The sequence below is a fragment of the Triticum urartu genome, chromosome 5A (assembly GCF_056163025.1).
Source record: "Triticum urartu cultivar PI428250 chromosome 5A, HENAU_Tu73, whole genome shotgun sequence".
Classification (NCBI taxonomy): domain Eukaryota; kingdom Viridiplantae; phylum Streptophyta; class Magnoliopsida; order Poales; family Poaceae; genus Triticum; species Triticum urartu.
In genome coordinates this window covers 529,476,536-529,548,624 of record NC_141877.1, presented here as the reverse complement: position 1 = coordinate 529,548,624, position 72,089 = coordinate 529,476,536, and the positions used below count along the sequence as shown (strand labels likewise).

General features: G+C 44.4%; 3 protein-coding genes and 2 pseudogenes across 3 annotated transcripts; 1 reads left to right on the top strand and 4 right to left on the bottom strand.

Moving 5' to 3' along the window:
• Positions 1-1,257: 1,257 nt before the first annotated feature.
• On the bottom strand, positions 1,258-7,888 carry LOC147972516 (uncharacterized; annotated as a pseudogene).
• Positions 7,889-20,335: 12,447 nt separating this feature from the next.
• On the bottom strand, positions 20,336-22,449 carry LOC147972515 (malvidin galactosylase UGT88C3 pseudogene; annotated as a pseudogene).
• A 26,006-nt stretch (positions 22,450-48,455) lies between these two features.
• On the top strand, positions 48,456-55,474 carry LOC125528145 (protein CHROMATIN REMODELING 35). Its single transcript, XM_048692652.2, has 5 exons — positions 48,456-48,637; positions 50,605-51,179; positions 51,507-51,836; positions 52,078-52,245; positions 53,520-55,474. Exons 1-5 carry the CDS (start codon positions 48,595-48,597, stop codon positions 55,278-55,280), a joined length of 2,877 nt encoding a protein of 958 aa, XP_048548609.1. The 5' UTR covers positions 48,456-48,594; the 3' UTR covers positions 55,281-55,474.
• A 9,920-nt stretch (positions 55,475-65,394) lies between these two features.
• On the bottom strand, positions 65,395-66,237 carry LOC147972514 (uncharacterized). Its single transcript, XM_087524367.1, has one exon. The coding sequence runs from the start codon at positions 66,235-66,237 to the stop codon at positions 65,395-65,397; it is 843 nt and encodes a 280-aa protein (XP_087380493.1).
• A 2,855-nt stretch (positions 66,238-69,092) lies between these two features.
• On the bottom strand, positions 69,093-71,761 carry LOC147972513 (uncharacterized). Its single transcript, XM_087524366.1, has 5 exons — positions 71,641-71,761; positions 71,386-71,470; positions 69,949-71,343; positions 69,392-69,456; positions 69,093-69,340 (listed from the first exon to the last, which is right to left on the bottom strand). Exons 1-5 carry the CDS (start codon positions 71,759-71,761, stop codon positions 69,288-69,290), a joined length of 1,719 nt encoding a protein of 572 aa, XP_087380492.1. The 3' UTR covers positions 69,093-69,287.
• Positions 71,762-72,089: the final 328 nt, after the last annotated feature.

The following is a 72,089-nucleotide window of genomic DNA, read 5'->3' as shown; positions in this document are numbered from 1 at the left end:
ATATCAGAAATGAAAAAAAATCCCTAATATTCATACTAGTGGCGCACCACACTAAGACACTAATGGCGCACTGTTATAATCACACTAATGGCGCATCACCCAACAGTGCGTCATTAGTATGCCAAAGCACATGGTTAAATATGGCCCCCTGGGAGGCATACTAATGGCGCATGGTGTTCTATACTAATGGCGCACTGCTCGGTGCGCCATTAGTATACCAGATACTAATGGCGCACCGGTGGTGCGCCATTAGTAAGAAATACTAGTGGCGTGATACTAATGGCGCACCAGCAGTGCGCCATTAGTGGGCAAAACTGGTGCGCCATTACTAGCCCTTTTCCTAGTAGTGCAACCAAGTGGGAGATACGCGGACCATCATATGTGGCATCCGTTTCATCATCGTCCTCGGTTTCGGTATTTGATGGGGTGCTAAAACGCTTTGGAGAAACCTTTAATCGGTCACTCTCCATATGTTTAAGTACCCCAACCGACAAATTAATTTCAGAATTATTCTTTCCAATAGAGACACCGACGTTCTTCAAGCTAGTAGAAATGCGAGTATCTGAAAAGGAAAGAAAGGATTTTACGAAAGATGTACCTGGTGAGTAGTCCAAATTCCTGGAGGCCTGATGACGCATTGCTTTCGACAGAGAATGCTCATCAATTGGAGAAGAACCATCAACGGAGACGGCGTGACGGCTACTACGTCAAAGGGGCGAAGCCAACCCTCCAGACAAGGTACCCTCCGGAGTCGTCGGTTGAGCTGTAGTTGTCTGTGAAATCAGCAGCGGCGTGGCAGCTCCCAAGATTGGTGAAGAGGGATGTGCCACCGGTTCCATCGGAACGGTCGCAACGGGTGCAGTAGCAGAAGTCGTGTGACATGCAGCTGGACCAAGAGGAACCACGGCGACCGGAGTGCAAACTGAAGAAGCCATCACAGAACCCGCAGTAGTATCTTGCACACGTCCCAGAGCAGCGGCAACAGGCAACACGTGCGCTGCATCCACACACACAGGAGGCTGCCCGCGCGGCGCCTGCTCGAGTGTTGGCAGCCCATGCACCGGAGGCAACGTGTTCGTACGCGGCTGCATGGGTGCACATGCAGCTGAGGACCGCACCTGAGCGGCTGGCTGCACATGCGGCAGTTCTACTTCAGCAGGCATAGCAGCCAACGCAGCCCTCGCTGGCTGCAAGGGCTCGGTGGCCGCCCCATCATGCATGTCCGTTGGTGTAACGTGCACATGCAACTGTGCAGCTTCATGGCCAGAAGGAGGCAACAGTAGCTTGAGTAGTCTGCATAGGGGTCCCAGACATAGAATGAGCCCCGAGCGCTGTCTTATGACCCTCAGTTTGCACGATTTTTGCTATCTTGCTCGCATCTTTATCTGGCATATCCGCATCTTGGTTAGCACCGTTATCATGCTCGTCATCATGGTTTTCCCAGATCCTAGGAATGAAGTCATCGTCAGGTACAAATTCCTCCTGCTCCAGTACATGCCGAAATGCATAGCCATTAAGCTTGACATAAACATCTGAACGGATTGAGGCTTCATCAGACCCATCATTTTTCATAAAAATATCCAAGGAGTGCACAGCCACCTGGATCCTCAGAATACCGTGTCGTCGCAAGCATACCAAGTCAACATCCTGGGTGGCACCAATAACTGATCCTACCGCCCACAGACCAAGGAAATGGCGGAGGGGTGGAGGAATGCCGGTGACATGTACCCAAACAGACTGCAAGGGATGGAGCGATGGGATCTCGTCAACTTTCCACTCAGAGAAAGCAATCTTTACGTCGTGGGATTTAACGTTGTACTCAAAAGCTGCCACACGCTGTAAAATGTTCACTGACGGGAAAGAAACCAAGAAAGCATTGGCTCCATGCGACACCGCTTCCCACTTCCACGAAGTCTATACCGAGGCTATTTTAGCGACCTCGGCCTCCACCACCGAAGCAGACAAAGTGCCGCCAGAAATTGTTACCAAAGCTATCGGCAGAATAGGTGGTGCAAGGTGCTCCTTGAAGAGCGAGTCCGGCAACTGTACAAACATTGCATACACTAAACCGCATCCACCGAGCATGGCGCTAGGCCTTGGTTGCTTGAGGACAGAACAACGGTGCAGAGGGTGTTTGCGATTGTTGCAAATGTGACAGTAATGAACCACTGTACAATCCTTGGAGAGATGCTCATCTGACCTACATTTGAAACACCAAAGACCTGTCTTTTTACCTTTATGCGGCTTCCCAATTATGGCAGCAGAGGTCACAATCGTTGCATTAACGTCTGCCTGTAGCTGAACCGAAGATGCTTCCATCACAGGTGTAGGCGGAAACGCCGGCGAAGGAAGTGCAGCCGGGGTGACGGCACCGCACTAGTAGAAAAAGGGTCAAACGTGAAGCACATTAGTGCCGGTTTGAATTAGAGCCGGCACTAATGTGTACATTAGTGCCGGTTCGTGGCGGCGATCAATAGTACCGGTTCGTGGCGAACCTTTAGTACCGGTTCATGCCACGAACCGGTACTAAAGAGGTTGTGTCAGCCTGCGGTCAGGCTATGGCCCCACCATCACCATTTAGTGCCGGTTCGTACCACGAACCGGTACTAATGAGGTTATGGCAAGCTGTTTTTAGTCCCACCTCGCCAAGAGAGAGGCAGTATGAGCGGTTTATAAGCCGTGAGTGCACAGACAATGACGAAGAGTTGCAATGCTCATCTACATGTTGATTAGCTTCAAGCCTTGCGGAATAGCATAGATTGCACTGAGCTATGTGCAGTGCAGTCTACACTATTCCGAAAGGCTTGAAGCAAATTAACCAGCATTGCACCTCTTTTTTATTTTTAATAACTTATTTAAACTCCGGACTTCTTTTGTGTTCAGTATGCAGCATTTAAAGCGACGTCATCAATTTCCAACATGTTCTGACATCATTTGTTGTTTTTCGGTCATTTACCTAATTGTTTAGAGAGCTAAATGACCGTGAAATTGAAAATCACTACAAAATGAATCCTGAAAATGTTGAAACTTGGCATGGTATCATCATATCACCCGCATAGCATGCGCGAAAAAGTAGAGAGGGTCACGGCAAAAACTGGACGCACTTCGTGTACAAACTGGACATACTCTTTCCGAGTATCAGGGTTTCGGACGAGAACTCATCTGTTACATGGCCACTTCAATGTTTTTTAAACTTATTTGAACTCCGGACTTCTTTTGTGTTTAGTATGCAACATTTAAAGCGACGTCATCAATTTCCAACATGTTCTGACATCATTTGTTGTTTTTCGGTCATTTACCTAATTGTTTAGAGAGCTAAATGACCGTGAAATTGAAAATCACTACAAAATGAATCCTGAAAATGTTGAAACTTGGCATGGTATCATCATATCACCCGCATAGCATGCGCGAAAGAGTAGAGAGGGTCACGGCAAAAACTGGACGCACTTCGTGTACAAACTGGACAAACTCTTTCCGAGTATCAGGGTTTCGGAGTACGGAGTGGGTACTAATGTGCATCCCAGCAATCAGGAAGAATCATACGGATCGTGTGTTTCTTTCTAGCTCTTGCGAGTCGTTGGATCAAGGGTGTGTTTCTTCCTAGCTCATGTGAGTCGTTGGATCGAAACTACCACAATCACTTTGTGAGCCAGACGACCCTATATATAGCCCACCTCTCGCCTTCCCTGCATAAGTCTTTCAGTTCATCGACTACATACATCTACCAGTTCATTGACTGCATACATCTACCAGTTCATCGACTGAATACAAATCATTCGGATTCCCCATCATACGTCCAACCGTGCATTTGATATGCATATATATGCATCACGAGCAACGGTTGGGCTGTATGATGGCAATACCGATTGGTTTGTTCTAGATCTGACATAAAAGGTTTGATACAACTTCTTTTTTGTGATATAAGAGCTATCGATCTCTCCTCCTACCTATTTTAGTTACACAACTACCTATTTGTGCCAAATTTTCACTTTGCTATTGCTCTTGCATCATAAGCATCCATGTTAACTGGACTTACAAGTAATGCAATTTAACCAAACTATCTTGTGATCCATGTTGATTAGTTTCAAGCCTTGCGGAATAGCATAGATTGCACTGAGCTATGTGCAGTGCAGTCTACACTATTCCGAAAGGCTTGAAGCAAATTAACCAGCATTGCACCTCTTTTTTATTTTTAATAACTTATTTAAACTCCGGACTTCTTTTGTGTTCAGTATGCAGCATTTAATGCGACGTCATCAATTTCCAACATGCTCTCACATCATTTGTTGTTTTTCGGTCATTTACCTAATTGTTCAGTATGCAGCATTCAATTTCCAGAAGAAAATAAATAATGCAGAAAAAAAACTATATAAAAAACTACTCAAAAATAAATAGAAGAAAATAAGTAATGCAGAAAAGAAAAAACTATATAAAAAATTTGTTGGCACGCTGCCCAGTGGGCCTGCCAGACCTAGGGTGTGCAAATGCAGGCCCAGACGGGCCAGCAAGCTCACAGTGCAGTGTGCCCTAATTAATTAGGCCGAGAAGCCTGCTATATAGAGGAGTTCGAAGAGGTAGCCGCGGCTGGATTTATAAACCAGTGCAGCTGCCCTGCGCCGGGCGAGGTGGGACTAAACTTTGGGGTGGCAGCGCAAGGCCTTTAGTACCGGTTGGTGGCTCCAACCGGTACTAAAGGCCTTCGTTTCCCGCCGCTTGGCCTGGCGAAAATAGGCCTTTAGTACCGGTTGGAGCCACGAACCGGTACTAAAGGCACATCCTATATATATAGCACTTACGAAAATTTCAGTTTCATCTCCCCACTTCGTCTCCAACCTCTGCCGCGCGCGCCGCTCGATCCCGTCGTCACCGCCCGTCGCCCGTACCGTCGTCCGTCGTCATCGTCGCTGTCCCCGCCGCCGCCCGTCGTCGTCGTCGTCTCGCGATACCGCCCCGACGCCGCCGTCCGTCGTCATCGCCGCGGCCGTACGTCTCTCTCTCGCTCCCGCACACACATACATACACACACATACACACACACACACCGGCGCCCCCGCTCGTACATACGGGGCGGCGGCGTACGGGGCCGCACACACACACACATATACCACACACACACGCATACACACACACATACACACATACGTACACACATATACGTATATATACACACACATGCATACACACACACACATACACACACACACACATTTTTTTACTTCTTTTCTGTTTTTTAGAAAAGTTAATTAGATGATCGAATGTTAGATTAATGTCGAATGTTAGATGAATTAGCTAGCTAGATAGAAAAATTGTCGAACTAAAGATTAGAACTAGTTGAATAATTAATATAACTAGTTTATTTTTAGTAAGAAAATTTAGGTATATGAGATTAGAACTAGTTGAATAATTAATATAACTAGTTTATTTTTAGTAAGAAAATTTAGGTATATGAGATTAGAACTAGTTGAATAATTAATATAACTAGTTTATTGTTAGTAAGAAAGGTATATGAGATTAGAACTAGTTGAATAATTATTATAACTAGTTTATTTTTAGTAAGAAAATTTAAGTATATGAGATTTGATGATCTAATTAAAATATTATTTGTTAATGAGTTTTTCTGTTTATTTAATTTTTATATATTTTGAGTTTATATAAATGTTAGATTAATGTCGAATGTTAGATGAATTAGATAGAAAAGTTAAATATATAGTAATGTCAATTGAATATATAGTTAGATATATTAATGTCAAATGTTAGATGAATATATATTTGGCTAGATATAGGTGTTTAATGTTTCACCTATATGAACATAGGAAATGTCATCTGACGACGAAAAAGATTTTATTATGTGCGAACACTATGAAGACCAGCGCGGCCTGTGCGACCAAAATTTCCTTGTTGATGGTAGGCGCTTCAGCATCAAGCTGGATGAGACATTCGAAGTTGATACAGTAAGTCACTTTGTCAATTATTATTTGAATGCAAAACTTATGCTTCATTTGCTTCAACTTATAATTTTAAATTTTCACTATTCTACAAGCGCATCCCCTGCCATGCAAGAATTTTTGTCTTGGATAAGATAGGTTTTAGTGCTATAGATGATATGGAGGTAAAGAGAGTTTACTTGAATACGGAGCATGGGTATACTTTCAACGTCAAATTATATAATGGAGACACATACACCCATTTTGAATGCAAAACTTGGCAAGCACTATGCAAGGCTTATGCATTTGAGCCTGATATGGTTATCACCTTTGATATTCGTCCGGAAGATGATATTGAAGGTAATATAGACATCTGGGTCGATGTGCAAACGCCTCCAGTTCTACCATTTGGTGAGTTTTTTTCAACCATGCATGCATATGTTTATGTCTTTCATACAGTTTATTCAAAAATAGTTGACAACTAATTTGTATTGTCAGCTTATTTCGGTTCAAGCAAACATGTCCGGCGCTTGGTAGACAGGACCTACTACTGCCCCGGGGCTCAACTAAACTGCGAGGAGATAAGTCATTATGTTTCATGGCTTGAGGATCTTAATACTGTCAAGACAAATTTTTTTACTAAACTTAGAAATGTTAGTACTCAAAATGTGCGACCAATGGTGATTGTATTGAACTACGGTCACATCTATAATCAAAAGATGGTAAGATTTTAAATATTTGTCCTTAATTAGTGCATCTTTTGCATACATTATTTTTGAAGCTAAACTTTCATTGCTTAGTATATTAATTACTATACGATGTTGTTCAAAAGGGACTTTCGATGACAGTTGTGTCTCAGTGGATCGAGACAAAAGGTCGCATGTCAATGGTTAGCTTACGACCAAGATTTCCTACATTGCACATGAGTGCATTCAGGATTTCTGAAAACGAAGAATGCTTAATAGTGAAAGATTGGAGCAAAATTGTTAACGATCGCAGAGAAGTACTAAGGGGCAGTAAGGAGAAGCGCAATCCAAGATTAGGAGACAGATTCATCTGCATGCTCCAGTATGATGAATCGGGAGAGCTATACATGTTCTATGCTATTCTACCTGAGAGGGAGCAGCAGGATCAGTAGCTACTAGTTCATGCTCTTAATTAGTACTTGTCTCATGTCCGTGTCCTGAACTTCGATGTTGGTGATGATTATGTTGAACTTGATGATATCTTTGCTTCTGTTACAAAGTGAATGTTTCTTCTTTAAGCTGGCCAGCGTTGATGATGATTAGATAGCTAGCGGTAATGACTGATGATTAAATAGTGGTAATTAGACGACTACGATGATTTTTAGCTAGCTAGAGTTTATTTATTTATTAATATGCGATGATGATGATGATGATGACGACTACAACTCATTATAACGTAAAACAATCCTAAATTAAATTGATAACATAAATTTAATTGAAAAATACAAAATAAAATAAAACCCACAACCATTTAGTACCGGTTGGTGTTACCAACCGGTACTAAAGGACTCCCGGCCCCTGGAGCTGGCTCGTGCCACGTGGTTCCCCTTTAGCACCGGTTCATGCTGAACCGGTACTAAAGGTGGGAGGCCTTTAGTGCCGGTTTCTGAACCGGCACTAAAGGGCCTTACGAACCGGTGCTATTGCCCGGTTCTGCACTAGTGCGGGTGGCAGCTGTACCACGATGTCCCCCTTTGCGCTTATTCTTAGGACGGCGAGCAGGAGGTGCTTCAGGTGCGGGCTGGTTGGTTGCACCGAATACGACAGGTGCCGGCGCCGGCACCTGCTGGACGGGATGAGCAGCGGTGGAGGACGAACCCGGCGCCCCGAAGCGAAGTGGCCCAGCAGCGACGCCAAAGCCGGCAGAGAAACCGGGCGTTGATCCGAAGGTCGAAGCCGCTTGTCCTGCCGGTGCGGCCCCCTTAGGCGGGATGCCATTACGGCCAGCCATCGGTGACGAGGGATTCCGGAGAAGAACTTGGGCGTATGATGGCGGCGGCTGTAGGTGAGTCGATGATCTGTGAAGGTCGATTGCAGTACTAGGGCACCTCGATGTTCTGTACTGGAACATGTCAGCCCTCCGCAGCGTTTGGCCCAGACGCGAGGCCCGATTGGCGATGCACACGCCGGGCCCACGAGCCTGCAAGTTGGAAGCCCGAGGAATCGAATTTTGAACAGCGTCGGGATCATCGCATGCCGAAGACGGCGCTGCCGTTTCATCTGGTTGACTCGGAACCGCCGCCGAAGACGGGCTCGCCGGGGAGGCCGGCATGAACGCCGCGAGCGCCACCGGCGGCGTGATCCTGGGTCGTGGAAGAGGCCCCTTCCACGGCCTGATGCAGACACCGCGCCGTGGCCGTGCAGGCGCCGCCGGCGGCCGCGACATGACCGGGGAGGCATCCGATCCAGCACGCTCCAACTCCCTGCACGAAAACAAAGTATCGTGAGTAGAATCAGTGCTCACCTTGCCGGCCGAGCTTGAGCTGCCTTGCTCCCACACTCTGGACGCCGGGGTAGGGTACCCGACATCATTCCAGAATTCCTGCAGGAGCTCCGCATCCGTCTTCTTCCTCCTAGGCCGCACCATTGTCCAGGAATCCCCGGAGACCTCACCACTTCCGCGATCTTCATCACCGGCGAGGACAAATGAAATGGATAAAAATCTTGCCTGATGTCGAAGAACAGGATCTGAACTAAGGTTCCTGTTGCTCTGCTACAACAACGCTAGCGCTTGCGTTATTCAGTATATCACTTCGATTTAGAGGTTTAACTTCTCGTTTTACTGCTACCTCTAATTTGTTTTCGTCATTCATTTGATTGCTAAAGTTTGAACTATGAACTTGTGTTATTATGTGTTTCTTTCTCTTTCAGTTGGCATTGCAATCTTTTGTTTTCTTCATTAATCTGCTTGTTTGCGCGTGCTTACCATCATGTGACTGGATTAGTTTTCTCGTTGTGCTCCAGAATAAAGTTATTTCCTAATTTTCTTGATATGATTCGTCTTCTTTACATGAGTATTTACACCTTTTTTTTCTCCCTGCTTTCCCAACTTGAATTAACGACAGTCCTGGCCATGGTCAAGGTCAAGTAGAGTAAATCATTTCGTGACAGATAATGTATTGTGTTGTACTTAGAGCTTTCACTTCCGGTTGTAGTGCTCCACATATAGATTAGTTTTCTTAGATCATTTGTGTGTTTCAAGCTTGAAAGGATTGTATGTATTTTTTAGATAAAAGGCCGAAGCCCGGCTTTATAGATAAAGCCACCAGGCAGAGTTTAGACAAACCAGACCACAGAAACGTAACTTAGAGTATCACCCAAACACGCACGGGCAGAAAGAAAGCGTACATGGTTCCCAGGCCAGTACACGGCACGCAGGCCGGAAGAACCAAAATACGCCAAACATAGGGCCATCAACACCTAGCTGTCGGCACAGGGGTTGAATAAGGAGGAAGCAGAAGTCCGGATCTTGGAGATCATCATGTCAAGTGTATCCCTATCCGCCTCCTTAATCAATAATATCCACTGCTGCAAGAACACGCAAGCAGGATTGTATGTATGTCCTCGTGTAATGAATGTGTGTTCTCCGCTGATAAATGTTGTCTCAAGGGAGGCAGCAGCATCTGTTGTCTCATCCTTTTCCTTTTCAGTTAAATTCAGTCTGGACTGTTTGTTGAAAAAATTTGTTGTATTGTTTGATCATTACTACCTATAGACACTGATTGATAATTAAACTTTGCAAGCAAAGATCCCCGTAATGAGAAAGGGCCAAATTTCTGGTGTTGTGTTGTCATGTCTGTGGGCATCTTCACGAAGAGGAACAAGCTACCACGGTACTGTCAAATATGACTAAAGTTTCCAGAAAGTGCAAACGTAGGCCGAGCTTCAGGGAGGCCTTTATTTCTTTTCAGTGAAAATATCATTTTCACACCTCAAAAAATTCTGATAAAAAAGTATACACATAAGCATATGCTTGTAGTATATACGTACAGAATTTCATGAACATGTATGTTCATATGTGATGTACACAAAAAAGATAAATACATAGAATAAAATGGGCTTTTTCTTTATTGTATTTGGGCCAGATATTTGTCTTTTTTGTCTACCCTGCAAATACTTAAGTGTATGTATTTCCAGAAAAATTGATAGTTTTTGTTCTAAATAATTTAGAAAATACTTTTCTAGAAAACGGGCTCCATGGGACCGTCCTCTGCAACGCCCCACTTAAAGTTCTTTTTTACTGTGGAGTTCAGCGTAGAGATTGCAGACATGAAGTTTATGCAATTTTACCAGCAGAAAAAAATGTATATCCAATTCAAATGTAATTTTTGTTTGCCTCTAGTGTGTTGGCGGCGATGGGCAAAGACGGCCGGCGAGGATCAGCTTTTGTTCGTCTGCAACTGCAATGACGGTGTATTTGAATGGTTCTCTTTCAGTCAAATAAAGTAAATCTTATCAAACAAATAAATTTTGCCTTGTGCACTCAAGAAGGGATTATTGCGTGTACCTGTAAGTACACCGTCATATTTAGTTCTTCTGATTACAGAAAGAAAATTAGGAGGATCATTATGAAAATATCTCTCATGACAACTGACATTTCAGCGCCATAATTTTTCATCAGACACTAGTACTCTATGGCCAACTACATCATTAAGTTAGGGGACATTTTGGATCCTGCCACTCATGTCAATTACATCACCCCATGAACGATGGCTGTTTGAAGTCCCCTCGGTAGTATGCCCGTCATGGATGATTTTTCTTAGATGGTTCGCTGTCGTAGGAGTTCAGTTCACCTTTGATGGCGAAGCTGAGATTCAAGTCTAGATTGTGCCTTCGGGTGGCTCATCTAAGTTCCCGTCACCTCCCAATCCCTAGCTAGACACACACTAGCTAGGTTACGATCCATTCAGATCCATGCAAAGCTAGTTTCCCTTTTCCGTTCGAGCATGTTGAGATCATGTTGCTGCTTTTATATAGATTTATATTATATGAGAGGACTAGGATGTGCCGTGGTGTGTGCGTGTGTCATTCCACACAACCAGGAACAAATCATGCAGCAGGTGTCGGTAAGAAAACCAGAGGTGGGGCTGGGCTACCTACTCTCCCTTCGGATGGCCTCAATCAACTCGCATGGCCATCCTAGCCATCCCATGGCTCACAACTACTCAATATCCAGACATTTATATGCACGGTCCTCCTGCACATTCGTACATGTGTGTTAATTTCCTGGTTAAAAAATGTACTGACATTAATTTGATTTTCGTGATCAACTTCTTCATTTCCTGACAAAATTAACGGCAGTCGTGGCCATGGTCGAGTAGTGTAAATCATTTCCTGACAGATGTATTGCGTTGTACTTAGAGCTTTCACTTCCAGTTGTGGTGCTCGATCCACATATAGATTTGTTTTCTTCGATCATTTGTGTGCTTCAAGCCCGAAAGGATCATATATTTGTCCATGTGCGATGCATGTGTGTTCTCTGTTAGAATAAATCCGAGGCGTGCCGTCGATCATCCGAAGACCAAGCAATCACACGAACACGATACCGAGATTTGTTAACGAGGTTCACCGATATAGCTACATTCCCGGAGCTTGACTACGAGCGCTCCTCCCCGTGACACCGTCACAATACTGCACCCTGGGCACCCGGGCGCCGGCACACGCCGCCGGCTCCCCCTTGCGCGCTTGTGCTATTATGTTGGCATAGATTACATCGTGTGTCTACCCCCGCTATATATGAGAGGACTAGAATAAAAGTGTCCTACTAGGACACGATTCCATACACTATCTAAACACAATACAACTATAAGTCCAACTGTAATATATCTTGTACACTATATTCGACACAACTCTAACAAACTCCACCTTGACGAATATACACCACCCTGGATTTGTCCATGCATCAAACTTCCATGTACATTGGACTTGAACTTATCCCATGAGTACCACTGCTACTCCAAAGACTTCATATGACTCCACCTGTAACTTGTAGTTCCTTCTTTTCTTGACCATAGTCAACACTCGGGCAAAGTTAAGTTCCTATTCCTCTAGTTTGCCCTCCCAACTTCCAGAGTATCAGTCCAACGCCATCACACACTGATCACTGACCTGCGTGAAAGTGAACAACTCACATATTGGGTGTCACAATAAGAGTTACCTGAACTCAACATCACCGCTCCTTTCTTGACCGACTGTCTAAAATTTGAAAGAATTTCACCATTGCTTGTAGTCATTCGGAGTCAAATTCCCAATTGTCTCATCACATGTATAACCACCAGAGCCCTGACCCGTCTCTATGCCCCGTGCATACCGCACGTCTCGCCGCTATTACCGCGTCAAGCCTCCGCTGTCCCGGTCGAGTCTCAAGGGTCGCGAACCCACACCACTCAACCCTCACTGCAGAGTACCACCGATCAACACCGACCGATGACGAGTTTCACGCTTCCATCAGACCACTGGGCTCCAGTCCGAACTGCATGTCACTCGCTTTTCCCGTTGCTGAATAGGCTTCGGTTCCCTGGATCCTTACATCGTAGCCCCTCAATCCAGCTCCACCTTCAACATGACTCCATGGTAGATGATCAGTCCACCCTCGCGCCCCGTTGACTTCAATCTCACATGCGTACGTCATATTGAATCAACCCCGCGCCATAGTCTTGTCGAAGCCACACAAGCACTCGGGCATGTGCCACGTGTTTCCACGTCCCAGAAGTCGGTCACCATCAGCATCATGCTCCTATGTCGCCGTTGCCGATCCCGCATCGTCTTTTGTACCAATCGACTTGCGTCGATCCATCACACTGACAAGTCTGACCCGGCCGCCCTTGTCCGGCTGCAACGACACGCTCCAGACTCCTCAAGCCTTTACCGTAACCAACGCCATCCATACACAGAAGTGTACCAGCAAAGAAAATCAAATCAAAATCCCTCACGGCCTTCCCGTATGAACACCACACGTATATAGCTACTGGACTTATCTCTTTTTCTTTCTTGATAGCATCCCGGTCTTGACTGGTCTTTGTGCCGATTTTTTTTCTCAAACAAATCCTTACGATGTCTATAACAACCCAAATACTAGCATGATGATTCCACGTGCCTGCCTCTTGGCTTCTACTCTAGGAAGCAGCAACGCACAATAGCACACGTCATGGACGGAGCTCCCACGCGAACATGTCGTCCCCGATGACCAAACTACCTGGGGACGCGGCTCCCGCTAGCCTTTGGGCCACGGCTGCAGCCCCGCCTAGGTCACGCGCCACCAGCCGGATTCTGCACGTTGGGTCGGTACCTTCGCTGCTCCTTGCTGCCGCAGACGCTCCACGCTATCCATCAATCGAGATCGATCCGATCTGTTTCCAAGCACAGGCTGATTCCGATTGCTTACCCGAACAGAACATCTCACCGCGCCATCAGTTTTTTCTGTTCGGTCACCGTCCGCGACCGAGTTCGACTGATTCCACGAATCCATCTGTTCCTTCCTCTAGATCAATGATCTGTGGCCTCCTCGAACCTTGCTTTGATACCACTTGTTAGAATAAATCTGAGGTGTACCGTCGATCATCTAAGGACCAAGCAATCACACGAGCACGACATCGAGATTTGTTAACGAGGTTCACCGATATAGCTACATCGCCGGGGCTTGACTATGGGTGCTCCTCCCCGTGACACCGTCACAATACCGCACCCCGGCCACCCGGGCGCCGGCACACGCCGCCGGCTCCCCTTGCGCGCCTGTGTTATTATGTTGGCATAGGTTACATCGTGTGTCTACCCCCGCTATATATGAGAGGCCTAGGATACAAGTGTCCTACTAGTAGTCCTGGCCATGGGCCGCCCGGCCCGAACAGCCCAGCCCGACCCGGCCCGACGCTGCTCCCGGGCCGGGCCTGGGCCTAGGTTTTGGAGCCCGAAGACTAGGTCAGGCCGGGCCTAGGCCCGCTGTTTATGCCATTTACTGAAGAGGCCGGCCCGAGGCCCGACGTGTTTTTTGCTGTGATGGGCCGGGCTCGGGCCTGAAAACTAGGCCCGACGGCCGGGCCGGGCCGGGCTCGGGCCTGAGTTTTCTACCTCGGGCTTGGTCAGGCCCGGCCCGGAGGATGGCCAGGTCTACCTACTAGGACACGATTCCATACCCTATTTAAACACAATACAACTACAAGTCCAACTGTAACCTATTTTGTACACTATATTCGACACAACTCCAACATTCTCCACTGATACATAGTGTCTTAAGGGAGGCAGTAGCATCAGGCTATTGTGCCATCCTTTCCGTTTTCAAGTTAAATTTAGTCAGCAGTGTTATCTACCTGGCATGCTTATCTAGTTACAGTTGCATTTCTACATAGTAGCAAAGAAATAGTTCGCTTGTAGATTTCTATCACCGCTGTAAGCTTTGTATGATCCTTTTACAAGGAGAAAGCAGCAACATACATGCCGGTTGATGTATCTTGGGTTGTAGCTTTAGCTCTTTCAATTTCTTGATCCACCCTTCTCCGGGGTGTCCCCCCGAGTATAGAGGATCTTGAGTGACTGCATATGCTCTAGTAGTAATATCAAAAACTTGCTTTTCATTATTGTCAAAATAAATCTTTTGCAATATTGTTCATGCACCACTGATTCAATAAGCATATTATAGCATGTGCTCTCATTCTAAATCCTTTTGCAAAAGCTTAACTCTACTGGAATTTTCATAAAGGATGTTTAATGTCCATATAAATTGTTGTTGTTTGGCTATTAAAGTGTGAAGTTCCTACATGGAAATATATTGGGGCTTGCCATAAAAAGTTCTTATCACATATAATTATAGCACATCGTATTACTCCCATCCAACTTTTGTACAACCATATTAATTCAGAGCTCAAACAAACATCTAAACTTGAAAGGCACCCAGTGCGCACGTTCTCAAGATCAATTGAGGATAGCCACCATAAATTTGGTTGTTCTTGAGATCTTCACTCCTTGTGGCCAGCTACAAAATGTCATCTCCATGGAACACTAGTCATGCGGAAGGTGAGTAGTGTTATCTTCCATAATGATCCTTTCTCATATTCTATACACTCTCCATATATAGTTTTTAAGGCCACACAATCTATTGAGGTCTCCAATTTGGAATTGGGTCATCCAATTTTGACCGGGTCAACAATTTCAAAAGGAGCTCTCTCATTCAAAAAAAATTAATACACTATGCTCCCTAATTTTGGAGCTCTCCCATTCGATTGAGGTATACAATTTGGGTCAATAATTTCACAAGGAGCTCTCTCACTTTTTAATACATTATGTTCCCTAATTTTGGAGCTCTCCCATTCGATTGAGCTATATAGTTTTAATGCCTTGATTTTGACTCGGCCTTTGTTGTGGCAATGAAATCTCTAACTTCATTAAGCTCCATAGTTTTAAAGCCCCCTCATTCAACTGAGATCTTCAATTTGGATTGGATACACGATTGATTGGGTCGTTGACGTAGGCTTCATGGTGGGATCTCTCGATGAATGGGTCTCTTGGTAAGTGTCTGGATGGGATTGGCCTTCGTTAACCAAAAGGAAGTGCCTCCTATGACACGTTTAGCACCAGCATAACACACGTGGCCAACAACATAGGTAACTTTCTCATGTATTTGTATCAACCAAAAGACGCCCGCCAATCACACGGTCAAAAAGCCCCACTCAAACTCCACAATAAAGAAGTAAAAATGATACACGCACACACAATTGGCTATGGATTGGTCATACCAAACACTCCCCCGCCAATCACTTTCTTGATTTTCACCATTGGAGCACTCTTCCCCTAACCTGCAACCATAAATTGACAGTTTGACACATCCATCTGTAACCATGATTTTGTAAAGTCTGTCCGTAGGTGTGGCATCTCTAATAAAAAGAACACACACTACATTGTTTCCCGCAAAACGCCAAATCAACTAGCACGTAAATTTTCATAACTTCAAAAAATTACCATGTAAAAATAAAACATGTACAACCCCAAGAACTTAAGCGGCCCAGCAAAGCGTGCACTGCCCTTCTAGTATAGGTTACATCCGACCCAAATTGATGCAAACTGACAACACACATATGCAACCTTAAAGTTTTGCTCCAAGTGCATCCCTCCTCTCCATGATCTCTGCATTTTGCCCTGCCCATGTGGCGCTCCGGCATGACATACACATCGCGCATCATGCTATTGGTCATCAGTTAAAGTGGACGACAGAAAACTATGGGCTTAGGAGCTGTCAGGAACAGATTTGTCAATCATAGATACCTTGATCTTGGCATTGGACAAAGGCTATAGTGGATTTGAAATTAGCTGAATGGGGGAAATAGAGAGAAGGAACAGGTGATGTGAGAACAAGGGTCATAAGACCAAGAGTAACAGGCAGAATCACATCGAACGTAGGAAAATGCTTTTAAACCGGAGAGTTAGGAAAATATTATTTAACCCGAGAGTTAAAAAGCAGTGAGGACCGAGTCATTGGTATTGCATATGTATCATGTTCCTCGATGTGGGCATGCCAATGGGCATCTTCACGAACAAGGTCAATGGCGAGGACCACTACAATGTTGTAATTTTTAGTTGTCTTCAGGTCATCCGCTAACTAGGCAAAGAAGGCCAGCATGGGCCAGCACTTTATCATGAAAATACAGGGTATACGCATCGAAGAGCTCTGAAAGGTACAATACTTTTCATTTAAGTTTTCTCGAAAAAGTAACTCAAGTTGCACTTTTCACTATACTTAAGTAGTACCTTAAATAAATTGATTTAGACATAAGAAAGTATTACACAACATAGAATTAGCAAACTCGTTACTTAAATGACACTCATTACAATTTTACATTTTCAATAATCATAGTAGTAGTAATGATAATATCCAATTTTGTAGTTTGGAGGCGGTGTGTAATGTGTACATTACTTTTACTGGTTTAATTTGTACCTTGGGTCACACTATAAATGCATATGCAGCTATTTAGAACAAGCACACATCAAGCATATGAGAAGTTACAGACGCAAGTTTTCATGAGCCATGATTGCTATGAGTTCATCTGTACCAGCTTGCAATTGCATTAGCTGAAATAGGGTAGAGGTGGATTCGCATGGATTACGGAGATGTATGTGCATGCCAAGGGATCAGCCTGGACAGATAGATACATGATGCAGATTTTGGATCATGGCCTACCAGATTGGTACCCAAATCCCTCCATGTCCCACTGCTACGTGGACCAGATTAACACAAAGCAGGTCACAGAACCTTTTTCCACTGCCCCACTATAAGTAGTGGCAGATCCAGGATTTTCAAACAGGGTGGTCCATCCTAAAAAAGTTTTGACAATAAATGTGACAAGGCAAGCATAGAGCTAATGAATCAATCATTACTAGTATGCAGCATTGTAAATGCAGTAAGTGACCATCCAAAAGTTAAATCAAGAAGTTGGGTTGGTACTTATTGTTTCCAATTAATCAAAGTGAACAATTTGATATCATACCAAATGAGTAAAAACACTAGTAAAATTGTCAACAAACCTAGCCTGCAGTAGTAATCTATGTCAATGTCACTATGACCAATAATCCAACAGGACTAGTGTTTGTTCAAGGCCAGGAATTTTGAAACCCTATCAACTTTACAGGTACTAAAAATTACTGGAACATTTGAACTATTAAACGTAGGTAGCACTTAGTACACAACAAACCCTAATGACAGTCCTGCCTAATGAGTAATGAATCAATTAAAAAATTGATGATGGGGAGTGGCTGCTGAGTGTTGAGGACGACGTATATCATGATAAATCGGGTTGGCTGAGTCGGTGTTGCACACTTGAGCCCTGAGCGGACTGAGCAATTGGGCACGCCGACGCACCCGCGCAGTGGTGATGCTGTTGGGCGAGTGTTTCCTGACCTCCTGGTCGCCTGGCGTCTCCTGCTAAAGTCATAGCCTCTGGCAATGGCAAGTCACTGGCGAGGCTGGTGGCTGGCAGCGAGTAGAGATCAAAGCACAACAGAGTAGAGGGGAATCAGGGTCTCAAGGCATTGGCTGACTGATAACCCACAAGTATAGGGGATCACAACAGTTTTCGATAAGTAAGAGTGTCGAACCCAATGAGGAGCTAAAGGTAAAACAAATATTCCCTCAAGTTCTATTGACCACCGATACAACTCTACGCACGCTTGACGTTCGCTTTGCCTAGAACAAGTATGAAACTAGAAGTACTTTGTAGGTGTTGTTGGATAGGTTTGCAAGATAATAAAGAGCAAGTAAATAAAAGGTAGGGGTTGTTTAGGTTAAAAAAACAATAAAGTAAATATAGCGAGTGTGGAAAAGTGGTGGTAGGAGTTGCGAAATTTCCCCTAAGCAATTGACTACTTTACTAGACCGATAGCAAGTATTATCTGGGAGAGGCCACTGCTAGCATGTCATCCCTGACTTGGAATTCTATGCACTTATGATTGGAACTATTAACAAGCATCCACAACTACTAACGTTCATTAAGGTAAAACCCAACCATAGCATTAAGATATATTGGTCCCTCTTCAATCCCGTATGCATCAATTTCTATGCTAGGTTGAAGCTTCTGTCACTCTTGCCCTCCAATACATAGTCCTATCAACATACAACTAACCCTAGGGTGTGATCCACGCGCGCAATCATATGATGGGCACCAAAGGACAGCAACATAACCACAAGCAAATTAAATCAATCATAGCAATTCATCAACCACCGATAGGACAACGAAAATCTACTCAGACATCATAGGATGGCAACACATCATTGGATAATAATATGAAGTATAAAGCACCATGTTCAAGTAGAGGGTACAACGGGTTGCGGGAGAGTGGACCGCTGTAGATAGAGGGGGGGAGGTGATGGAGATGTTGGTGAAGATGGCGGAGGTGTTGGTGTAGATCGCGGTGATGATGATGATGATGATGGCCACGGCAGCGTTCCGGCGCCACCGGAAGAGAAGGGGAGAGGGGGCCCCTTCTTCTTCTTCTTCCTTGACCTCCTCCCTAGATGGGGGAGGGTTTCCCCTCTGGTCCTTGGCCTCGATGGCTCCGAGATTGGATCTGTCTCTCTGTTTCTCTCTATTTCTGCGTTTTCAGATTCTACCCTTTCACCATTTCTTATATTACCGGAGATCCGTAACTCCGATTGGGCTGAAATTTTGACACGATCTCTATCCGGATATTAGCTTTCTTGCGGCGAAATAAGGGTATCAACCGCCTTACGGGGTGGCCACGAGGGTCAGGGGCGCGCCTGCCCCTGCCTCATGGGCCCCTTGAGCATCGTCTCGCGTGGATTTTTCTTCCCAAAAATCATATATATTCCAAAAAAAATCTCTGTCAGTTTTTATTCCGTTTGGACTCCGTTTGATATGGATATTCTGTGAAACAAAAAACATGCAACAAACAGGAACTGACACTGGGCACTGGATCAATATGTTAGTCCCAAGAATAGTATAAAAAGTTGCCAAAAGTATATGAAAGTTGTAGAATATTGGCATGAAACAATAAAAAATTATAGATACGATGGAGACGTATCACTGACTGGCTTGCATGCGGGTTGGGACAAAGTAGTATATACTTGTTGAGCTTTTTTTCTCCAGACCATCTTCTAATCTCTTATGGTATAGGATTTGGAGCAGACAGAGGTCTGTGGTATAGGATCGGGACCAAAGAAAACTTTGGTCGACTGGTTCAGCCCGACAGCGGCGCGTCGTTAAACTTCTTGGAGCCGAGGTCCCTCCTATCTACCCCCGACCCCTTTCTGGACAAAAGTCCAAAATCCGTTTTGGATTGGACGGCGGAGGCGCCTTGTGTGTCGTACCCTTCATGAAGGCGCCGTCTTGGGAGGCTTGGATGTTCGGTGGAGGGTTACTGTGGATGGTGGGCTCCCCGTGCCAAGGGCTAAACCGGCGGCGATGGTGTGGAGGTTGGCATTTGGAGCGGTGTCGCATTCACCGCGTCGACGACGATGGATCTTGGCGGCATGGTGCGGCTTAGTCTCGGCGACATATGCATCTGGATGGACGAGCGCAGAGCGGTGGTGTTGTTTGACGTCGTGGAGGTGTCAACAAATGGCCGGTCTAGCAGGGATGATGCGGATCTCCTTCCTGGAGATGGGTCAGCGGTTTGATGGTGGTGGTGGTTTCTAAAACGTGTGCATGCGGTGTACACTTTAGATTTGTTGCACCGGGCGTAGGATCCTGATACATCATGTGAGGTGACCCCGGTTCTAGACGGTGGGGAGTGAGGGCAGTTCATATTAAAAAGTTTGTAGGTGTGAATAGTGACTTCTAGTGACTTCATATATGTTCCTCTGAGACCATTGTTAAATAATTATTAAAGATCGATGCATGCATGGATTGATGCAGAGGCCGAGGGTCGACCTCCTTTTCGAAAGAAAAAAAAAAGACGCTGCTTATATTAACATAGGAACGAACTACCAAACCACAAAAATGGGTGAAAGCAAGATACACAACCACAAGCTAGCCAATACAAACTTATGAGCAAAAGCAGACAAAATAGCAAATGACCTTCTCCATCACTGGTTCTCGGCGCGCATAGACTGACTTTCCAAATCTTCACTCTATCTGGAGCAAATCAAAACGCCAGCCTTGAACTGCATCAAATATGTTCTGCTCTTGTGTTTCTACCACACACACTTAAATTTTATTTTATCATTTTCTGTATGGGAGAAATATATACTCCATTATAAGGGTACCGGCGCACGGCGTACACGATCGATTCATATGGTCGGCCGCACCGCGCCGTCGTGGAGCGCCTCCGAGAGCCTCTGCAGCGCAGCGTCGGAGGAGCCGCCCTTCTCCACGGCCTTGCGGCAGACGTCTCTCATCTCGGCGGCCTTCTCCCTGGCCTTCCGCCCCTCCTCGCCCATCAGGCACCTCACCGCCCGCTCCAGCTCCGCCGCCTCCACGAAGTTGTCCCGCTTCCGGTCCACCTTCAGCGGCACGGCGACGCCCATGTCGGCGACGAGCTCGAACGCGTTCAGGTGCTGCTCCGCGTACAGCGGCCACGGCGCCATGGGTATGCCGTGCCACAGGCTCTCCAGCACCGAGTTCCACCCGCCGTGCGTCACGAACCCCCCCACGGCCGGGTGCGCCAGGATCTCCTTCTGCGGCGCCCACTTCGGCCACACCAGGCCCTTGCCCTCCGTCCGCCGCAGGAACCCCTCCGGGAGCAGCTCCTCCAGGCTCGCGTCCGTCGGGTGCTCGGACCCGTCCGGCGCGCCGGCGCCGGACTTGGAGGAAGGGGGGCCACGCAGAACCCACAGGAAGCGGTGGCCGCACCGCTCCAGCGCGGCGGTGATCTCCACCACCTGCGCCGGCTCGAACCAGCCCATGCTCCCGAAGCAGAGGAACACCACCGACGCCGGCGGCTGCGCGTCCAGCCAGGCGACGCACTGGTGCGGTGGCTCCGAGGAGGAATCCTTCTTGCTGGCGCTGCTGCCGAGCGAGAGCACGGGGCCGACGGGGTACACCGGCGGCGCGGGGCGCCCTGGCACGGCGCGGCCGTCGGCGACGGCCGCGAGGGGCCCCGGCTCGAGCCCGTCCGCGGTGTTGGCGATGATCCCCGTGGCGTCCATGAAGCTGCCGCCGAGGCGCAGGAACCACGTGTAGTTGGGGCTCTTCTTGTCCACCACGGGGCACGGCAAGCACTCCGGCGGTACCGGCGGCAGCCCGGGCACGTGCAGCTCCCCGTCCAGCTCGTCGAACCCCACGGTGACCACGCGGTGGAGCACGGGCAGGTGGAGCATGAGCGCGAGCATGGCGCCGGTGGAGGACATGAAGACGTAGGAGGGCACGCCCAGCCCGCGGGCGACGTCGACCATGGGCGCGGCGAAGAGGTCGAGCACGAGCGCGGCGACAGGGCAGGGCATCCCGGCGACGGCGTCCCGGACGTGGGGCGCGTGGAGCTGGATGTAGCGCGCGATGAAGTCCTCGACCCCGGCGGCGTCGGCCGGGGGGTCGACGGCGGGGAGGCGGTGGAAGCGGATGTCGAGGCCGGAGGCGGCCTCGCGGCGGACGTGCTCCTCGACCTGGGAGGTGGCCTGCGCGGTGGGCGGGCGCATGACGAGCAGCGTGATGGAGAAGGCGCGGCCGCCGCGGAGGAGGAGGCGCTTGCAGGACTCGAGCATGGACATGAGGTGCCCGGCGCCCCACTCCGGCAGCAGCACCAGCGTGGGCGTCGGAGGAGCTGCCATTGTTGTTACTGGACAAGCAGAAAATTTGCGATCTCTCCCCTCCCTCTTGGTGTCACTGGGAAGGTGGTTCTCCCCACTTTCTCTCGAAAAAAAACGTGGGGAATGTGATGCTTGGTTATTATACTGGATAAGATTATTGTGAAGGTTGAAAAACTTTGGAAAAGTAGTCGCGCGTGCGCGCTGGCTTGTCCAATCGTGGAGACGCCGGGGTAGATGATGCGAGAACGACTGACAGAGCTGCTTGATTTTCATTTATAAACAGAATTTCACGCTATCAGAACTATGCCTTCTTGCAAGAAGAAAATATGAGAGCTTGTTTCTCGCTAGCAACTAGATTTACTATTGATTTTCAATCAAAAAAAAAAACTCATGGAGAACCGGTCAGGAACCAGGACTTGTCGTTGTCATGGTCGGGAGGTAGACATAGCATGTCACTCTCTCTTGTTATATGCCTGCCTGCTTTATTAATAAAGCAATTAATTTCCATCAAGGTGGTAGGTCGGCTGTCAGGGCACGTGGCATATGAATACATATGCTCCATGACAAAAAGTAATTTAAAGCATCTATATTTATTTTTTCTCCTCAATGCAAGCTATCACTAGTGGACCTTATTAAGAAATAGAAAATAAAGACTTTAGTACACATGCATCTCTACTTTTCATTTCAACTTTTTCAGCTTTTGTCATCGGACCATATTTTTTCTTTTCAAGCACCCGCCTCCTGAAGAGGATTCCGCTTCTCTATCCGAACCTACTTTACGTCATATCTGATCCTACATGGCATGCGAGGCATCACCTTGAGGCTATGCATTGTGCATGCCCTCAAGACCTGAGAGAGTTTCATTTTGTTATGGAACCTCTTCCGTCAAGCGGGCCGGCCGTTGTGTCGTTCGTTTCTCGCTTTTGTGTTGCTGTCGATGGCTATGTGTTTATTGGCAGGAAAAGTCGGGCGAAGCAACCTGTTGTTTCCCAGCATGTGTGGTGGAGAAAAAACAGTTCGCTTTTGGGAATTGGAAGATTCTATGTATGTGGTCACTCTAAGACATGGCCATACGCTGAGTTGGTCTCACTCCACCTGTCGGATGACAAGAGTCGTGAGGGATGTGGCTTCAGATATCCCACAAATAATGCAAGCTTTTGCTATGACGTGGCTTCATACCATATATCCACTAAATTCACCTCGTAAAAAAATATCCGCTAAATTCAAAAAATAGTAGTACTAGTAAAAAATTAAAAATCTGGATTTTTTTTTGGCATCAAACATGCTCCAGTACGATAGGAGCCTGCAACTTTTTGAATATGCCAATATGGCGGAGCCTAATCCACCATCAAATCCGGCTTGCGGATTAATGTGCCATTTCCTCACTTCTTGAATACAACACAAATACAAAAGGAACTATTTCCAAATGTGTGCTTCTCATCAGGGCAATGGGTGAATGGAACAGTTGAAATGTAGGTGCAAACAAACATCAATTGGAAGTTGCAGCATAGAACAACAAGATTCTAAGGGTCATCCAAGAAAAATAAGTACATAGTGTCATCGTTAGCGCTTAAGAAATGTTACATGGTCTGCTTACAGATATATCTGTAGTTTAACACCACTGGTTATTCACGAAACAGAGGGGTTCTAGTGCACACAAACATCAAGATGGCATGATGCCTTGCTGACCTCAGACCAACGACGGCTCAGCTCAAGGTGGGGTTTCGTCGTTCACTTGAAGATTTCAGAACAATGCAAAGAATACGTGAACTTCATGCAAAAATAAGTTTTTGCGAACTAAATATGCATTATTTTTCAAAGACCCCTTAAGAAGCCGTTCTCGTTGAGGAGGGAGGAGCTACGCCAAAATTATCTCACCAAACTACTGCTCGGCCATCCTACATAATTGTGACACAACACCAAATAGCTAGAAACACATCAAATACAAAAATATCAGCTCAAAGTTCAATAGAAATGCGCTATTTCTTCACAGGTGCAACACCCTTTGCCGAGAACAACTATTTCATTTATCGAATAATGAAAAGACAAACAGCAGTATGATAATAACAATAGCAAGATCATTAGGTAGAATTTTTACCATTTTCCTTTATAATGATCTTTGCATTAATTCAAAAACCCATTGTTTGCTTCGCCTCAAGACACTTGTAGATTTAGAAATCGCTATTTGAAGGGATTGTCAAATCAGCTATAACTTGTTCACGATGAGCATATTAAAGACAAGGACATAGTAGTGTAAAATATCTATTACATAAAGAGAGTTCAGTTTAAGCTGGTAACCACTACACCTCATGTCCTGATTGATAAACTATTTGGTGCTACTGAAAATTACCAAATACACATTAGGACTTCGTTAATAAACTATTTAATGCTACTGAAAAGAAAAGGGCACAAAAAAATACATATAGTTAAATCCCATGCCAAGTTTCGTATAGCTATATTCAAAGTTCGAACAAAAAATACATATATTATGCACATCCTGGAATTTAACTCAGGGCACCCACTATGAACTTGGTTTTGCTTGTGATCTTCACACTTGGTGGCCGACTGCAAATATCTTTATGAGGCACAATGGTCATATAGAAGGAGAGTGGTGTTATGTGCCACAACGATCATTTCTGGCATAGATTACATCCAACCCAAATTAACACAGAGCAACGGCTCGTACATGCATCCTTGAAGTTTTGCTCCAGGTGTTGCCTCCTCTCCTTATTCTAGGAATTTCTCCACGCACATGTGGTGCCTTGGCATGACACCCTGAACGTCAAGTGGACGACATAACACTATGGGGTAAGGAGGTGTCAGGAATACGAGTGCGTCAGTGATTGATCCACTAATCCTGGAGCCGGACATTGACTATTGTAGTTTTGAAGGTAGTTGCATGAGAGAGAATAGACAGAAGGAATGTGAGAGGGCAAGGCTTTGGTCCTAAGACCAATATTAAGGTCGTGTAATTGAGTCGAACCTAAGGTGGGAGCTCATGTATCACATTATGTTGCACCCCTAGCTAGAATTTGGGTAGGAACTAAAATGCAACACAACCGATGGCTGGCCTGAGATCTAAGAAGATTGGCCATTTTGTGGCAAGTGTTTTAGTTATTCAATGCAACATCCAGGCATGTTAATCTACTTATATACACGCAACACTAATTAACCCGGGAGTTAAAAAATCCTTCCACAATGATCAAGAGAATGTTAACCTTGCAACTAAAGCGCCCCATGACGGGCGAGGACCAATCATTGGTGTTGCATATGGATCATGTTCCTAGCCTAAAGCACACCTGTGGGTATCTTCGCGAAGCAGAACAATGGCAGGGACAATGCCATCAAACATGGCTACAGTTTGTTTTGCCATAGAGTTCACTCTAAAGAGTGAGCACTGAAGTATATCCAATTCAAATGCAATTTTGTGTTACCTTCATGTTCTTAGTGGACTGGGAAACGACGTGAGGTGTGGGTCAGCTCTTGTTCGTCAGAATGCTGGGGTATACAATTTTGAAAAGTACCAACACTTATTACTATATTTCACTTCTCTAAAAATATAAGCTGCACTTTTCACTTCTCAAGTAATACATGTCATAAATACTCAGACATAAGAAAATCTTATACAACTTAGTAAAACCGGTAATTTTAGCACCACCAACAATGATTTTGCACAATAATAATAGCAATAACAATAACAATAATAGTAATAGTAATATACAGTTTTGTAATTTTTGAGGTGGTGCACGATATTGTTCATTACTTTACTACTTCAGTTTGTACCTTGGGCTATTGAATATTGCACCAATTTAAGCAGGAAGAAATGACGTCCTTACTTTCTCTTTGTTCGAGGAGCGCACCTCTCTTTCTCAATGGGTTTGTACCTAGCTAGGAACTATCAACTGGTATTGTACAAATAGGATTGGGAGGTACCGGGAAGTTACACACGCGAGCTTCGGGAGCCATGATGTCTATGAATCCATGTGAACTAGATTGCAATTAAATTTGCTGAAACATGGCATCGATGGATTGGTGGGGATTTTGGAGATGCATGTGTGCTGCCAAGGAGCAGCCTCGATGGGAAGATACATGATACGGACTTTCGGATGATTCCTCGTGGCCTGCCATATTGGTACCCAAATCCTTCCATCTCCCGCTGTATGCGACGTCTCTTTTTTCTAAACAGATATGATAAAAGCTGGCTTTCATGTATTATTAGGCAGAAATATGTATAAAGGTGACCAGAAGGTCAAGATTTTAACCAAAGAATAAACTAGAGATTTGGAATGAGGGAAAAACTAAAAAGGAGCTTGAAGGAGATTAAGAAAAGCAACATTTTAAGAAAAAAAATCGTCACCGACGCCGGTCCATTTGCTAGTTGTCCTTGATCAACTCCGGCAGGCAACACATGCTGGTAACGAAAAACATGGCGGTAACACCCCTACCAAAATCAAACAACATATATACAAGAATGATTAATAAACACATTTCACTGCGGTGGTTGACGCCTAAGGAATTGTTGTTTGCGCTCCCACCTCTCAAACGCTCCCACATCGTCAATCGTTTGTGACTACTTCCATTTGATTTGAGCCAACACACCACAGTGCATCCATCACGTGATTTATGTCCAAAATTGCTTTGTGACTACACACAGTTCTAGAGTTGTTCAATTTTTTGAATTTCAAATGTATCAGCTCACTTATGCTTTGCACATGCTTCAAATGTATGTCGATTTGTAGTAGGTTTCTATGTCGGCATGTTTTCTATGTGTTACAAAACATATATGGCTTGGATGGGTCTGAGCTTCGATTGGGGTTGAATGGGGTGGGGATTACATATAGACATGTGAAATTTTTAACAATGGCATTTTACCAATAGCACCAATTTTGTAGGTTAACTAATGTGTATCTAGTTTTTTTCAAATTTCCTAGCCTTTAAATTTGTTAAAACATTTTTTTACAAGAACAATAAGATAAATTGACCATGGTCAAACTATTGACCTTAATTCAGAGTGGCACAACAACCTTATTTGATTGTAATGGTGCAAGAATAATTAAAAACAATAAAAGTGGGATGGCCCCTCCATTAACTTTGCGTTGCTAGGTAGGTGGGGAGATTAAAACCCAGTGGCTTAAGTGAAAACATGATGCACTTTCCATTGAGCTAGGGTGCAACAATAATTACCATGTGGGTATATTTACAACTTCACATTTTACCGTGTTAAATTGCAGTTGGTGCAGTTTTGCAACCAAGGTTGGTGTCAGCTATTACTGCTCTAGTTTAAAGATTGTACGAATGAACCACTGAAACAAACCATTGCAAAATAAGAGAGACACCAATTTAAATTGAGCAGGCATGTTGACACTTCCTGCCTACATTCCCTCGACCGCACACTCTCCTTTCTCGATGGCTTTGTATCTTCCAACTAGTTACATGCTACTCTTATTTCACATATGAGTACAAGTCAACCATTTCATGCTTAGGTTTGAGAGCACTAAGAAGTTGTACATGTTGGCGTCGCGATGCATCGACGATGTTACCATCTTTGGGCCTACCTTGCCATTGATTGTTCCTACTTGCTTGTGTAATTTTTCCAAATCATTAGCCCTCTCGCCTTGTGTGAACACTTTCTTTGATGATTTTACATTGAATATGTTCCAATTGAGACACTGGCGACCTCCATTATATAAGAATGAGGGCTCGATGAACTTGTATGCTAGTGTCACAAAAAATACCATGGCATGTGTTCATTCGACTTGATGTGTTTCACCCGGAGATTTCTTTATCCCAATGAAAATTCACTGTTTTTTCCTTTCGGGTGTTCAATGTATGTTGATTAATTAGGTGACTGCCTTGCACCCATGCCATGGTGGTTGGTGGAGTCATTAGGAAATCCTCCTATCATTTACCATGGTTTGGTTGGTTGAAGGCAGGTGGAGGGGATGTGTGTCCAAACCTCGCATTTATCGTGAAAGTTCATAAATTAGTAGATTACAAAAAGGTAATAAATGAGCATGATCCCTTAATATATAGTCTAGCATAAAAGTATCTCTAATTTTTGTTTAATCTCATGAAAAAGATAGAGAGTTTGATTAAGGTCCTGAGCATCATCCTCAGTTTTGATCCTTCAGATGCAAAACAAAAATATCCCCTTTTTGTTCCAAAGAGGGTTGGCAAGATTGCACAAAAAGAAATACTATAGCTTGGAATGGGCGTCTGAGAGGGTGGGCGAGAGAGAGTAGAAAACGTCATAGAATGAAATTACCTATAACTAAGGCATGTCGACATATTCCCATCCAATCGTGTACCTATATTAATTGAGAGCTCAAACAAACACCTTAGTTTGAAAGGCTTCCAGCGTGCACGTTTTGAAGATTAATTGAGAACCACCACCATAAATTTGGTTGTGCTTGAGTTCTTCACAGTTTATGACCGGCTGTAAAATGCCATCTCCATGAGGCATGCTAGTTATGTAGAAGGTGGGTAGTGTTATGTGCCACAATGATCTTTCCTCATGTAGGGTACATCCTACCCTACAGTGGGTCTAAAGGCTTGTACTGTTGTTAGTTGTGTTTTATAGCTTTAGAACCTATTATGAAATTATAATTTCAATTAATTATGTGGTTTCGAATGCAAGGAAGTTATAAAAACACATGCAACATATATAAGATAAAACAACATTGGTCAAAATTAGAAGATTGGTAATTTTAGCAATGAAAATTGAGAGGTTTGATTCAACCATGAAAGGTTAGAAATCATCCAAATTTAGAGGCACACTCTAATATTGCTTCCTGTAATATAAATGCATCAAGTTAGCCTTATTTTTCCATCTCATTAATCGGTGGAGTGTTTGCTTCAAGCATTGAGCATCAACTTCAATTCTTACTAGTTCCATGCCAACTTTGGTCCTTATATATTTGACAAAGCTTTGGTACCTATATTTAGAGCTTTTGTACTTGTATTATTTTTCTCCAACTTGCATCAATCATATTTTACAAGGTATGTTGTCTTCTGTTGAAAGGCAGACGATGGAGCTAAGTGTTGAAAGGCATACCTTCGATGAGTCTAGTATGGTGGTCATGGACAGTAAATGACGTTGAAATGATTTATGGCCATGCATGTGCCATTTGGTTACATGGCACTAGTATATTAAATGGTAGTGTATACATAACTTGAGCAACTGATACCAAGATGCTACACTAAGCTTTTCGCATGTCACCTTTTGAGTGATCTCTTTGTCTGATCGCATGTACTTGTAGGATGCAGTCATGCTAAAAGTTCGAGTACCTACCCAAATGCTATATCTTGAAGAGAAACATAAGCATTTATGTCTTACATCCATCATTCCAGGCACACTATGAATCTTTTATCTTTATAGATAATATGGGAGTCTGATATAATGATAGTGGATTTTCTGGAATGGGAGTGTGCCTTGACCTACATTTTAGATATTTCCAGTATACCAAAAGTTTCAAGAATGATTTTAGGCATTGTAGTACTAGAGTTAGATTGACCTATAAAGTTCACAGTGATTTGTCCATTTGGAGAGACGTAAAAGAGAAACTTCTATACTTTTTTTGTTCAGATATATTTGCCGCCACTTATTCTTTATATGTGTGTCACATACCATTGGGTTTTCTTGCCATTTTATGTGCCACATTGTATAGTGTTATAGTACAATCATTTTTTACATAATATTTGTTACAATTGTAATATTGCATTATTATTCTAAAAGTTAAGGGCATAACTAGATCCAAACCCAATCGCAACCCTCTGGGTGCCATTGAAGAGAGCACACACAAATTGATGGAGCCACAAAACTAAGTCGAGAAAAGGGAGCATTTTTTAGTGTGGTCCACGTGTCATCACTACATAAACACGAGAGGGGACTGACATGAAGGGAAAGTGTAGATTAACCACCAACCCCCTTAATACTTTTTACCAGTAATTGTTCACAACTTCCTTGTGAAGGAAATATGCCTAGAGGCAATAATAAAGTTGTTATTTTTATTTCCTTATATCATGATAAATGTTTATTATTCATGCTGGAATTGTATTAACTGGAAACTTAGTACATGTGTGAATACATAGACAAACAGAGTGTCACTAGTATGCCTCTACCTGACTAGCTCGTTGATCAAAGATGGTTAAGTTTCCTAGCCATGGACAAAGAGTTGTCATTTGATAAACGGGATCACATCATTAGAGAATGATGTGATTGACTTGACCCATCTGTTAGCTTAGCACTTTGATCGTTTAGTTTACTGCTATTGCTTTCTCCATAACTTATACATGTTCCTATGACTATGAGATTATGCAACTCCCGAATACCGGAGGAACACTTAGTGTGCTATCAAACGTCACAACGTAACTGGGTGACTATAAATAGCTTTGATCTCTCATGCTTCACTTAGATTATTTTGAGAGTCTTAAATAGCATGGTAATTTGCTTAAAATCCTAATATGCTTGGTATACAAGATTAATAATAAAACTTTCTTATGAGTGTATTGAATACTATGATAAGTTTGATACTTGATAATTGTTTTGAGATATGGAGATGGTGATATTAAAGTCATGCTAGTTGAGTAGTTGTGAATTTGAGAAATACTTGTGTTGAAGTTTGTGATTCCCGTAGCATGCACGTATGGTGAACCGTTGATGAGGACATGACTACCTTGGATACGACCAAAAATATTGCATACATGCATATTTGTCAGGTGATTTCTAATGCAAACTATTCAATAATCTATTTATGTTATCCAGAACAAAAATACTTCACACACTTTTGTGTTTTGTCTAATTGCAGGTGTATGGGACATTTGTATAATCCACATATGAAGATAAGGGAAAAGGAGAAGTTTATGTTGTGTTCAAAAAGTCCTCTCACGTCACTTTTGGGCCAAGAGAAGATAGAGTCCAAGTCTTTCACGTTCTGGATTCAGATTCGGACTGCACAGACATACCTGACTCAAAACGCCAACAACTTTTTCATACGGACTCCGAATTGGGTGATTCTTTTTTTGTTGGAAACTAGATTTCGTGCTCTTTCCAACCCAATTGGATTCACCTTCAAATTCGTCCGGAGCGTTGAGTTACGGACGAAACAATCTGACGTTACAGCAGAATCCGAGTCAAACTACAAGCCCAAAGGTGTTGCATCACCTCCATTTGGGCCCATGAGCCTTGTACGACCTAGGGTTAGTTTTAGGCTGCCTTGGGACGTCCTCCCACCTCCTTGGCCGCCACCCCTTGCTCCTATATAAGTAGATCCATCTAGTAGCTTTTTCCTTGGGATTTGTTTAGCTAAAAGTTAGCCATTGCAACTTCTTGTACTTCGTTTGTGTCCAACGACCAGACCAAGACCGCTTACGGATCCCCACCATTATCAATATCTCATATATATTTGCAATATTCAGATTGCTTTATCATATTCTTGCTCGTTCTTCGATTGCTTGCAGGAATAGACCTTCGTGGTCAGACTGACCGTGCTTCCGGCATCGTCAGTAACCTCAGGAGATTGGTTTAGCGATTGCTAAGGCGCAACGTCGTGCACATTTGTAGTCGGATCGTCAAAGCCGTCTCCACCAAATCGATAGTTATCATCTCATCGAAAGATCGGGACCCTCGCCTCGATCAACCGTTATGTGACAGGTTCCAGAGATAAAAGTTCTTGGACGACGGACACATCTTCACCATCACGAGAGTTGGGACAACACACACAAGCATATGGTCAGGTTATCTCTTTACCATCATTTGAGGGTAGATTTAATCCTGCTTTTTATCTAGCTTGGGAGCTTGAAGTAGAACAAGTTTTTAGTCACCATGATTTTTCTGAACTTGAGAGAGTACGAGCTACCATTAGAGCATTTACTGGTTTCGCTTCTGTTTGGTGGAGTGTACATTGTAAGAAAAACATTGATAACCAACCCACAACTTGGAAAGTTTTGAAAGCTGTAATGAGACAACAATTTTTCCCTCCTTATTATCGTCGTGAATTGCTTCGCAAATTTGAACAATTTAAACAAGGCAACAACACTGTTCATACTTACTACCAAGAGTTTAAATCTTATATGCATTATTGTGACATAGAAGAATCTGAGAATGATATAATGAATAGATTTTTTGGTGGTTTGAACCATAATATTCAGGCAAGATTTCAGTATATTCCTCGTTGCATTACTGGTATGTATGTCCATGCCTGTACCTTTGAGAGACAGATACAGGAGGATGCATTAGGTGACTACGACAACTACTATTCCAGTTCATGCTCACCACCGCCGGTGGGTCCCTCCATCATTGCACCTCGGATTATGAGCGCGGCATCATCTCAAGGGTATGGTACATTGTCAACGTCCATACCTACATCAGCTACATCTTTGCCACAAGGTAACAGTAAAGGTATTGATGATATAACTTCACATGAGAATGATGCATGCCTAGTTAACTTGAATGGGTCATGTATTGAGTTACCTGTTGATTTTAGCACACCACCTATTTTAGAGAATCTTGTTACTGTCATGAATGCGTCATGTGATCAAACAACTAAAATATCAATAATTTTGAGTGCACCCATTGAATTAACTGTTGATGCAAAAGAACTAATGTTTAATCATTTTGATATGGCCTCCAATCTTGGTGATGATTCTGTGTCCAATGACTTATTGCATGTTTGCTTATTTAAGCATGTTGTAGCATGTAAATTTGATGCAAGTAAGGTTTATTCACCAAAGTTGGGATGGTTTAATGATGAACATTGCGAATCTTTTGAAATGAATAAGAGCTTCACTTATATGTGCAAACCGAGTTCTAATATTTTCATGCCTTCTACTTCTTGTGATAATTTTTTGGCTTTAGTTTTTATGAACTATGAAAGTTACTCATGTATACATGTGTCATACGTGCAAAAATCAAAGGAAGTTAAACTGGATGACATATACATATACAACATGTACACCTTGTCTCTTTTGTTAGCCACATTTCAGATTAAGCAACGCCGAGGACGGCTTTGTTTTCAAAATGGGGAGGATGATGAGGACATGACTACCTTGGATACGACCAAAAATATTGCATACATGCATATTTGTCAGGTGATTTCTAATGCAAACTATTCAATAATCTATTTATGTTATCCAGAACAAAAATACTTCACACACTTTTGTGTTTTGTCTAATTGCAGGTGTATGGGACATTTGTATAATCCACATATGAAGATAAGGGAAAAGGAGAAGTTTATGTTGTGTTCAAAAAGTCTTCTCACGTCACTTTTGGGCCAAGAGAAGATAGAGTCCAAGTCTTTCACGTTCTGGATTCAGATTCGGACTGCACAGACATACCTGACTCAAAACGCCAACAACTTTTTCATACGGACTCCGAATTGGGTGATTCTTTTTTTGTTGGAAACTAGATTTCGTGCTCTTTCCAACCCAATTGGATTCACCTTCAAATTCGTCCGGAGCGTTGAGTTACGAACGAAACAATCTGACGTTACAGCAGAATCCGAGTCAAACTACAAGCCCAAAGGTGTTGCATTACCTCCACTTGGGCCCATGAGCCTTGTACGACCTAGGGTTAGTTTTAGGCTGCCTTGGGACGTCCTCCCACCTCCTTGGCCGCCACCCCTTGCTCCTATATAAGTAGATCCATCTAGTAGCTTTTTCCTTGGGATTTGTTTAGTTAAAAGTTAGCCATTGCAACTTCGTGTACTTCGTTTGTGTCCAACGACCAGACCAAGACCGCTTACGGATCCCCACCATTATCAATACCTCATATATATTTGCAATATTCAGATTGCTTTATCATATTCTTGCTCGTTCTTCGATTGCTTGCAGGAATAGACCTTCGTGGTCAGGCTGACCGTGCTTCCGGCATCGTCAGTAACCTCAGGAGATTGGTTTAGCGATTGCTAAGGCGCAACGTCGTGCACGTTTGTAGTCGGATCGTCAAAGCCGTCTCCACCAAATCGATAGTTATCATCTCATCGAAAGATCGGGACCCTCGCCTCCATCAACCGTTATGTGATGAAGTCGAAGCATGATTTATTTTTTGATTGTCTTCCTTATGAGTGGCGGTCGGGGACGAGCGATGGTCTTTTCCTACCAATCTATCCCCCTAGGAACATGCGCGTAATACTTTGCTTTGATAACTTGTAGATTTTTGCAATAAGTATATGAGTTCTTTATGAAGGAAATATGCCCTAGAGGCAATAATAAAGTTATTATTTATTTCCTTATAATCATGATAAATGTTTATTATTCATGCTAGAATTGTATTAACCGGAAACATAATACATGTGTGAATACATAGACAAACAAAGTGTCACTAGTATGCCTCTACTTGACTAGCTCGTTAATCAAAGATGGTTATGTTTCCTGACCATGAACAATGAGTTGTTATTTGATTAACGAGGTCACATCATTAGTTGAATGATCTAATTGACATGACCCATTCCATTGGCTTAGCACCTGATCGTTTAGTATGTTGCTATTGCTTTCTTCATGACTTATACATGTTCCTATGACTATGAGATTATGCAACTCCCGTTTGCCGGAGGAACACTTTGGATGCTACCAAACGTCACAACGTAACTGGGTGATTATAAAGGAGCATTACAGGTGTCTCCAAAGGTAGATGTTGGGTTGGCGTATTTCGAGATTAGGATTTGTCACTCCGATTGTCGGAAAGGTATCTCTGGGCCCTCTCGGTAATACACATCACATAAGCCTTGCAAGCATTACAACTAATATGTTAGCTGTGAGATGATGTATTACGGAACGAGTAAAGAGACTTGCCGGTGACGAGATTGAACTAGGTATGGGATACCGACGATCGAATCTCGGGCAAGTAACATACCGATGACAAAGGGAACAACGTATGTTGTTATGCGGTCTGACCGATAAAGATCTTCGTAGAATATGTAGGAGCCAATATGGGCATCCAGGTCCCTCTATTGGTTATTGACCAGAGACGTGTCTCGGTCATGTCTACATTGTTCTCGAACCCGTAGGGTCCGCACGCTTAAGGTTACGATGACAGTTATATTATGAGTTTATGCATTTTGATGTACCGAAGGTTGTTCGGAGTCCCGGATGTGATCACGGACATGACGAGGAGTCTCGAAATGGTCGAGACGTAAATATTGATATATTGGAAGCCTATATTTGGATATCGGAAGTGTTCCGGGTGAAATCGGGATTTTACCGAGTTACCGGGAGGTTACCGGAACCCCCCGGGAGCCATATGGGCCTTCATGGGCCTTAGTGGAAAGGAGAAAGGGGCAACCCAAGGTGGCTGCGCCACTTCCCCCTCCCCTAGTCCTATTAGGACTAGGAGAAGGTGGCCGGCCCCCCTCTCTCTCTCTTTCCCCCCTTGGGAATCCTAGTTGGAATAGGATTGGGGGGGGGGAGTCCTACTCCCGGAAGGAGTAGGACTCCTCCTGCGCCCTCCTCCCTGGCCGGCGCCCCCCTCCCCCTTGGCTCCTTTATATACTGAGGCAGAGGCACCCTAGAAAGACACAGGTTGATCCACGTGATCTATTCCTTAACCGTGTGCGGTGCCCCCTGCCACCATATACCTTGATAATACTGTAGCGGAGTTTAGGTGAAGCCCTGCTGCTGTAGTACATCAAGATCGTCACCACGCCGTCGTGCTGACTGAACTCTTCCCCGACACTTTGCTGGATCGGAGTCCGGGGATCGTCATCGAGCTGAACGTGTGCTCGAACTCGGAGGTGCCGTAGTTTCGGTGCTTGATCGTTTGGATCGTGAAGACGTACAACTACTTCCTCTACGTCGTGTCATCGCTTCCGCAGTCGGTCTGCGTTGGGTACGTAGACAACACTCTCCCCCTCGTTGCTATGCATCACATGATCTTGCGTGTGCGTAAGAATTTTTTTGAAATTACTACGAAACCCAACAGTGGCATCCGAGCCTAGGTTATTTATGTTGATGTTATATGCACGAGTAGAACACAAGTGAGTTGTGGACGATACAAGTCATACTGCCTACCAGCATGTCATACTTTGGTTCGGCGGTATTGTTGGACGAGACGACCCGGACCAACCTTACGCGTACGCTTACGCGAGACCGGTTCCCTCGACGTGCTTTGCACATAGATGGCTTGCGGGCGACTGTCTCTCCAACTTTAGTTGAACCGAGTGTGGCTACGCCCGGTCCTTGCGAAGGTTAAAACGGAGTCTATTTGACAAACTATCGTTGTGGTTTTGATGCGTAGGTGAGATTGGTTCTTACTTAAGCCCGTAGCAGCCACGTAAAACTTGCAACAACAAAGTAGAGGACGTCTAACTTGTTTTTGCAGGGCATGTTGTGATGTGATATGGTCAAGGCATGATGCTGAATTTTATTGTATGAGATGATCATGTTTTGTAACCGAGTTATCGGCAACTGGCAGGAGCCATATGGTTGTCGCTTTATTGTATGCAATGCAATCGCGATGTAATGCTTTACTTTATTACTAAACGGTAGTGATAGTCATGGAAGCATAAGATTGGCGAGACGACAACGATGCTACGATGGAGATCAAGGTGTCGCGCCGGTGACGATGGTGATCATGACGGTGCTTCGGAGATGGAGATCACAAGCACAAGATGATGATGGCCATATCATATCACTTATATTGATTGCATGTGATGTTTATCTTTTTATGCATCTTATCTTGCTTTGATTGACGGTAGCATTATAAGATGATCTCTCACTAAATTATCAAGAAGTGTTCTCCCTGAGTATGCGCCGTTGCCAAAGTTCGTCGTGCCCAGACACCACGTGATGATCGGGTGTGATAAGTTTTACGTCCATCTACAACGGGTGCAAGCCAGTTTTGCACACGCAGAATACTCAGGTTAAACTTGACGAGCCTAGCATATGCAGATATGGCCTCGGAACACGGAGACCGAAAGGTCGAGCGTGAATCATATAGTAGATATGATCAACATAAACGATGTTCACCATTGAAAACTACTCCATCTCACGTGATGATCGGTTATGGTTTAGTTGATTTGGATCACGTAATCACTTAGAAGATTAGAGGGATGTCTATCTAAGTGGGAGTTCTTAAGTAATATGATTAATTGAACTTAAATTTATCATGAACTTAGTACCTGATAGTATCTTGCTTGTTTATGTTGATTGTAGATAGATGGCTCGTGCTGTTGTTCCGTTGAATTTTAATGCGTTCCTTGAGAAAGCAAAGTTGAAAGATGATGGTAGCAATTACACGGACTGGGTCCGTAACTTGAGGATTATCCTCATTACTGCACAGAAGAATTACGTCCTGGAAGCACCGCTGGGTGCCAGGCCTGCTGCTGGAGCAACACCAGATGTTATGAACGTCTGGCAGAGCAAAGCTGATGACTACTTGATAGTTCAGTGTGCCATGCTTTACGGCTTAGAATCGGGACTTCAACGACGTTTTGAACGTCATGGAGCATATGAGATGTTCCAGGAGTTGAAGTTAATATTTCAAGCAAATGCCCGAATTGAGAGATATGAAGTCTCCAATAAGTTCTATAGCTGCAAGATGGAGGAGAACAGTTCTGTTAGTGAGCATATACTCAAAATGTCTGGGTATAATAATCACTTGATTCAATTGGGAGTTAATCTTCCGGATGATTGCGTCATTGACAGAATTCTCCAATCACTGCCACCAAGCTACAAAAGCTTCGTGATGAACTATAATATGCAAGGGATGAACAAGACTATTCCCGAGCTCTTCGCAATGCTGAAAGCTGCGGAGGTAGAAATCAAGAAGGAGCATCAAGTGTTGATGGTTAACAAGACCACTAGTTTCAAGAAAAAGGGCAAAGGGAAGAATAAGGGGAACTTCAAGAAGAACGGCAAGCAAGTTGCTGCTCAAGAGAAGAAACCCAAGTCTGGACCTAAGCCTGAAACTGAGTGCTTCTACTGCAAGCAGACTGGTCACTGGAAGCGGAACTGCCCCAAGTATTTGGCGGATAAGAAGGATGGCAAGGTGAACAAAGGTATATGTGATATACATGTTATTGATGTGTACCTTACTAGAGCTCACAGTAGCACCTGGGTATTTGATACTGGTTCTGTTGCTAATATTTGCAACTCGAAACAGGGACTACGGAATAAGCGGGCACTGGCAAAGGACGAGGTGACGATGCGCGTGGGAAACGGTTCCAAAGTCGATGTGATCACGGTCGGCACGCTACCTCTACATCTACCTTCGGGATTAATATTAGACCTAAATAATTGTTATTTGGTGCCAGCGTTGAGCATGAACATTATATCTGGATCTTGTTTAATGCAAGACGGTTATTCATTTAAATCAGAGAATAATGGTTGTTCTATTTATATGAGTAATATCTTTTATGGTCATGCACCCTTGAAGAGTGGTCTATTTTTATTGAATCTCGATAGTAGTAATACACATATTCATAATGTTGAAGCCAAAAGATGCAGAGTTGATAATGAAAGTGCAACTTATTTGTGGCACTGTCGTTTAGGTCATATCGGTGTAAAGCGCATGAAGAAACTCCATAGTGATGGACTTTTGGAACCACTTGATTATGAATCACTTGATACTTGCGAACCGTGCCTCATGGGCAAGATGACTAAAACACCGTTCTCCGGTACTATGGAGAGAGCAACAGATTTGTTGGAAATCATACATACCGATGTATGTGGTCCGATGAATATTGAGGCTCGTGGCGGATATCGTTATTTTCTCACCTTCACAGATGATTTAAGCAGATATGGATATATCTACTTAATGAAACATAAGTATGAAACATTTGAAAAGTTCAAAGAATTTCAGAGTGAAGTTGAAAATCATCGTAACAAGAAAATAAAGTTTCTACGATCTGATCGTGGAGGAGAATATTTGAGTTACGAGTTTGGTGTACATTTGAAAAACTGTGGAATAGTTTCGCAACTCACGCCACCCGGAACACCACAGCGTAATGGTGTGTCCGAACGTCGTAATCATACTTTACTAGATATGGTGCGATCTATGATGTCTCTTACTGATTTACCGCTATCATTTTGGGGTTATGCTTTAGAGACGGCCGCATTCATGTTAAATAGGGCACCATCAAAATCCGTTGAGACGACGCCTTATGAACTATGGTTTGGCAAGAAACCAAAGTTGTCGTTTCTTAAAGTTTGGGGCTGCGATGCTTATGTGAAAAAGCTTCAACCTGATAAGCTCGAACCCAAATCGGAGAAATGTGTCTTCATAGGATACCCAAAGAAGACTGTTGGGTACACCTTCTATCACAGATCCGAAGGCAAGACATTCGTTGCTAAGAATGGATCCTTTCTAGAGAAGGAGTTTCTCTCGAAAGAAGTGAGTGGGAGGAAAATAGAACTTGATGAGGTAACTGTACCTGCTCCCTTACTGGAAAGTAGTACATCACAGAAAACTGTTTCAGTGACACCTACACCAGTTAGTGAGGAAGCTAATGATAATGATCATGAAACTTCAGATCAAGATACTACTGAACCTCGTAGATCAACCAGAGTAAGATCCGCACCAGAGTGGTACGGTAATCCTGTTCTGCAAGTCATGCTACTAGATCATGATGAACCTACGAACTATGAAGAAGCGATGGTGAGCCCAGATTCTGCAAAGTGGCTTGAAGCCATGAAATCTGAGATGGGATCCATGTATGAGAACAAAGTATGGACTTTGGTTGACTTGCCCGATGATCGGCAAGCAATTGAAAATAAATGGATCTTTAAGAAGAAGACTGATGCTGATGGTAATGTTACTGTCTAAAAAGCTCGACTTGTCGCAAAAGGTTTTCGGCAAGTTCAAGGGATTGACTATGATGAGACCTTCTCACCCATAGCGATGCTTAAGTCCGTCCGAATCATGTTAGTGATTGCCGCATTTTATGATTATGAAATTTGGCAGATGGATGTCAAAACTGCATTCCTGAATGGATTTCTGGAAGAAGAGTTGTATATGATGCAACCGGAAGGTTTTGTCGATCCAAAGGGAGCTAACAAAGTGTGCAAGCTCCAGCGATCCATTTATGGACTGGTGCAAGCCTCTCGGAGTTGGAATAAACGTTTTGATAGTGTGATCAAAGCATTTGATTTTATACAGACTTTCGGAGAAGCCTGTATTTACAAGAAAGTGAGTGGGAGCTCTGTAGCATTTCTGATATTATATGTGGATGACATATTGCTGATTGGAAATGATATAGAATTTCTGGATAGCATAAAGGGATACTTGAATAAAAGTTTTTCAATGAAAGACCTCGGTGAAGTTGCTTACATATTAGGCATTAAGATCTATAGACATAGATCAAGACGCTTAATTGGACTTTCACAAAGCACATACCTTGACAAAATTTTGAAGAAGTTCAAAATGGATCAAGCAAAGAAAGGGTTCTTGCCTGTGTTACAAGGTGTGAAGTTGAGTAAGACTCAATGCCCGACCACTGCAGAAGATAGAGAGAATATGAAAGATGTTCCCTATGCATCAGCCATAGGATCTATCATGTATGCAATGCTGTGTACCAAACCTGATGTGTGCCTTGCTATAAGTTTAGCAGGGAGGTACCAAAGTAATCCAGGAGTGGATCACTGGACAGCGGTCAAGAACATCCTGAAATACCTGAAAAGGACTAAGGATATGTTTCTCGTATATGGAGGTGACAAAGAGCTCACCGTAAAAGGTTACGTTGATGCAAGCTTTGACACTGATCCGGACGATTCTAAATCGCAAACCGGATACGTGTTTACATTAAACGGTGGAGCTGTCAGTTGGTGCAGTTCTAAACAAAGCGTCGTAGCGGGATCTACATGTGAAGCGGAGTACATAGCTGCTTCGGAAGCAGAAAACGAAGGAGTCTGGATGAAGGAGTTCATATCCGATCTAGGTGTTATACCTAATGCATCGGGTCCAATGAAAATATTTTGTGACAATACTGGTGCAATTGCCTTGGCAAAGGAATCCAGATTTCACAAAAGGACCAAACACATCAAGAGACGCTTCAACTCCATCCGGGATCTAGTCCAGGTGGGAGACATAGAGATTTGCAAGATACATACGGATCTGAATATTACAGACCCGTTGACTAAGCCTCTTCCACGAGCAAAACATGATCAGCACCAAGGCTCCATGGATGTTAGATTCATTACAGTGTGATTTAGATTATTGACTCTAGTGCAAGTGGGAGACTGAAGGAAATATGCCCTAGAGGCAATAATAAAGTTATTATTTATTTCCTTATAATCATGATAAATGTTTATTATTCATGCTAGAATTGTATTAACCGGAAACATAATACATGTGTGAATACATAGACAAACAAAGTGTCACTAGTATGCCTCTACTTGACTAGCTCGTTAATCAAAGATGGTTATGTTTCCTGAACATGAACAATGAGTTGTTATTTGATTAACGAGGTCACATCATTAGTTGAATGATCTGATTGACATGACCCATTCCATTGGCTTAGCACCCGATCGTTTAGTATGTTGCTATTGCTTTCTTCATGACTTATACATGTTCCTATGACTATGAGATTATGCAACTCCCGTTTGCCGGAGGAACACTTTGGGTGCTACCAAACGTCACAACGTAACTGGGTGATTATAAAGGAGCATTACAGGTGTCTCCAAAGGTAGATGTTGGGTTGGCGTATTTCGAGATTAGGATTTGTCACTCCGATTGTCGGAGAGGTATCTCTGGGCCCTCTCGGTAATACACATCACATAAGCCTTGCAAGCATTACAACTAATATGTTAGTTGTGAGATGATGTATTACGGAACGAGTAAAGAGACTTGCCGGTAACGAGATTGAACTAGGTATTAGATACCGACGATCGTATCCCGGGCAAGTAACATACCGATGACAAAGGGAACAACGTATGTTGTTATGCGGTCTGACCGATAAAGATCTTCGTAGAATATGTAGGAGCCAATATGGGCATCCAGGTCCCGCTATTGGTTATTGACCGGAGACGTGTCTCGGTCATGTCTACATTGTTCTCGAACCCGTAGGGTCCGCACGCTTAAGGTTACGATGACAGTTATATTATGAGTTTATGCATTTTGATGTACCGAAGGTTGTTCGGAGTCCCGAATGTGATCACGGACATGACGAGGAGTCTCGAAATGGTCGAGACGTAAAGATTGATATATTGGAAGCCTATATTTGGATATCGGAAGTGTTCCGGGTGAAATCGGGATTTTACCGGGTTACCGGGAGGTTACCGGAACCCCCCGGGAGCCATATGGGCCTTCATGGGCCTTAGTGGAAAGGAGAAAGGGGCAGCCCAAGGTGGCTGCGCCACTTCCCCCTCCCCTAGTCCTATTAGGACTAGGAGAAGGTGGCCGGCCCCCCTCTCTCTCTTTCCCCCCTTGGGAATCCTAGTTGGAATAGGATTGGGGGGGGGGAGTCCTACTCCCGGAAGGAGTAGGACTCCTCCTGCACCCTCCTCCCTGGCCGGCGCCCCCCTCCCCCTGGCTCCTTTATATACTGAGGCAGAGGCACCCCAGAAAGACACAGGTTGATCCACGTGATCTATTCCTTAGCCGTGTGCGGTGCCCCCTGCCACCATATACCTCGATAATACTGTAGCGGAGTTTAGGTGAAGCCCTGCTGCTGTAGTACATCAAGATCGTCACCACGCCGTCGTGCTGACGGAACTCTTCCCCGACACTTTGCTGGATCGGAGTCCGGGGATCGTCATCGAGCTGAACGTGTGCTCGAACTCGGAGGTGCCGTAGTTTCAGTGCTTGATCGGTTGGATCGTGAAGACGTACGACTACTTCCTCTACGTCGTGTCATCGCTTCCGCAGTCGGTCTGCGTTGGGTACGTAGACAACACTCTCCCCCTCGTTGCTATGCATCACATGATCTTGCGTGTGCGTAAGAAATTTTTTGAAATTACTACGAAACCCAACACTTTATGACTAATGTTGAGTCCATGGATTATACGCACTCTCACCCTTCCACCTTTGCTAGCCTCTCTAATACCGTGCACCTTTCGCCGGTATCATACACCCACCATATACCTTTCTCAAAACAGCCACCATACCTACCTATTATGGCATTTCCATAGCCATTCTGAGATATATTGCCATGCAACTTTTCACCGTTCCGTTTATTATGACACACTCCATCATTGTCATATTGCTTAGCATGATCATGTAGTTGACATCGTATTTGTGGCAAAGCCACCATTCATAATTCTGTCATACATGTCACTCATGCATCATTGCATATCCCGGTACACCGCCGGAGGCATTCATATAGAGTCATATTTTGTTCTAAGCATCGAGTTGTAATTGTTGAGTTGTAAGAAAAATAAAAGTGTGATGATCATCATTATTAGAGCATTTGTCCCAGTGAGGAAAGGGTGATGGAGACTATGATTCCCCCACAAGTCGGGATGAGACTCTCGATGAAAAATAAATAAATAAAAGAGAGAAAAGAGGCCATAAAAAAGAGAAAATGCCCAAATAAAAAAAAGAAAAAGAAAAAAAAATGAGAGAAAAAGAGAGAAGGGACAATGCTACTATCCTTTTACCACACTTGTGCTTCAAAGTAGCACTATGATATTCATAGTAGAGAGTCTCTCATGTTATCACTTTCATATACTAATGGGGATTTTTCATTATAGAACTTGGCTTGTATATTCCAATGATGGGCTTCCTCAAAATTGCCCTAGGTCTTCATGAGCAAGCAAGTTGGATGCACACCCACTTAGTTTCTTTTTGAGCTTTCATATACTTATAGCTCTAGTGCATCCGTTGCATGGTAATCCCTACTCACTCACATCGATATCTATTGATGGGCATCTCCATAGCCCGTTGATACGCCTAGTTGATGTGAGACTACCTTCCCCTTTTTGTCTTCTCCACAACCACCACTCTATTCCACCTATAGTGCTATATCCATGGCTCACGCTCATGTATTGCATGAAGATTGAAAAAGTTTTGAGAATGTCAAAAGTATGAAACAATTGCTTGGCTTATCATCAGGGTTGTGCATGATTTAAATATTTTGTGTGGTGAAGATAGAACATAGCCAGACTATATGATTTTGTAGGGATAACTTTCTTTAGCCATGTTGTTTTGAGAAGACATAATTGCTTTGTTAGTATGCTTGAAGTATTATTATTTTTTATGTCAATATGAACTTTTGTCTTGAATCTTTCGAATTTGAATATTCATACCACAATTAAGAAGAATTACATTAAAATTATGCCAAGTAGCACTCCGCATCAAAATTTCTGTTTTTATCATTTACCTACTCGAGGACGAGCAGGAATTAAGCTTGGGGATGCTTGATACGTCTCCAACGTATCTATAATTTTTGATTGCTCCATGCTATATTATCTACTGTTTTGGACATTATTGGGCTTTATTATCCACTTTTATATTATTTTTGGGACTAACCTATTAACCGGAGGCCCAGCCCAGAATTGCTGTTTTTGCCTGTTTTAGGGTTTCGAAGAAAAGGAATATCAAACGGAGTCCAAACGGAACGAAACCTTCAGGAACGTGATTTTCAGGAAGATTATGATCCGGGAGACTTGACCCTATGTCAAGCCAGCTAACAGGAGCCCACGGGGTAGGGGGGCGCGCCTACACCCCACGCGCGCCCTCCACCCTCGTGGACCCCCTGTTGCTCCACCGACATACTCCTTCCTCCTATATATACCTACGTACCCCCAAACGATCAGATACGGAGCCAAAAACCTAATTCCACCGTCGCAAGTTTCTGTATCCACGAGATCCCATCTTGGGGCCTGTTCCGGAGCTTCGCCGGAGGGGGCATCGATCACGGAGGGCTTCTACATCAACACCATAGCCCCTCCGATGAAGTGTGAGTAGTTTACTTCAGACCTACGGGTCCATAGTTAGTAGCTTGATGGCTTCTTGTCTCTTTTTGGATCTCAATACAATGTTCTCCCCCTCTCTTGTGGAGAACCATTCGATGTAATCTTCTTTTTGCGGTGTGTTTGTTGAGACCGATGAATTGTGCGTTTATGATCAAGTCTATCTATGAGCAATATTTGAATCTTCTCTGAATTCTTTTATGTATGATTGGTTATCTTTGCAAGTCTCTTTGAATTATCAGTTTGGTTTGGCCTACTAGATTGATCTTTCTTGCAATGGGAGAAGTGCTTAGCTTTGGGTTCAATCTTGTGGTGTCCTTTCCCGGTGACAGTAAGGGCAGCAAGGCACGTATTGTATTGTTGCCATCGAGGATAACAAGATGGGGTTTTCTTCATATTGCATGAGTCTATCCCTCTACATCATGTCATCTTGCTTAAGGCGTTACTCTGTTTTTAACTTAATACTCTAGATGCATGCTGGATAGCGGTCGATGAGTGGAGTAATAGTAGTAGATGCAGGCAGGAGTCGGTCTACTTGTTTTCGGACGTGATGCCTATATACATGATCATACCTAGATATTCTCATAACTATGCTTAATTCTGTCAATTGCTCAACAGTAATTTGTTCACCCACCTTAAAATACTTATGCTCTTGAGAGAAGCCACTAGTGAAACCTATACCTCCCGGGTCTATCTTTATCATATTAACCACCTACTACTTAGTTATTTCCTTTGCTATTTACTTTGCCTTTATTTTACTTTGCGTCTTTATCATAAAAATACCAAAAATATTATCTTATCATATCTATCAGATCTCACTCTTGTAAGTGGCCTTATAGGGATTGACAACCCCTGTTTGCGTTGGTTGCGAGGATTTATTTGTTTTGTGCAGGTACGAGGGACTCGCGCGTAGCCTCCTACTGGATTGATACCTTGGTTCTCAAAAATTGAGGGAAATACTTACGCTATTTTGCTGCATCATCCCTTCCTCTTCAGGAAAAACCAACGCAGTGCTCAAGAGGTAGCAGGACTCCCCTTGGGCGCGCCATATATAGAGGGGCCGGCCCTCCCCTCCTCCACTCCTTTATATACGGGGGAGGGGGCACCCCATAGACACACAAGTTGATTGCTTAGCCGTGTGTGGTGCCCCCCTCCACAAATTTTCACCTCGGTCATATCATTGCAGTGCTTAGGCGAAGCCCTGCGCCGGTAGCTTCATCATCACCATCATCACGCCGTCATGCTGACGAAACTCTCCCTCGACACTCAGCTGGATCTAGAGTTCGCGGGACGTCACCGAGCTGAACATGTGCAGATCGCGGAGGTGTTGTACCTTTGGTGCTAGGATCGGTCGGATCATGAAGACATACGACTGCATCAACCGCGTTGTCATAATGCTTCCGCTTATGGTCTACAAGGGTACATGGACAATACTCTTCCCCTCTCGTTATTACGCATCACCTAGATGGATCTTGTGTGCGCGTATGATTTTTTTGAAATTACTGCATTTCCCAACACCTTGATCAATTAAACTATTTTTTAGTTGTGTTAATAAACATGCACATCACGTGCTGAAGGCCGACAACATATCCACGTACACCACCTATGCCAATCACCTGGGGATATGATTTAATTGATCTTTCTACTACCAAGTTGCACTAGGTTAGCCAGTTGAATTCACGACCGTTATCATTACATGTCATTTAATGAAGCTCATCTGTCATCGCTAGATTTATATATATATATATATATATATATATATATATAAGTAGTACGGGTCTAGGAGGTGATGTGTATCATGATATGAAATATTTGTTATTAGCTTGCACCGGGTCGGTCATTTGAGCACCCTTGCACAAGGTAAAAATCAAGAGCAATGGAAGGAAGTCATAGAGGCTATGTGTATAGGTGAGTACTAATATCAATCAAGAATAGGGTAACTGTTCTTTGTGATTCAAGCTCCCAAGTACCCTTTTCAGTTTTGTTTCTAAAGTTTCCTCGCAAAACAAATAGTGAGTGGTCAAGCTGCCATTGAACCAATTCATATTTTCTTTTACCGTTGATATACCTTCTTTTATGTTACAACCTCTCACATTGGCCACCACCATGTGCCCTGTTTCAATCATGCCTAGCGGATGACATCGTGAAGCAACAACCTTTACTACCTAGTTCATCGGCCCCATATGATTCTTTGAGTGCCTACTTTGCCCATCATACACGGCCACCACTATAATGTGTGCTAAACTGCTAGCCCTAAATCACCTTGATAAAAGTAAAAAAAAAACATATGCAACAAACCAAAGCTAAAAAAACTGCACATTATTTGAAATTGTTGCATTCATTCTTTACTTTAGTATATTGAGATGTGAAGACCAACACACGGTACCCAGTGTCCTAGTCAGAGCTTTGGTTCGTCCGTTCATCATCCATACCAAACCAAGTCCAAAGGTTGGCTGACCCATTCGAATGAGGAGTGCCCCATCACGAGTTGTACCCTATCACCAGGACATGTACACACACGCCAAAGAAAAGTGACTTTCAAAAGTGAGACACGCCACTGACTAGTGATAGGCCTAACTTGCAGATGTAAGGAGGCACTGGGACAACCGTATAAACACAAGTGTTGAGGACGCCATGTGGCTAGAGGCCTACAACCACAACCAAACTACCATCATTGGTATTTATAATGAAGCACTTACACGGAGTACTGATGGGTAGGGCCTCGCTGCTAAGTGTTACTGAATCTAGTGCACTGAACTCTTTATTATGAACCAAATTCTTTAGTATTGTGTAAACCCTAGCATATGAAAGAATGATTTTCATTCTTGTGGAATAAGAAACCCTCGTGCCTTAATGAAAGGAGTATTGTAATTGTTTTGTTATGTACTTCGACAACAGTTGTGAAACTTAGTATTGCTAGATTATTTCGACCGCGTTCTTTTTTGGTATTTATGCTCCTTACGAGATAACGAAAAGAAAACATGAGAAACGAGATCGCTTTATTAACTAGCCAATAATAGCAAACGGGGACATCATTAATATAAAAAAGGCGCGAAAAATCTCTCGTGGCTAACCTAACTAGTTCAGATGCTACTACGTTGCTCGTTCTCAACCCTTGAGACGTTGTAAATCTACGTTGTTATAGCCTCACTTTAGTTGCAACCCTAACCTTTTTTTTGCGTATCAATTGAGAGCTTTATTCAACGAAAGAGCTCCTAGCATCATCAGCCATAAGGCTAGTGAGTAGGAAAGAGGGACTAGATCCAATCCAACTTTCGGTGACCAACAATGTGCATGTATGTTTAGTTGCAACCCTAACCTTAATCACGAGATTTTGGCCTATGATTAGAAATTTCAGTTTTTTTCTGGAGACGGAGAGAGGGAGTGGGGACAGGGGCAAAGTAGTCATTGGACAAAACCCTAAATTAAAATAGAGCCTTTTATCGAATGGACAGAGTGAGTAAATGGCGGACATTTTATCGAATAACCCCATAAACAACGGCGCCGCTCACCGCGGCTCCAGCCCTCCCCCCTCGCCTCGTCGCCGCCGCCCCTCCCCCCTCGCCTCGTCGCCGTCAGCCCTCCCCCCTCGCCTCGTCGCCGCCAGCGGCCAGCCATGGACGTTGCCCCCGGCGAAGACCCTCCAGCAGACCCCTCCGGTGAGCGTCCTCCTCCTCCTCCTCTCCCTCGACTTGACGTGGTCCCGCCGTGGTGGCTCTCCCTGCCACCCCTGCGCGGGCGGCGGGCGTAATGGAAAGGCGGGGGCATGGGGTTTGGATTCATTCACGGATACTGCATTGCGTTTGCGTTGTGGCCTTGTGGGGAATAGGAGGGTGGGCTGTCTGGGATTTAGGGTTTTTGTCAGGGGCGAGAAGACCACATCCATTTTGGATCAGGGGGGAAGGCTCACCTTTGCTCCAAATTCGGACAGCAAAGGGAAATGGTCAGATTTTTTTTTCTTTTCTGAAGGGGATTGACTAGTTTGGACCAAACCCTGTAATGCTGATTGCTCAAGTTCAGAAATTGTGGGGGCAGACTACTTCCTTGACCCGTGGAGCCTGGAGATAGAAAAGAAAGGATTCAGGGGATTTTTCCCACGCCGAATGGCAACTATTTGCCCTAGCCTTCTGCTTGAATCAAGCTAGGTTACCAGCTGCTTTTGTTTTTCCTTTCTGGTTTCTTCGGAGGAAATACCGCTATAGTGTTTGCTAAAACACATTTCTAGGAAGTGCAAGGATGGAATCTTTTTTTGTATGTGAAATCGGTGAAGCAGAGATATCGCTGGTTGTGATTTAGGTACTCTGCTCAGTTGTTTATGTGACCTGTACGTGGCATGCACTCTAAATCGACGCTTTCTTATCGTGCCAAACCATAGGGAATGGTACTACTCCCTCCGTTCCAAAATAGATGACCCAACTTTGTACTAACTTTGTACTAAAGTTAGTATAAAGTCGAGTCATCTATTTTGGAACGGAGGGAGTAGATGCTTATAGTTTATATGGAATACTGAAATAATGTTAACATCCCAGTGTACCATTTGGAAGTCATTTTGACTCATATTACGAAAGCTGTTGCTTGAGCATGATGTAGGCTGACAATTAGCAATCTTTGCGCTCTTCTCTGCAAATAGCATTTGAAACAAGTTTTGTGGCCTGAACCTGCTGTTTTTGGACTTCTATTGTTTAGCCTGAGAGCTAGGGTGAGGGGAGAGGTTGATTGCCAGTTGCCACTAAAACCATCCGTCTGAGATTGAAATTTAGGGTATCTGGGGCCTCTACTGGCTTGTCGGCTACCGCCTTCATAATTACTTCCTCTCTATAGTGGATTGCTTGTTTTGTTTCTGCAGCTTTTCTCTTTCATTGTAACTTGTTGATATCAATCCCCTATTTGGTATGCCATGCCGAATTTCACTAGTTTAGAAAATAATTCTTCTACTTTATTATCTTGTCTACATGTTGTTCTTTGTTTTTTTCATGAGTATTGTTCTTTGGTATGCTGGATATGGACATATGGTCATGGGTGTTATTGTGGTGATCTATTTCATGCTGGTACATCGTTGTTTGCAAGCATGTGTGAATATAGTTTGCCCAGTTGAAGTATTTCCACTGCCCTTTACAATCACATCACCTTTGTGTTTTTCTTTTCTTTAGACAATCTTTTTCTCGGTATTCTGTGCATGATTAGAAGCAAAAACAGTATTTGAGTTTTGGACTGAATTTACCGTAGGTGATATTTCAAGTTTATCTCTACTAGCTACTAGCTACTAGCTTTATGCATACAGTTTCATTACTAGTTGAATTGGATTGTACCAAGCGAAATACAGAGCTTGATACCAAAAATAAGGATACCTAGTAAACCTATGAGAAAGAATTGATGAATAAAGTGCCTATTTGTTCATCAATTACTATGCTTATGTTAAATAATGGCCGCTGCATTTTATGATCATTATAGTTTTCCACATGATACTGTCTGTGCTTCTACTTACGATTGCCTTGTATGCATCCCACATTTTTCTTGTCCACCTTGCATGTGGCTTATCTGGAACATCAGAAGTGATACTTCCATTGCTGTGCAAATTCATTTCTTCTCTCTTATATGATAACTAATCAGTCATCTGTTATTGTAGGCATGTATTACCGCAGAAAAAGGAAGCGTTCCGACCCCATCAATAATCTTTCACTTACTGGAAATAGGGTTCACAGTTGGGGATGTGGCAGTGTTACTGAGGAGTGGGATCGCTTGTATGCTCAGAGGGTCCAATTATTGACTTTCCTTTCGACTCTGCCCGAACCTGCTCTGAGTTATGGGCCGAGTGCTGGAACTAATATGGCCAATTCTATCGAGCAAAGAGAAGAGAAAAAGAGTGTAATAGTTCTTGATTCAGATGATGAAGATGAAAGCACAGGAGCACACGAACAACTGACGCCTGAGAAAAACAAACAACTCACACCTGAGAAAAATAAACAGCTGATACCATCAGAACAGGCTGGTGCTCTCATGAGGGTGGTAACCGAGGGAATTGATGAAGTAATAAATGAGACAATGCCTGTTAGAGACCAAAACAGTCAAATTGTTCCATATAGTCCAAGTGCAACTTTAGTGAATCAGTATCCTGTTACCAGCTATCAACCATCAGCAGTTCTGTTTGAGAGAGTTATATTGCAGAAAAGACCTGAGGAGGAACGTATCCATGATCTGGCTGTATGTAATTTTCCCTTGCAATTTTCTACTGAATTTTTACTAAGAGTTATATTGTTGTTTTTGTTCTACATGCTTGTACTGACAAACTAGTAGTATCAACATTGCACTGCCTCATCAGTATCTCTGAAGGACACTGCGAAACTGTTGTCTTTGTTTTCAATTTTTTTTAATGTTCATCCATAATTATTTGTCGCATCTTAGTTCACAAGTACCCTTTGTCTTGCACTGAAAATAATGGAGTATAATTGTCTGATATTTGCTCAATCTATTCCATTTCAAAGCTGAAAGTTTTCATCTTCCAGCCGTAACTCTTGCTGCTCAATGTAGGTTGCTACCCATAAGGAGAAAATAGCAGAAACACAAGTTCTCCCTCCACTGCCTAAGGAGAGAAAAAAACGAAAAGTTGATCCAAGCTCCCAGGTAGATGGGGATGTTGAAATTGTGCCAAGAAAAAGAAAAACAAAAAATGAAGCAAATCCAGCAGTATTTGATTTGCCCTCAGAACCTTACAATCCTGTGGGGGAAGACGAGCCTGTGGAGGAAGATGAGCCTATGGGGGAAGATGAACCTATGGAGGAAGAGCATATACAAGAACAGGAAAGTGATGGTCTTGAAGAATTTTGGAATGAGTACTCGGTGGCACTTGAAAGCTCTAAGGTACAAATTATAATCAGACTTATGACTTTTGTTACTGCAGCATTTTGAAACATGCCATTTTGTAATTTAATAGTTGTGCTTATAATTGCATGCTCTGTCTGCAAATTGATTCAACTTGTAAAGTTTGAGGATAGATGAGAGCTTAGCTCAATAAGAGAAATCTGCGTACTTTATTTTCCCTAAATTGTTTATTTGGATTTATGTTGTTTGGCATAACGATTTAGTTACATTTATTGGCCAGCTCGACACACTTGAAGAGGCAGCCAATGAGAAAGAAGTGGATGAGAAAGAGGTGGACAACGCCTGCAATCATGATATACAGATTCATGAAGATCTGGGCCATGTATGCCGTGTCTGCGGTTTGATTGTGAAAAGGGCTGACACAATCATTGATTATCAGTGGAGAAAGGTATCTTATTTGTTTAAGATATGTGATGATGCTTCTGTAACTCTGAGGCCGTTTAGCAACATATGTATTTTTAATTTTTTGGAAGTTCTTACCAAGTATTTTTTTAGCAACAAGCAAAGTGGCCCACAGGAACGTGTGGGATCCATTTGGTGTGCTGAAACTGATTTCAAATACATTTTTTATTTTGCATTACACTATTATGTTGTTTGAACAAAATCTGTTTTTATAAGAGCCAAGTGCCTAAAGGGGCACAATATGCCAATCATACATGAGAATTAGTCCATGCCATCTTATCCGACAAAATTGACACATTTGCTCATGCCGCAGAGCCTGACGCTGGACGTCGTGGGTTGTTATTTTGGTTATTCCTGTATTTCCAGCATGAAGAAACTTTTCTAGTATAGCGCATGTAGTTGTTATTTTCTGATATTCTGTATCTACTGCTATGCATTATAATTTTTCAGAAATGTCATGATGGCATAATATAAACTTGAGAAAATTCCTTATTTGACACCATCTTAAAGTCTGCTTCCTTATTTGACACTGGAAAAGTTTTTCTTCTTTATTTGACACAAGTTCTAAATTTTATTCCCTATATGACATTTTCGTCCATTTTAAGCCTAAATGACACCTGAAAAGACTCTTTTGCCCCTCATGTGGTATGTGTGTGGGGGGCAATAGCGCACACACGCAGCATCAGTGCGAAAGCAGAAGCACACACGCATCAACACATACACATGCACCAACACACACGCACGCGCACACACACGCACGCGCGCGTGCACACACACACACGCACACACACACACGCAGCAACACACACGCACGCAGCACACACCCACATACACACACACGCAGCAGCACACACGCAGGCAACACATAGGCACGCAACAACACACACACACGCGCACGTACACACGCAGTAGCAAACACACACGCAGCAGCACACATGCACACACACATGCAGCAGCAGCACACATGTGCGCCTGCACCCACACACGCAACAGCACACGCACGTGCGCACACATACCACATGAGGGGCAAAATCGTCTTTTCAGGTGTCATTTAGACTCAAAATGAACGGAAGTGTCGTATAGGGAATAAAATTTAGGACTAGTGTCAAATAGGGAAGAAAAACTTTTCCAGTGTCAAATAAGGAACCAGATTTTAAGACAGTGTCAAATAAGGAATTTTCTCTATAAACTTTGGAATGACTTGAAAGTTTAAACGTATGATTGGACCGATCAATTGACATTATGTTCACCTCATGTCAGGCATCAAGGTCAAGATCATATTTCTCTGAAAAGCGTTCAAAGGATTCTGACGAGATTGTCACTGGTGATGTTAGAGTCGCTGAAGAACTCAATGCTTTAGACATTGCTATTCATCCAAGACATGAAAAGCAAATGAGACCACATCAGTTGGCAGGTTTCCACTTTCTGGTCAAGAATTTGGTCTCTGACAAACCAGGAGGTTGCATTCTAGCTCATGCGCCTGGTTCGGGGAAAACATTTATGCTAATCAGTTTTATTCAGAGCTTCTTGGCCAAATATCCCTCTGGAAGGCCTCTCGTTGTACTCCCTAAAGGTATATTAGGTACATGGAAAAGGGAATTTCAACAGTGGCAAGTGGAGGACATACCACTGTATGATTTGTATTCTGTCAAGACCAGAGCAGAGCAGTTGGAAATCCTTAAGTCTTGGGAAGCCAAAAGGAGTATCCTCTTGGTGGGCTACACTCAGTTCTCTTGGATCATTAGCAGTGACGAGGGTGGCGCCGTTGCAGCTGGATGCCAGGAGAGGTTGCTTAAGGTCCCGAACCTACTTATAATGGATGAGGGCCATTTACCTAGGACTGAGTCAACTAATGTGCTAGAATCACTGCAGAGAGTACAAACTCCACGTAAGGTGGTCCTATCTGGTACACTTTTCCAGAATCATGTCTCAGAAGTGTTCAACATTGTAAACCTTGTACGCCCAAAGTTTCTCAAGAAGGATTCATCTCGTCCTATCGTTGCTCGTATAATGAGTCAAGTGTCAATATCAGGTCGCAGGATTTCAAAAGAAGACACTGATAAATTCAATGAGTCGGTAGAAGAGACCCTGCTGCATGATGGTGACTTCACGAGAAAAGTAAATGTCATTAGAAGTCTCAGAGAACTAACAAAAGACGTGCTTCACTACTACAAGGGTGATATCTTGGATGACCTACCTGGCCTTGTAGACTTCAGTGTCTTCTTGAAACTCAGTCCTAAGCAGAAAGAAATCGTTCACAAGTTGGAAGCCTATGAGAAGTTCAAAAAAAATGCAGTAGGAACCGCCCTGTACATGCATCCATGTCTGTCTGAAATGTCAGAAGTTGCAGCGGCAGACAGGGCTTCCAACTTGACGGATGCAGCTGTTGATAGTCTGGTCCAGTCTATCAACGTGGCCGACGGTGTGAAGGCCAGATTTTTCACCAATATCCTGGCACTTGCGGAATCTGCAGGAGAGAAGGTCCTTGCTTTCAGTCAGTACCTACTTCCCATGAAATTTTTGGAAAGGCTACTGGTTAAGACAAGGGGCTGGCATGTAGGAAAGGAGATGTTTGTGATCCGTGGTGATAGTAAATGTACTATGGAAGAAAGAGAACTGACAGTGGCTCAGTTTAACAACTCTGCTGATGCAAAAGTCCTGTTTGGCTCTATCAAGGCATGTGGGGAGGGCATCTCCCTGGTGGGCGCATCGAGAGTGGTCATTCTAGATGTTCACTTGAACCCCTCCGTTACCCGTCAGGCAATCGGGCGGGCATTCAGGCCTGGACAGCAGAAGAAAGTGTTTGTCTACAGGCTCGTAGCAGCTGACTCTCCGGAGGAGAACACCCATAAAACTGCGGTCAAGAAGGAGGTGATACCGAAGCTGTGGTTTGAATGGAGTGAGCAGCGCTGCACGTCGGAGGGCTTCCAGCTGAACGAAATCGACATCGACGACTGCGGGGACGAGCTGCTGGACAACAGGGCAATGCGCCAGGACATCAAGGCCTTGTACGCAAGGTGAAGGCAGGCTGGCTGTTGTACATACACCGTGTACATATGGCTTGCCGATCGTTGGAGTTTTTCATTGCTGCTCTGGGAGGTGTCGCGGCATAACAGTGTTGATCCATCTATCTACTTGTTTTTGGCATAACAGTGTTCATCTATCTATGTGATTATGTGATTGATTTGTCGATCTTGAAAGAGGTGTCAGTGGGATGGCGCTTTGATGTGGCTGGTTGGCTCGGCTGTTGTGCCGCTGCTCCTGCATACTGTTTTCATCAGAATCAGAAGGATAAGTTCCCAGTCTGACATTCAAAACCACCGCCGCGCCGCCACCACCCACCAACACCGTATGCCGCGACACCTCCCAGAGCAGCAACGAGCACAACCATGACCGAAAAGCAAGACCACGACGCGCCCACCGCCCACATCTCTTTTGCCTCCGTTTCGAAAAAAAAACAAAAAACAAACAAACCAAGCACATCGCACCTCCGCCACAAGGGGAGGATGGTTACATCAAATTCCCAAGTGTGATACTATTAGACAATGTTTCTGAATTTCAATGGCACGCAAAATTCCGACCAACGGTCCGACCAAGTTGAAGATTTTGGTCATTTCTTGGTGGTTGCAAGGATTAGAAAAGACTTGTTATGCAAATTTTCTATAATTTTGCTTAGTGTACCGCCTCTCTGGATTTCTCCATAGAGATGACACATATGTGATGTAATCTGATGATGTTATTAGTACACACATATGTGAGTATTATTTTTTATCCCAACACGTTCAGAAAAATAAACTCGTTGGTTCAAATTATCCGCACACCCGAAAGCCGCCCAAACCTAAGAGCAGGGCGCTCGTCATCTGACCTCCCTCCGGACGAAGAATACAGACTCGCTCGATCTCTCTACCCAAGCCGTCAAGGTATACTCATCATCGTCATAGGCGTGTGCTTCTCCTCCGCCCGCCCTTTATGCCGGCGTGGTGTGCAGATCGATCTATCCCGACTTGGATCAACCTGCTGTTCTACTGGACGAAACCCTAACCGCTTGAATTGTTCGGAAGTGTTTGTCGTGGCCTTTTGTTGAGCTCCACTCCGTTCCTGTCACTTTACGGCATGCCGTTTCCTTTTTTTGGGTGCAAGTACGAGTAACAGTTTAATTTCCCCAAAAATGTTATGGATTAAGTCCATGCCTGTTAAGTCCGCCACAACTAATCCATTCCTGTCACTTTACGTGCGCTCTTTTTCGTGATTTAACTTGACCAACAGTTGTAGAAATATACATAACTGATTTTTTTTTTAATATGTGAAAGGTTGTTTGGCTACGGATATTGCTGATATAGTTTTTCTGACGCATAAGTCATAAGTCATAACCCATGTTTAGTTGGTCAAATCTGAATTTCAAAATGTGTGCGCACCACCAATGAAGTATACCCTCTAGTTTGGACTACATGAGTTAGGTCACACTAGCTATACTGTCCATTAGAGAACGGAGTGTGTAATGGGTTCGTGAACACAACAATATACCTACTCTGCTTACTTCTGATTAGTCACTACTCGGATTTGGATGACACACTGGGTTTCGTTCCGTCTATTCAAGGTTGGTTGGAAAGATGCCGAGAGACAAGCGCAGGCCGAGAGGCTTGGATCAAGTACAAAATGGAAATGACTCCAAGAGAGTGCTTAGGTCAAGTGAGTCACTGATTCCAAGGTTCTTCACCCTTTTACCTTCTTCCATGCATATGTTGAAAAAAACTCAGCATTCTGTTGTTGTATCATAATTTGTTTCCAGTTAACTAGCTAGGACCTTTCTGTTCAGGTAGCATCTCCAAGTCCAAAGTGGAGTCTGCCAATTCCAGTAAAACTGGTGAATGTGCTGGCAGTGAACTCACTCAAGTCGACGATGCTTTATGTGATGGTGATAATACATACTGATATGTGCACATTAATTAATTACCAGATATGCTTCTTTTAGGATTATGATGATTCATAAACCAACGCTACGTACGTATTGGTTGATATCATGATATTCCTGTATGTATGTAGGAGACACGGTGGTACTTGAACGCACAACTGGAGGTTTCGTTGCATCGTCAGATGGTAAAAGCAAGATGAGCGATAATTTGGCGCTTGCCGATGCTAGTAAAACTGATGAACGTCCCTTGACTGAGGATCTCATTAGACAAGCTGTTTCAAACTTCAAACCAACTGTCGTATCTATTGCTTCATTCGATGGTGATTATATATACTGTTACCATATAAGATTATGATTTAGACATCAACTGCAGTGTGTGGTTGACATTAATTATGAGGTCTCTGTAGGAAATACCATGCTGGCTGAATGCACAGGTGTTTGCCTTGAATGCCCAGATCCTAATACTTCAAGGTTTCTGACTTCACTAAGCTTGTTTACAGCATCAGATGGTAAAAGGAATAGCAGTGATCGTGTCAGGGTTGGTGCTGCTAACTTATCTCTGCTCCTTTCCCTTATTTTGTGCGCGTTAATCGTTCAGTGTAACCGTCGTCGTTCCGTTTTATCACTGCATGCAGATTCAAGTACGGTCCCCAAATGGTCGAGTCGTCAGTGGGCAGTTAGTGTATTATGATGCATATTATGGTATTGCTTTTGTCGGCACCCAGCATTTGCCTGGCTGTGAAGTAGACCATTGGCTTGTGCTTGATCATGACAAAGAACTTGAGTCTAGTAGTGAGGTGGTGGCGTTATGGCAATCTTTCAGTTCAGACAAATTGATGGCCAGACACGGGCAGTTGATTGGCACTACAGATGGTGCAGTCCACAAGCTTATGTACAGTACATGTAAAATCACTAGGGTGAGCTCTGATGTTCTATCTGGTTTTCCTACAATGTTCTAGTAAATAAATGTACCATGATATGAATGGCTTATTAATCTATTATTTATGCACTGAACCCTATTGTTCAAGACAGTATAAATTACATTTTTGCCTTCCTTGATTGACACTTCTAATCTGTCTTAGGCTGGGTTTGGAAGCCCTCTCATTGATTTAGATGGGAATTTTGTTGGCATGAACTTCTATCATAGTCAAATGACCGCGGACCGTCAGCAAATAGTGATTACTCCCTGTCTTCCGCGGAAAATAATTCTAAAATGTATGCAGCATTCTGGGATATTCAGGTATGTAAATCTAGACTTGCACTATCTTTCCCTGCCTATATTCCCAGTTTGAATTTTAAGGCATCCAATTTGCATGCCAAACAGCTTTCAAATTTTGCTAGTATATTCCCGTATGCTGGCAGATTGCATATCTTGTACTGCTGTATATTTTAACATCTGTAAACGTTTCTCCCTGTAGCTTAATAAGTTATGGCATTACCTACATACTTTCACCCGCATCAACTGTCCTGTTAGTATCTGTTGTACTCACCCTGAACTAGATTATTTTCAGGGTTTCTACGACACTAATATATGTTCGTAAATGAGCTTATTCAAACCAGAATATGAACAGCCAAACCTATATTTCTGACATCCCCGGATGTTTTGTTCCTCATTTCCTCAGTTTTCCTTTTCTTTTCTCTGAGACATCTGACATATTTAACCATTTGGATCTACTTGCTTCTTGTTGTATCTTGCCCTTACTTCCTGTATGGTCTTTGGTATCTAGTCTCTGTGAATTTACCACGGCGCCGGTTTTTCTGCACTGTACTGCAGGCTTGAAACTGAAACCAAGCAAGGGGGTGATGATACGATAGAAAGTAGCCTGATCAAGATACATGAATCTTGTACACGTAGTAACTACTATCGGGACGGTGAGCAAAAACACGCTGACTAATTAGAACTACTGCATTGTGTGCTATCAGCAATTCATATTTATCATATTTTTCTAATGCCCCATATCAATAATTATCTGTAGGTTTCTTCGCGATGAACCCAGGTTAGTTTTCTGGTTGTGCCTGTTATTAGCATACAACTATTATGTGGTGTGCTCTAAACCGGGAAACTACCGCCATGAGGATGCCGTATGGCACGAGGAGGATATTCAGGCCAGAATAACAGATTGATGAACCATTTTCTTATTGCTTGATTGATTATAGTCTTTTCTTTTGCAAAAATATTGATTATAGTCTTATAGATACATATGATCTCTAAGTAATAACCCAAAGGATGCAGAACTGATGTTTATCTCTAATATGACCTCTTTCATATCTAACATTTCTTCTTCTATTTAATTATTATTATATATTTTAATTTGGATATTCCACAATGACTGCATGGATGAAGTGTAGTCTTTTGGTTTTTGAACAGAGCTAGGGTCCCGTCGGACCCATCTATTAGATAAGCATGGAAGTACATATTACCTCTTAATTGACAAATAGCAAACCTTGGTGCAAATCAAGGCCTTGGTTGGTGCTGCGAACTTTTCTCTACTCTTTTCCCTTGTTGAAATCATGGGAAGCCTGGCACCATGGAGCCGAAAGGACGAGTATTTAGCTAGTTCGAGTTATTTTTTGAGTCGTTGTCATATTTGAAGGCTTCCTAATGTTTATTATGTGCCGGATTTTCATCAGATATGCCAGGAGTTAGTTTTTACTAGCAATTTATCATCTTAGTACTGGGATGGTCACTACTTGCTTTTTTTTGCGTCAGAACATGAAAAATATATAAATGAAACCACAAAATCCCATGGTTACCCCTTGCCAGATCCAGTACAAAGTGAGTTGTTGCTGTCAATTCTGCTGAATACATCCTCACATTTCATATTTTGACAAGTAAATTCATGCACTTTATGCATGTTTTGAACAGAGTCAAAGCACATGTATATGGTCAATACTTTTGAAGAGAACTTTGACAAAGATACATGGACTAAAGTCGGAAAAGGCGTTATCTCAAAAATGTCTAGAATTGTTGTCCCACTTGCTTCTTTCAATGGTGACTGTACTGTTATACATTAGTTACATTCCCGTAATTTTGTTTAAATCAATAATTAATAATTGAAATTGTGCTTGGTGTAGGAAATGCAAGGTTTTTTGCTTGCAAAGGTGTATTTATAGGCAACAGTAAACGCTATCAAACAATTCTGACTTCAGCAAGTTTGGTTCGAATTTCTGGAAATAATCCAATGGTTCATAATAACTTGCGGGTTGTTACTGCTGTTCACTAGTTTTTATTTGTTCATTCTAAGATACCGCTTAACTGTAACAATCTTATAATGCAGATTGAAGTACGCCTTCGAAACAAACGTCAAGCTATAGGGAAATTGACATATTGTAATTTTTGATTACAATATTGCTCTTGTTAACATCAAGGAGACCATCCCTCCGCCTACGATAGAACTCCAGCAGCCTCCTGTTACCACTGGTACTCATGTAAGGGCTGTAGGGTGTCTCTTTGACAATTGCAGATTAACGGCCACAAATGGGAAGGTGACTGAAAAATGCGGCACATCGGATTGCGACGAACTTCGCATATCCACTTGTAACATCACTAAGGTATTGCATTGTCAGACTTGCAATTTCAGATATCCACCTGTAAAATCACTAATATGAGTAACTTCAGCTTATCGAACTACATCTCAAGTCATTAGAGATATCTTTTCCTGTGTAACCCTTGCCTGGTGTCGTTTTTTTTTTGGTAGGCTGGGATTGGGGGCCCTCTTATTGACACTAATGGGAAGTTTGTTGTAATGAACTTTTATGGCAACGAAGAAACTCCCTTCTTACCAGCGAGTACACTTTTGAAGATCTTGGGGGGCTTTCTTGGAAACTGGTGCACCTTCTATACTTGCATATCTTTTGTAGACTTTGCGTGCAACTTCTTTTGATGGCGTATCTTTTCCTGTACCGCTCTTCCCACTTTTCTCGTGCTTAGTTTGCATACTAAGCCGTTTGTAATTTCAGACCTTGCCAGGCTCTCATATCTCATAGGCTAAGCTAATTCAGTTATTTTTATGTTAAGACATCTTTCAATGTACTTGCAGGCCTGTAGATGCTGTGGTTATTGGTGACACTGAAAAAAGAAGGATGCGTTTAGCCCTAACACTACCTGCGTTATTTCACTCTGGTTTTTGCAAATCGTTCGTTGTGCTACATAAATTTATCCAGAGAACTCTTTTAAACAATTATACTCAATGACACAGATGGGAAGTGCCCAAGCCATCATGGATGTATCCGCCTGTGGAGCCGCTTATTATCTGGGACATTATGCCGGTAGACGACTGAGTGAATTTGGCGCAACTATGGTTTATCGAACTGCTTGGTACCGATGCTATGATGTGTTGCTTCACTTTGTAGTGCTTTTTTGTACGGTGCACTTAACGAGTTTTAATTGGCATGGTAAAAGATGTTTATTTGTACTCCCCAGTTTAACTCATTCAAGGACAATCCTAATTAATGGGTCCCAAGAAAAGTTGGTAAATGGTATGGTGGAGGTGAGATTATGGTGAAAACTTGGTGGAACCCGCATATAAAGGTTTCAAAGATTATTAAAGTTACAGTATGATAGGTGGGGTAGTATATTCCAGAAATGTTGTTTGGTGTCCGAGCATCAGGCTGCTCTTTACATATATAGGGCCATCTGCATAAGTTGGAGCAGTCAATGCATTTTGAGGATGTACTTTTTTTTTGTGTATTTGTGCATTTGTTATTTTAGAAAGCACAACTCTTAACATGAAGGCTAGCTTTTTGCAGGGACGGTACAGTCGCCTTACAGCTAGTATGTATGCCGTGAATCTTGGCATGTTTTCTCTTGCTTACCATCTCTTGAGCTCCTCCTTTGCAGTGGCGGAGACATGCCTCTAGGGCAGCTATTGTTATAGCCCTAGGCATAGTACCAACATCCTTTGCAATTCCTTCTTACAAAATACTCCCTCCGTCCCGAATTACTCGCCTTAGATTTGAGACTCGTTAGTAATTTGGGATGGAGGTAATACTAAATACTACGATAGTTCATCGCTCAAAACCTAACTCAGCCCTTGCGTTACCCACTGCTAGCTCCGCCACTGCTCGTTTGCATAACAAGCATCTGGTTTGATGTTAGCTCTTGCTTCACATTTGTGTCCTCAGAGTACTTCCAAGTTCAAATACTTCCGTGTCAGATGCGCTGTAGGATGTCCTTTAACAGATTATTTTTGCTCGTGAAGCTCTACCACTGTACCCCTCCCTCCTCTTTCTTTTGGAGACAAAGATGAGAGATTCTCGTGGTAGGAACTTTATGTGGTTTCTTGGTTATGGTCCATCTTATGCTGTGAGCAGTGATGGTGTAAGCAGTGCCCTTGTTGGGTTGCGTCAATGATTGTTTCCGTGAAAGCTTTCAAAAACTCTACATTGATGTCCATGCCAAAGCTGTTGATGGTGATCCTTGGCGTGCAAGCCAAGAAGAGACATAATGCAGTTTAGGACTTTCTTCGAATCATGAAGGATCAACGGAAGAGCATGTGGATTTGTTGTGGGGATTTACCGAAAAAGGCTTTCGCCCCGCTTTATAGATAAAGCCAAACATCCAACAAGGTTCGCCAACACACACACACACACAGAGGTCTAGCACAACAAGTAGTCAAATAGGGTTAATGCTGAGGGCACAGCTCAACAAGCCCTGAAAAAGGAAAAAAGGCACGCACACGTAGGGTGCGGCAAAGCATCTAGTCGGGCTCCGGGGGTGGCGGGGGGAGCGGGGGCGCCAAGCTGAAGGCCATCGAGCGAAGGTCGGCGATGAGGTTGTTGATGACGTCCCGATCCTGGAGGCGGCTAAGTGGCCGCCAGAGCTGCAAGTATCCACACATTTTAAAGATGGCGTCAGTAGCACGTCGAAGAGGGACCTTCTGAATGACAAGCTTATTGCGAACGGTCCAGAGCGTCCAGGCAAGGACCCCCACGCATAGCCATCTGATATGGCGGTAGCGAGGGGGGGAGGCGTGGATTTCCGCAAGCAGGTCAGGGAAGTTGGTGTTACACCACTGGCCCCCAACCGTCTCGCGGAAGCAGGACCAAAGGAACTGAGCCGTAGAGCACGAGAAGAAGATGTGGTTAGCATCCTCCACCGTGTCGCACAAGGGGCACATCCCGTTCCCAGGTCCATTATGCTTACGGACCTCCACGCCAGATGGGAGGCGGCCGCGAATCCATTGCCACAGAAAGATCCTGATCTTCAGGGGCAAGCGGATATCCCAAATCAAACTAAAGGGCTCGGGGGCCGTCGAGGGGGCGATGGCCGCGTAGAGGGATTTGGTGGAGAAGCAGCCGGAGGGCTCAAGCCGCCAAGATGTGACATCCGGGGAGCCAATGCCGTCCATAGGGAGGAGCAATGTCCTGCATTAGGGCGTCCCAAGCAGCTACTTCGGGGGGGGGGGGGGCGAAGGGGCGGCGGAAGGCGAGACGCCCTAAGTCAATAAGGGCCGTCTCGACAGAAACACGAGGGTCAACTGCAATTGCGAAGAGCGCAGGAAATCGTGCGGCCAAGGGGGAGTCGCCAATCCATCGATCAAACCAGAACAGGGTCGATGACCCGGTACCAACCGCTATGGATGTGCCAATACGAAGCACAGGAAGCAGCTGGACGACGGCCTGCCAAAACTGGGAGCCGCCCGAGCGCTGACAGAATGCAAGGGGCTGTCCTCGAAGATACTTGTTCTGGATGATGGTGAGCCAGAGACCTCCATCGCTATTAGCAATGCGCCAGAGCCAACGAGTCAAGAGGGCTATGTTCATGCGGCGGGAGGACAGGATCCCAAGACCTCCCTAGTCCTTGGGTTTGCAGATATTGGGCCAACTAACCATATGGTACTTCTGCTTATCCCTCTCCCCAGCCCAGAAGAATCTGGATTGGTACTTGGCGATCTCCTGATGGAGGGTCTCATGAAGGCTATAGAAGGTCATGAGGAACCACAGAAGGCTAGCAAGCGAAGAGTTGATAAGGATCACACGAGCAGCCTTCGACAACCAACGCCCTTTCCAGGGTTCAACGCGATGTTGCATACAGGTCACCGTGGGGTGAAGGTCCGCCACGGTGAGGCGCGAGTCACTAATGGGGATCCCCAAGTATGTCGTGGGAAAAGAACCCAACTGACAATTAAGTCGGTCCGCTATGGACTGTGCTTCCTCTAGGGGGAACCCGAGAACCATCACTTCGCTTTTATCGAAGTTGATGGTTAGGCCCGACATCTGTTGGAAGCACAGGAGGAGGAACTTCAGGTTAGCAATGTCTTGGACGGTGCCCTCCACCATAATTATGGTATCGTCCGCGTATTGAAGGAGGGAGACCCATCCCCCTCCGACTAGGTGGGGGACGACGCCGCGAATATGGCCAGCATCCTTGGCCTTATCAAGGATGGATGCAAGGGCATCAACCACCATGTTGAACAAAAACGGCGAGAAAGGGTCGCCCTGACGAACCCCACAGAGGGTGGGGAAGTAGGGCCCGATGTCCCCATTGATGTTCACAGCGGTCCGTCCACAGGAGACAAGTTGCATGACCCTAGTCACCCACCGGTCGTCGAAGCCCTTGCGAAGCAACATTTCCCGCAAGAAGGGCCAGTGGACCGTGTCGTAGGCCTTGTGGAAGTCTAGCTTCAAAAACACCGCCCGATGGTGTTTCAGCCGGACCTCATGGAGGACTTCGTGGAAAACCAGAACCCCATCCAGAATAAATCGGCCTTGTATGAAGGCGGATTGGTTCGGGTGGGTAATCGCGTCCGCGAGCAGGGTCACCCTATTGGCGTACCCTTTGGCCAGGATCCGGAATATCACATTAATCACTGTGATTGGCCGAAATTGGCGGATGTCGGAGGCGCCCGGGACCTTGGGGATGAGGGTCACGATGCCATAGTTAAGACGCCCAAGATCCATAGTGCCCGAGAAGAATTCCTCGAACAGGGCCATGACCTCCGGCTTGATGGTCGGCCAAAATGTCTTAAAGAACGTTATTGGCAGACCATCCGGTCCCGGGGCCGAGGAGGGGTTCATCCCTTTAATAGCCGCGAGAACCTCGTCCCCGGTGAAGGGGGCCACTAAAGCAGCATTGGCCACATCAGAGACCAATTGAGCACCCAACCAAATGTCGGGGGCGAGACTAGCCCCACCCCGAGGGGTGGGGGTAAATAGGGCTTTATAAAAGCCATCTACATGGGTACGAATGGCCGAGGGGCGAACGAGAGGCGTATCTCCATCCTAAAGGCAGTGGATGGAGTTTCGGCGCCGGCGGCCGTTCGCCACCGCCTGGAAATAGGCGGTGTTGGCATCGCCCCGAAGTACCCACCGCTGGGTACCACGCAGACGCCAGTAGGCCTCTTCATCAGTGTAGATGGTTGAGAGCTGGTCTTCAAGGTCATATCGCAACATCCACTCATCCGGGGAGATTCCGGACGTGTCAGCACGGGCATCCAGAGCTTGAATAGCCAGCAGGAGGGCCTTTTTTCGCTCTCGAAGATCCCGGCCAAGGTTGGCACCCCACCCTTTCATGAATTGGCGGGCAAGCTTGGCACAGAAGTGCCACGAGTCAACTGCAGATATGGCGCGATGAGGGAAAGAGCGGGCAGAGATCCAGCGAGCGGCAACCGCCTCCCTGAAGCCGGCCTGGTTGAGCCAGAAGACCTCGAACCGAAAACGCGGCGGGGTGGGGGGGCGCTCGTCGGCAGTGGAGAGGAGGAGGGGGACATGGTCAGACCCGATCCGGGTAATCGCACGAAGCGAGGCTAGGGGGCAACATAATTCCCATTCCGGAGAAACTAGGACGTGATCCAAGACGGATCGCGTCGGGTCAGCCCGACGGTTTGTCCAAGTGAACCTGTCACCCATCCGGTCCAGCTCACGGAGACCCAGCTCCGCGATCCAGTCATTGAATAACTGCATCCGGGGGAGGTTAATCCAGTCATTATTCTTCTCATCTGGGGATCGGATGAGGTTAAAGTCTCCGCCCACAACAATTGGGAGGAGGGAGTTGGAGATCTTCAGATGAAGCTCCTCCAGGAAGGCCGGGGGTCCGCCGGACCATAGACAATCACGACCTGCCATTTGAAGTTGAGAGCCCGCTCGAAGATCTCCATACTCACGAAGAATTCCCCTCGGTCCATGCCACCAACCTCAAAGGTGGCATCCTTCACCCCTAACAGGATGCCGCCAGAGTAGCCAGTGGTCCCACTAGAAGGGAGCCAATGCCAAGCGAAGAGGTGAGAACTAAGACACTCGAGCTTTTGGAGGGAGAATCCAATGCGCATGGTTTCCTGGATGGCAATGATGTCGATGTGTTCGTCTCACATGTATTCGATGAGTTGGCGGCGGCGGCCATTATGGCCGAAGCCGCGGATGTTCCAGAAAAGGGCCCGCATCTAAACCCCCATAGGGGGGGCTGCTTGACCCGAGGGCACGGGAGGCGCTTTGCGCGCGGAGAGCGGCAGTGCGAGAGCGGGTGCGGCCACGGATCACTCCATCGGCCACCGGAGGGCCCAGGCCCGCATGGGTCGCGGTCGAATCCACGGTAGGCCGGAGCAAGCGCGCCCGAGTCTCAGCCAGCTTGCCATCTAAGATCTCACGAGCCCTAATGGTCGCGATCTGTTTTAAGGGGGGATTTCAACGAAGTCCTCTCTCAAGATGAACACTATGATCCTAGAGACCGGTCTGAAACCCAGACTATTGCTTTCTACGAGTGCATGACGCACTGTGAGCTTGTGGACTTGGCTTATCCGGACCAAAATTTACTTGATGCAGTCGCCAGATCCTGAATCGCACAACCAAGTTTTCCTTGACAGGCCGCTGGCTAATGGCGATTTCACTCGGTTATTTTATGATTTTAATGTGGAGAATGTCATAACCACGTCTTCAAATCACTATGCTCTCCTAATCAATCTCTCCAAACAAGTGTAGCTTCAGGTGTAGCTTTTCATCTTCCTGGAACATTGAGAAGATGACAAGTTAGTTTGACAAGTTTTGAATAAGTACTATCAAGCGAAAGACTTGAAAAATCTCTCATGAGTATCTAGTCTGCTTTTCCTGTTCCAACCATTAATTTCCAAATGCATCGCTCCCATCTTGTCCCTAATTGTAATCTCTGAAAAGGTAGCAGCACAAACAAAAGGCCTTATGCACTTTGTCACTATACTCAAGCCAACGATCGTTTTCATCAAACTAATCTTGATTAAATCTTCATTGAGTATCTCCAATCTTCCTCTACGGGTAACCAAAATTAGCCTGTGGCCTCTAAGGTCCCCTAGTTAAATATATGCGCCTGATATCATCTTGCTTCTTTAGATTTCTTGTCTATTCTGAATTTCCCTTTTGATCAGCAGGATCATAGGGCAACTCGTCTAAGGCAACCGTTGGACCAGCTCCACCCAAGAGCCGATATTCAAAGTTATTCATAATCTATGTAATGGTATAGACAAATCGGTATCCACTCCAGTACTTAGTGTTGATTCTAGGTTTCCAATTGCACTCCATGCAACAGGTAAATGTTATTTTTTTGAAATAGCATCAGGTAAATGTCGATATTGAATGTTGCAACGATAAGTGAGTGGCACTTGAGATGGTGAGCAACAAGGTCACATCAGACCAATATGAATAGGCTCAATAAAGTTGACAGATCCGGCCTATGTCACCGAAGACAGATTCAACATGAATAGGTTCACACATGTAGGATCGGCCTAAATATTATGACCAGGTAGTTTTATACAACATATATTTCATACCTTGTGCCTTGATTACAAGAGGCATAAGAAAAGGAGTCGTCTGAGACTCGAGAGCACAGCGATCATGAAATGAATGGTCAGATCGAGCGACATAGCACATTGCAGAAATATTTACCATGCAAATCACCCACTAAAGGCCCATCACCGGCGCTAAAGTGCCACCACGTGGCGTGAGCTCGCGCCCTAGTATGGGGGACCTTTAGTACCGGTTGATGTTACCAACCAGTACTAAAGGTTTTTTTTGAAAATTTTGGAATTTTTTTTGATTATTTTTTTTGATTTTTAATTTTTCTGAATTATTTGGTGATTTAGTCTCTAATCACCTCTCTTAACTGCTCAAGTGTGGATCACTCATTCCAAATCATCTAACTTCCCGACCGGTCACCCATCCCTCTCACTACTCCAGCCCGAGCACGCTTAACTTTCGGGTTTATTCTCCTTCGTTTCCAAGTCTGCACTTGTTGTTTTCCTGACAATAGTAAGATGTCAATCCTATTAACCCTCAGGAGTTTAGCTTGAGCATGAAGTCACACATTTCACTGTTTGAGTTTGAAACTATTATTCTAAAAAACAGTAATTATTTAGTAACACTAATATTTTTTGAATAAGTTTGACCACAGTTTGACCAGATTTGACCAAAATTGAAATAATTATTTAGTAACACTAATATTCTTGAATAATTATGTAGTAACATTAGTACTTCTTGAATAAGTAGTTTGACCAGATTTAACAATTTTTTTTAAAAAAAAACTTAAATTTGACCATATCTTTTTTTTCTTTTGAAATTTGAGGATTCTAAAAAATTGCAAACAGGCCGTAGGCGGTCTCCATCGGATGCGGATTTTCGTGCTGAATTTTTTGATATATTATACGTTTTTTCCGACATCGTATGCAAAAGTTATAGCCGTTTTACATTTTCCCTACACTTTTTGTAAAACATGTCCAAATTTAAGTTTTCAAATTTTCCTAACGTGTAGATGTAGTAATATAACTACCTCTCGAAGAATTTTATTTTTTGAAGTTTTTATCATTTTTTTTGATTTTTTTCAAAACTGAAATGGCAATACACGGGGGGAGGGGGGGTAGAGTTTGAAAATGTAAGACTCTGTAGTGCCGGTTGGTGACACAAACCGGTACTATAGGTTAGACCTTTAGTACCGGTTTGTGTCACAAATCGTCACTAAAGGTGCTCGTGGGGCCCTGGCCTGACGCCAGCCTGCCACCACCCCTTTAGTACCGGTTCGTGGCACGAATCGGTACTAAAGGTTCATTACGAACCGGCACTAATGCATAGCCATTCGAACCGGCACTATTGATCACATTAGTGCCGGTTTTTTTACAAACCGGCACTAATGTGCTTCATATTTGACCCTTTTTCTACTAGTGTTGAAAAGGCTCGATTATCGTCAGCTCCTGTTCTTCTTGTTCCGCAACTCGCAGAAAATGTTTCCCTTCCCGCCTAGTCGTCGCATCAGCTTCCACACGACAGCTGTTAGCAAGAGTCTTCACAGCTTCTTGCTTGCCAGTTTTAGCAGCATTACGTTTCTTTCTGTGAAAGATTAAAAAAAAGGGCCAATGTTTTAGCGTAAAGATAACCTGATCAGGTGTGCTTATTACACTAGATGATAAGATATTAAGATGTCAGATGAATATTGGCAATGAACCACTTATTCCCAATTTGCAGATACGAATACACCTTTACATATAGGTAAGTAACCAACAGTGGAAGACCGGCCGACTGAGTTTTCTTTGCTCTCTGGCAAAAACATAACCGCCAAATCAGTTACTACTATTTGTGTTTTCACCTTTAAATTTCTGCTTCATTTTACTTTGGTGAGGCCTAAAACTACAATCACCTCCCGTTTCTCTACCATATTGGTAAATACCAGACAGGTCTACACTAATCTACTCGTTCCAAAGAGCAGGTTCGCTTACTGATTTACTGCATATTACCATTTGCAACACTATTATTTCAGATATACTAGACGGAAATATATGTAGCGAGTAGGCCTGTGGTGTTATAATTTACCTGCGTGAGGACCTTTTGCTTTTGCTTGTGGCCACCAAATGGTTGGAGACCTCTGTTGTTCTGCTTGTGCGCGCCAGATGGTTGGAGAGGTCACTTTGCAAGTACATGAATCTAAAACCCATGGTTCTTTTACTGGTGAGAACAGCCACTCCTTTCAGAGTCTTGTTCCTCATGTCAAGAGCAAGCATCCACAAGTCGTCGTCCATGTGGTCAACCTTGGCCATGATGTAAACAACATCATCATCATGCAAGCTGAGAGCAGGATGCCCTGTGTGAAGTCTGCTCAAGGTAGTTGGACTCTCCATTGTGGCCTTGACATGATGACGAGGAAGCAAACGGGAGTGACTCTCGTCCACGATGATGTCCGAGGCTTTGAGCTTGAGGTCGATGTGCCACTTCTTCTTGGGCTCCAGCCATGTCAGTATGGCGGCACCCCAGTCCTCGGAGATGTAGGTGGCGCGATTCCGTGAGCCGGGCACCGGATGAGCCCACACCTCCGAGTACTTGATGCAGCCGTCGCTGCCGACGGAGACGTCCCGGTCACACGCTAAAGGGCCTGGGATCATCTTGTTGGGCGCCGAAAGGACCGGCAAAGGGATGAAGCGGAGGACGTCGTCATCGTCGCCGCCGGTAAGGAGCAGATCACAGATAAGGATGCCATGCCAGAGGCCGACCCAGCCGATTGAACCGCGGTCGCCACCGAGGGCGATCACCTTGGTTGGAGTACGGAAGTAGCAGTCCTCTGGCGACTCAGCGCGCATCGGCCTGGTGCTCCATGTGCCTGACCCGGAGTCGAACAGGTCGAGGGCGTACTGCCCACGGGAGTAAATCGAACGGAGATTGGCGACCAAGAACCTGCAGTCGTCGGGGCAGCGGCAGCGCAGGAGGGCAAGTGACCAGTCGGCGAACAAGCGGGTGGGGTGGGCGGGGAGCACCTCAAGCTTGTTGAAGCCGTCACGGACACGGTAGACGATGTAGTTGATGTGCTTCCGATTACTGTGCGAAGGGCCGACCATGACGCGGAAGAGGGCGAGGTCGCCGTCGGTGCGGACAAGGCGTGGCAGAAGGTCGAGCGACGTGGCGGGTCCGTCCTGGAGGAGGCCGGGGAGGTGGACGGTGAAGTAGGAGATGAGCGGCGGATGAGCGGGCCAGAAGGTGAGGGATATGGCGTGGCCGTTGCTGGTGAAGCCCTCGGCGGTGTAGTCGTTGGTGCGGTCGTCGGCGTAGACCAGGGTGTCGAGGAGGACCGACTTTGGGGGAGGATCGCCGCGGTCGTGGGGAGCGTGCGGAGGGAGCCAGGACATGGGGCGGGGATGTGTATTCTCCTCTTGGTCGCCATCGACTGCAGGAAGATCAGCCATGGAGGATCCCTCGGTCGGAGCCGTGGCGGCGGAGTTTTTGCTTTCCCTTTATATTTCTCCAAATCAATGGCGTGCGATCGTCGGTGACCTCTTCCTCTTGTCCTTGTTGGACTGGGCTTCTACCGCCTTCTGGACGGGCTCCAAGCCGACCACGGCGAACAAATTCTTACGGCCTTACCGTAAAAAAAAAGTGAACAAGCCCAAGCCCAGCGCTAAATTAAGAATGGCCCTACGCGTTATCCGACTGCGTCCCCACTGCAGATCAACTCCCATTATACGTCCCACTTCGTTCCCCTTGTCCGCACACTGATGATGTTTTTGAAACATTGGAGCCGTTCCAAACCTCCGACTTGCATCAATGGCTTATTTGCAACATCGAAAATTTTCTTGTAGTTGCAATCCCGGCCGAGCTCTGCATCACCGGCGTTATCCGCACTGGCCACAAGTTCATGTCGCGACCGCATGGCCAGGACGGTCAGAAGCCGACAAACCATGGGTGATTGATGACGCCGGGTGAGAGAAGGGGGAGGGCGGCGGCGTGAGAAGTAGATGATTTATGTGGAGGGAGTGGATAAGACCGAGGGGATTTTAAGGGCGCTGCTCTCCCTACTTTCGGCCGGGCCAAATTTGTGGCGTGGGCTCAGGAAGCCACGCCACTGGTACCGTTTGCGAGTGACGTTGACCATCACGGCGAATGCTGGTGGTAATATTGTTCTATATTGTGAGACGGAGACATAATTTTTAAAATATGTTAATGAAGTCTAAACATTTCCATTTTTTAAAATATGTTGA

Coding starts and splice junctions, on each gene's coding strand:
- LOC147972514 (XM_087524367.1), bottom strand. CDS start 66,237: ATGGCAGGTCGTGATTGTCTATGGTCCGGCGGACCCCCGGCCTTCCTG.
- LOC147972513 (XM_087524366.1), bottom strand. CDS start 71,761: ATGCGGTCGCGACATGAACTTGTGGCCAGTGCGGATAACGCCGGTGAT. Junction 71,344..71,385: donor AACAAGGACAAGAGGAAGAG/GTCACCGACGAT, acceptor AGAAATATAAAG/GGAAAGCAAAAACTCCGCCG. Junction 69,457..69,948: donor GCCACAAGCAAAAGCAAAAG/GTCCTCACGCAG, acceptor AATCTTTCACAG/AAAGAAACGTAATGCTGCTA.
- LOC125528145 (XM_048692652.2), top strand. CDS start 48,595: ATGGACGTTGCCCCCGGCGAAGACCCTCCAGCAGACCCCTCCG. Junction 51,180..51,506: donor AACGTATCCATGATCTGGCT/GTATGTAATTTT, acceptor TGCTCAATGTAG/GTTGCTACCCATAAGGAGAA. Junction 52,246..53,519: donor TTGATTATCAGTGGAGAAAG/GTATCTTATTTG, acceptor ACCTCATGTCAG/GCATCAAGGTCAAGATCATA.